At 40.3% G+C, this 72,089-nt stretch overlaps 2 protein-coding genes across 2 annotated transcripts; one reads left to right on the forward strand and one right to left on the reverse strand.

Moving 5' to 3' along the window:
- Nucleotides 1-938: 938 nt before the first annotated feature.
- Nucleotides 939-12,718, reverse strand: LOC143040096 (uncharacterized). Its single transcript, XM_076210778.1, has 8 exons — nt 12,685-12,718; nt 11,642-11,839; nt 8,675-10,966; nt 7,522-7,705; nt 7,158-7,385; nt 6,380-6,486; nt 2,176-2,403; nt 939-1,199 (listed from the first exon to the last, which is right to left on the reverse strand). Exons 2-8 carry the CDS (start codon nt 11,831-11,833, stop codon nt 1,089-1,091), a joined length of 3,342 nt encoding a protein of 1,113 aa, XP_076066893.1. The 5' UTR covers nt 11,834-11,839; nt 12,685-12,718; the 3' UTR covers nt 939-1,088.
- A 2,304-nt stretch (nt 12,719-15,022) lies between these two features.
- On the forward strand, nt 15,023-39,123 carry LOC143040097 (FAD-dependent oxidoreductase domain-containing protein 1-like). Its single transcript, XM_076210779.1, has 8 exons — nt 15,023-15,741; nt 19,303-19,532; nt 21,500-21,613; nt 24,822-24,984; nt 27,634-27,779; nt 28,140-28,380; nt 32,644-32,758; nt 37,596-39,123. The coding sequence occupies exons 1-8, from the start codon at nt 15,334-15,336 to the stop codon at nt 37,733-37,735; spliced, it is 1,557 nt and encodes a 518-aa protein (XP_076066894.1). The 5' UTR covers nt 15,023-15,333; the 3' UTR covers nt 37,736-39,123.
- The last annotated feature ends 32,966 nt before the right edge of the window (nt 39,124-72,089 follow it).

Here is a 72,089-nt window from a genome sequence, read left to right on the forward strand (position 1 = left end):
ACAATCGGCAAGACAGACACAAACAAGTAATGAATGGAAATTTCTAGTCTGTCTTCACAAAGAAGAGCAGGTTTGTAGAGGAAAATGAGGTGAGCAAATATTTTGGGTTTAGAAAATATGAATGTGGAAATGAGGAAAGTGCTCAATCTTTTGAGATGGTGGAAGTGGTTCTATGCCTTTGATTTTTGGCTACCTCCCTTGTAAGGGGGAAATAGCCTTTGGTATATGTTTGTATGTATGTATTTGCAATCCTCCTCAAATTTCTCCTTTTTATGACTTCAGTACAATACTGGCCTCAAGGATAGAAGTGCTGTGTATTGCTGAAGAAATATTGGAAAATGCAACTTAATGGATTTTGTTGCAATGTCACAAATTCATTCTGTATCTGAGAGGCACCATGAAATTGTCTGAAATGAAGAATATGGTGGATCAAAGGCAAAGTCCAAGGTCTGCGCTTCAACTAATAAAACCATCTGTTGATATTCTGAAGAAAATGTATAATAAACAGAAAGCTGTGATAATGAAAATGTTATACAAATGCGTAAAGTTGGACCCATGATACCTGCACCCATTTCAAAATTCTGTAACATAACATATATATATATATATATATATATATATATATAACAGAATTTTGAAATAGGCTATACAATCTTACCAAACCAGATTAAGACTCATTAATGAGGTACAGAGGCTGTATCATCCCTCAGGGGATATGTTGGTCCTGCAGTAGACCATTAAACCTAAACTAAACACACACACATACTTATATATGAATATATGCAATAAAAACACTAGGAACATGTGTTGTATAAATGCAAGGTAACCACTTTATAAAATAAACAAATGGAGCAGAGGGCTTTTGTATATTACATCTTTCAGTATAATTTACAGTGAGATGTAATATATGAAAGCGCTCTGCTCCATTTGTTTATTGTCTAAAGTAGTTACCTTGTATATAAATATATATATGTACATATAAAAATATATGTATAAAACCAGAATCAAAATGTATATGATATATACAAATATGTATAATCAGCCGCCATATCAGGTGAGACTTCTCAGTACTTCCTACTTTGCCATGGTCATGCAAAGTAGGGAGGGACGACCCGTCTTTTTGTCTGCATGATGGCGACCCCTTCAGAGAAGTCTTCATGGCTGATAATGTCTCCTCCTCGCCGCAGACACTGGAGGCCCTGGAGGAAAACAACCAGTTGTACTCATTTAATGAACCCAAAAGGTGGAATATATTTTTTATTTAATCACTGGAGTTGAAAAAAGTGTGATACTTTGTAAATTATGCAAATTGCAGAATCTGTATGAATATATTTTGAATTAAGATCAGCATTTTGAGTCTGAGAATCTGTGGTCTTAACCTTCCTTCCACCTGAAATCCCCTTCCCTAGGGGGAATCTCACGTGATTAAGATATCCAGCTAATGATGAACAAATGGAGTTTGTGAGAGATAAGGAGAGAGAAAACAAATCAAGTCAGTCAGTACTGTAATTGATACAGTGAGTCCTCCTTATACGGTAATTCTTTATCCGGTAAATTCACAATTACGGTATTTGGTAATTACTACCCTCGATTCTATTTATGGTAAGAAAAATTCACAGATACAGTATCTGCTCGTGTTTTGGAGGTAAAATTAGATATTTTGAAGAGGAAAGAGCAGGGAGAAGGTACGTCTGCCATAAGTTGAAACTTGGGTTCGGTATACGGTAATTTCAATTTGCGGTAAGGTTTTCAGGAATGCATATGTACCATATAAGGCAGACAGAAGCTCAAAATGGATCCACTGGATCACATTATGCGGTGTATGTGAGTGGTTTAGTAGATAGACTCTCACATGGGTGAAATACACATATTCCTAAAGAAAATGTGTGTGTGCATGTGTACTTACACATGCACACGCACTACCTTCTTCACTACCAAGGGGGTAATTTAGTCAGAATTAAAGGAAAGATATCGCCCGGTATGAAAGGGAGTTGATGGAGATCATTTAATATTAAGGGAGTGCCACTCCCCTTTTGTGAAATGCATTGGGATATGATGGTGACATTCTTATCCCACAGCACAGGAACAGGAAGTGACAAGTATATAAAACAGATGAACAAGCAAATAAATAGATAAACAAAGAAAAGATAATTGCAAAGAGTTCTTGGAACGCACCGCCTCAGTGCAGACAACCTTGCAGTGTGCTCCGCTGAATCCATTCGTCAGTTTGGCTAGTTCTTCGAAGTTGACGCACTCAGAAATAACAAGCTTCTCAGTATGTTTTTCCAGGATGAGTTTGCGCACCAGAAGGTTTGGCAGATCTAACTTAATCTTCCGATCCAACCGCCCAGACCTCAGGAGTGCCGGGTCGATGATGTCGGCACGATTCGTTGCTGCTAAAATCTGTTTTAGATAGTTTAAAACTATTTAAATAAATGGATAAATACATGAAAATTATTTAACAAAATAAGTATATAAACACAATTACATACATAAACTAAAGGGTTTTCCCCCCTTACAGGAGAGGTAGCCAAAAAACAAAGGTATAAAAACCACTCCCATCCACCCCCTTCCCTCCCTTTTATCTTGGCATCTCCTGGATGAAGTTTAAATAGATAAATAACTAAATTATTGCCTTGAGTTTCATTGGCTGTGAGACTTGCAGCCCCACAGTAGTAAGCAATGGTTCTTGGGCTTTCCCATAGATCTCTCAGAAAAGAAACTTTGAACTCTCATCTGTCATCATATTAATACGAGTGTATTTTATTACACTGACTAACAAAAGAAGAAAAGGAGTAATCACCAGTTAAAAAAATGAGAATAATAATAGACAAAGTTGATAAGAGTTCTAGGGTCCTGCCCAGAGACTGAACTTGGGAATGCAACCACAGGACCTACGTAGAGCTGATGGCCAGGGGTGGTTGCTGCTGTTTGGCCCCCAACTCTTGGGGTTGGGGGGTGGTCCCATGACGTAGACGCTGCAGAAACAAAAGTCCTCAAAGTCAAGGACCACCTTGACATGAGGCACACAAACACTTGCCACAGCCACCACAAACACATCACACCCGCTACACTACATGGTAGAACACCCACACACACCAAGAAACATTAAAACAACACCCAGAGGCCTTTATTATGCACAAATACTCTCTTCTCTTCCTCCACAACCACCAAATACCAGCCTCCGGAAACATATTCATAATCATATCACTCACCGCTCCATTAACACACTGAAAGACAACACACTGCTGCATGCCAGACCCCCTGATATCCACCCTTCTGAATCCTCTCTCCCACGAAAGGACAGAGTCCACTTGGCCAGACTGCGATGCGGCCACCACCCAGCACTTCTAAGCTACCAGAAGAGGCTGGATGACCGCATTGTGAACAGCTGCCCAGGATGTAACACTTCACCCCATACCATACAACACATAATGGAAGACTGCATTATACACAATCATGCACGCAAACAACACAACATACACTCTATAAAGGATTTGTGGGAAAACCCAGTTTCAGCTGTAGCATTCCTTGGGGAGACGGGACTGCTCGGACAGACAGTCTAGGGAACAACAACAACAACAACCACAGGACCTTTATAAGCAAGTGTCTTTTGTTGGTCTGAACCATGAAGGTATGAACCAAGTCTGCAACAGTCACCACTCTTCATAATAAACGCCATAAATTAGTTCCTTAACACCCACCCACATTATCTTGCTGACTGTACATAACACATAAGCAAAAATTCAAATAGATTTAATGCATTTGAATAGTGTATTATTCAAGCAACTTTGATCTAGTAAAATACATGATAGATATGACAGTATCATACACTCTTCTGATGCAATAGGCCTGTTTGAGGCCCTTGGCCACTACAACTAGTCATGATATTCAGTCAGCTCCACCATGTCATTTAGGTTAACATTCAGTACACTTAGGTCTTATGCCATTCCTGTTTTCAAGGAAGATGATGTAGAATTCTCTCTGAACTAATTCTTGAGATGCGCCACCTTATCCTTGATTACCTTAGGCAGTCACTCACCAAGGGATATAATGTCAGTTGGTGGGATTCTTGTGTATCCCTTCTCCTCCATAAGCCCAAACTGGCATCAAATATTGGTCCACAAAATATCTTGAAAATGTTGTTCTCAAACCTTAGAATTTTCATTTCCATGGCTTGGGTGAGGAGTTGTCTTAGACCATGGAAAGCTGTTCTTGCTGCAATGATTCATCCTGTGATTTCTATGTTATCATTGTTAGGAGCCAATTATGAGCCCAAATAAACAAAGCAGTCTACCTTCTAAATTTTAAGGTTTTGAACATGTTTGTATCCTTGTTGGTTGGCCACCCTCCTTTGTGGATGTGTTAACTTTGTCTTAGTTTTATTTACTATCAGTCCTATTTTCTTAGCAACATTAACAAAATCACTCAAGACCTGTTGAAGGGTGTGCATGTCCTCATCCAATATGGCAATATCATTGGCATAGGCAAGTTCAGTGACCTAAATTCTGCCTATAGTCATGCCTATGTTGTCATTGCAGTTGACTGAAAACCCATTCTAGGGCCAGATTAAATAGACATAGTGCCAGTTAGACATAATTTTCCACAGGCTATTGATGCTATCATATGCTTTTTTGAAGTCTATGAATATTATGTGATGGTCTTTGCACATATATGTGTTTAAATGGGCAAGAGATTCTCTCTTAAACAAGTAGAGTTAAATGTGATTGCCAGTTCTGCTTTTTATATTTTCTTTAAGACATTCTCTTTGTGTCTTAAGGCATCTGGAGCCCCCAAAAACCATTTAAGACAAGAACATCAAACAACCCTCACAAGATACCCATTGCCTCCCCATCTTAGAAGCACTGTTAATCAAAGATATGAACCCTAGTTTGAACATCCAAATGTCCGACCTGTTAATGCTACCAAGCATGAGAAGGAACTCTGTTGCTGGACAAAGCCAACATGAGCACAGGGAGAGATCACCTGATCAGACAGACCAATCAACACCAAGAACAAGTACACAACACAGCTAGTCCAGTCCTTAAATACCTTCCATCTGACATTATCAGTTCAGTAGTAACTCTAACATAGAGACAGCCACTATACTAAACCACTGAAGAGGAGTCAAGAGACTCGAAATCGCAATTTGGCAGCACAATATGACCTCCTACAGAGAAACTATCTCAGATCTCAATAGAGACAATAAGACCACCTTAAGACATAAAGAGAATGTCTTAAAGAAAATACAAAATGCAGAACTGGCAATCACATATATATATTATATATATATATATGTTGTTGGTACATTGTGACAAGTTGATGAAGGTGGAAAAAGAAGTCACGGGTCTAGTTCCGAGTTCCTGAGTTTATTCCTGACCGGTTTCGCTCTATGTGTGTGTATATATATATATATACACACACCATCATCAATTGGGAGCGTACAACTGGGAGCACATTGCTTGACTCACATTGATAAGACCAAGATTGGAGTATGCTGTGGCACTATGGACACCCAGTACTAAAAAGAATATAAAGAAATTAGAAAGAATTCAAAGAGCAACGACATAGATGACACTAATGCCCTCCAAATTGACATACAAAGATTGACCAAACTCGAACTACCAACCCTGGAACAAAGAAGAGAAAGAGGAAATCTACTAACTACAGAATTATGAAAGGGATGGAAGTCCTTGATAGAGATGATTTAATAAAGTGGGATAAAAGAAAAACAAGAGGACATGAAAAGAAAATTAAAAAGAATAGTTGTTGATGAGATCTGAAAAAGAATATTCTTACACATAGTGGTGGATATCTGGAACAAATTGAATGTGGAAACATGAAGTGCGAAAACTATACAAGAATTTAAGATCAAAATGGATGCTGAAAGATACAAAAGCGGGTCACTACGAGCATAGCTCTCTTCCCATAAAATATAACTAGGTAAATACATGCCATCACCAGCCCCATGTTCCCTCTAAGAATGCTCCCACACAGCCATCGTTCCCACTTCAAACAAATCTTAATAGATTGATCAACTTGCCCCAGCATCAACTCTGTGAGCATCCACTTCATTTCCTAGATCAAGGGTTGCCTCTTGTGGAGACAAACCTGTGAATGGGATCATACATACATATACCAAAGGCTTTTTCCCCCTACACGGGGGGTAGCCAAAAAGAAAAAGGCATAGAAACCACTCCCACCCATTCCATTTCCTATATATTCCACTCCCCTCCACCCTTCTACCTCCCTCTTATCTTGGCACCTCCTGATAATAATGATAATAAACCTAATAAGCCAAATGCAAATAATTTATTTTAGATTAAGACCGAACATGGTGTCTTCAGTGAGAGTAATGCAGTCCTAATTTTGTGCTTACCTTAATGTGGTGGTTGCTTGAAAAGCCATCCAATTGGTAGAGAAGTTCAAGTAGAGTCCGTTGGATTTCATTATCTCCTTCTCTCAAACTTGGGCGCCTTATTTTGCCTGCAAAATCCACCAGAGTTTTGGGATCACAAATTCAAATATTTCTGTCAGCCCTTGTGAACACTTTCTACCATTAGAAATAGACTTTTGTTTATACACTGGTGTACAGACTGCATGGTAACTCTTTTAGGACTTCCCTACAGACTGGAGCCACATATCATTTGTCTATGTTAAAGTAAAATTTCTACTCATAAAGGAATGATAGTGCTCTTGTACTACAAATGTTTCTCCTTTATGTTATTCCCTTGAAACTGGAGTAGGAGGGAGGTCTGGGGTGACAGGTAAGAATTACAGTGAAGAGATCATGTTGGAAAGCAAGAGTATGATGGTCAGGGTTGCAGTTAGGAATTAAAGGCAACTTATTTTTGTATTCATGAAAGTCTTATTTTTTTTTTTTGGCAGTTTCTTATATTGTAATGACCTTAAAATTGTAATGAATGAAATTGAGGAAGAAACAGTGTCATTAATATCATAAATTAATATCTCATTGATGACCAAATTGACTGGCGGGGAGGTAGCATGGCTACAAGTGATTGATGGAAGATGGCATCTTGGGAGCGAGTGGCCAAACTCTCTATCAACTGCTCTGAATTCCACCAGCATTCAAACAGTAATATGAATAAAAGACTACAATGATGATATTAGTGCCAATAACACATCACAATTACTACCAATAGCATCTATATCATCGATGAATATGATGCAGGGTGTCATTGTCTTGGCAATCTCAAATATTTTCCTGACGACAGTTGCCCCCGCTCCAAGAAACTTCTGTAATAGGAAAGTCCCTGACAGGCACAAGAAGGCACACCCACAGGCGTTGGCACATGCACGAGCCAGAAGAGTTTTCCCTGTACCAGGTGGGCCATAGAGAAGAATACCTTGGCACGGTTCAATACCTGTAAGTGAACCGAAAACCTGCCTCAACTCGACGAAGACAAAAAATATAAAAATATGATTCACCCATCTTTCTGCTTACTATGATGATTTTAGCATCCATTTCTCGTAAATGCCAAGACAAACCTAAGGCCATACCGATCTTCTGGAACAACCCTGGCTTCAACAGGGGAAGTACAATGGCTTCCTTCAGCTCCTGGATCTGATCCTCATAACCCATCACATCTTCGAAGGTGTCTGTGGGTCTCTCGACCAGCAAAAGGGTATTCATCAGACAACTCTCATCGTCTCTGGGTAGACGTGACACCAGCCTGTAGTGTCCCTAAAGATGAACAGGAATGTAAATAAAGTGTAATTTGGTTCTGAGCATAACCAAAACATCATAGCAACTGGGGGGAAAATCAGCTATTGGTCTCCCAGAGCTTATGTATGGCTAATCTATGGGTAATACTATGACCTTACACACACACACACTTGTGCTGCAGTTGGTAGAGTTCCCAGCTGCCACTACGGAGGTCTGGGTTCGAATCCCTCCCAGGGCTGAAATAATTTCAGTATCCTTGTAAACTGGACAATGTAATAATAATTTTAGTATCCTTGGAAACTGGACAATTTCAGTATAGCTACACTGCGGGTTGTTACTCCAACTCTTGTGGGTTGGGAGTGTGTGTGTGTGTGCGCGTAAGGTCACAGCATTACCCATAGATCAGTCATATATGAGCTCTAAGCTCTCTTCTGGGAGAGAAATAGCTGTCGATCATGAGTCCAACATATGATCCAAGACCATGGTGAATCACACAACTCTTTGCCCACTGTAGTTGGAGTGCTGGCTTGCAGTGCAGCAATACTGATTTTTTTTTCAGCCTTGTGCTGTGTGTGTGTGATTCATCATGGTCTTGGATAACATGTTGGACTCGTGATTGACAGCTACTTCCCTCCCTATTTTAAAATAAACTATTATATGAATGTATATACATTTTTATAAATCTATTATTAGACTGCACAGGGTATAGATATGCAGGTATTTTAGAAATTTTAGTGACATCCCAACAGATCAAATCACTCAGCATTCTTTCCTTACTGGAAACTATTCTCCACTCAAAATGAATACTGGTCACTTTTAAATTTTACTGTCCCTCTGTTCTTCAACCCTCCTTGAATATCTCCTTTACCACATTCTATAATTCTTCCTCTGCACTGGGATATTGCACCCTAGGATAGAAACACTGTATACTGATGAAGAGATACTATACTACTAGATAGACGATGATGATAAGTATGCCATACCCACCTCGAAATTTTCTTTCATCCCCACCAAGTCATCAGTTTGGATCCCCTGAGGAGCGTCTTCGATGACATAAGGGTGATAGCGGAGGAGGATGTGGGATCTGAGGAAAGTCCTCACTACTATAAACTTGTCGCTCTTCCAGGACTGAGCCTGTTTCTCGGTTCCAGGGGAACTCATCACAGAAAGAAAGTTCCCACTACAGTCAGTGCTGCTACAAGATTCGCCACTTTCATCAACGTCTGTACAGGACCACTCATCGTAATTGTCATCTTCAATGATTTCCATTTTAGCGGGTTTCTGGATTTTTTTTTGGAAGTCCCTACTGGCCACAGGGGAGTCTTGACGTTCTTTGGTTTTGGGTGTTTTGTTTCCCTTTTTGTCCTGATTTGGGTTGTCACATTCTATTTGACTTATAATGTTGATGTGCTTCTCTTGACACTGCTGCCTCATGGGCGAGGAAATGTGGGTTCTTTTGTTCACGACATCTTTCTTTTCTCCAGCATCTCCTGAACTATCTGAATCTGGCATTCTGTTAGCACAATGCAACCCCCATACAGTCCTCACCTTTTGTGAAGTCTGAGGGATCCACAATGTTTTTCTGTTTTGCCAGATTTGACTATTTTTATTCTCTTTTCTCAGGCCATTATTTGGTACTTCAAAAACTTTCTCGTCTTTCTTGTTTGGCATCAAGTTTTCATATCCTTTCTCAGCTCGAGGATTTTGATTTGTTGACAGATGATCCCCGTCTTGGTCATTCACATTGCCTCTAAGGTTACTGACCTCAACAAAATCCTCCAAATTCAGGGTATCATTCTGTAAAAACTCAAAAAAGTGTTCTTGCTCATCAGAATTGTGCTCGTTTTTTGATTCATTGTTGGCAAACTCATGTACAACCATATTGGAGGTCACTTCAGTGATTATTGGGGTCTGATCATTTGAATTGTCTTTCGACTTTGCATTTTCAGGGTTGTCCTTTAGAGAAATGGTTTTCTTTGCCTTTACCAGGTTTATTGAGCTTCTGTTTAGTTTACCAAAATCTTTGACGACATTGGTCTGTTTAGAATCTTGACTTCGTTCCTTAGAACTTTGAGGAGTTTCTTTGTTTGCATGACATTTCTCATGGATGCTGTAATCTTTAGTGTCTGGATTCATTTTGCAGATGCTGTTGTCAATGCATTTTAATTTTTCTCTTTTCATTTCTGGGTTGAGGATCTCTTCTTTATTCACAGTGGCGGTACTTTCTGCACTGATTCCTTCTGACTGAAGGCAATAGTTCTTTGTGAAAGAAGCGTCATGGGTTCCATCTTCTGTGACATTTCCTCCCTCCATAGAAAAGGAACATAAGTCTGTGTTCTCGATTTGAGTTTCGATAGTGGCATCATCATTGAAAAGTATCATCTGCTCTCTTTGTGTCTCACTCAAACTTGCACTGGTAAATAAGGAATAGAATTCCTCCTTGTTATCCATGTTGTTTGGTGATGAGGTACATTGGTCCTTGGCAACAAATATAAGAAATGTGTTGGTATTTTCATTAGAGGATGAATCAGTTTTGACACTGAAATCGGGACTTTGTGTAGTTGTAGAATTACCACCAAGAGGGCCAGGAACAGCAATCTCATTACACAGAGTGCTTTGAGCATTCGTATCACTGGTCGAAGTACTGTAAGCATGATCATTAATTTCGTTATCATGATCAATCACAACGTTATCAATTACAGTCTCTGGATGGTGGTTAAATCCAATGGCGAGATCAGCAATGTAGATTACTTGGTCATCACCGACATGTAAAACAGTTGCGTTGTTATTAAGGACAGAAACGGAGATACTGGGCGATGGAAGACTCTTGCCAGAAGATCTTGGGTTTTCCATGTTTGATTCGAACGAACTTGCTTCATTTTCAGTCGTAGTGGGAGAGAATGTTCCAGTGTTCCTTCCACCAGAAGCACCAATGATAAAGGTACTTGTGGTAGTTTCTGCAGGTTCAACACTGGCGTGAAACGTACGAGGAATCGTGGCCACTTCTCGAGAACAACCTGAGGAGTTTTTGTGAATAACCGAAGCTTCTTCTTCTTCTTTCTCCTTCGCTTGCGAGTGACGGGTTTCGGGATTATCGTCCACCCTCCCCAGCTCTTCACGGGAGTCACTCGGGATCCCAAAGGGCACAGACTTCTTCCGAACTTGATTCCAATCGCTGTTGTGGTCGATGGACCTTTTTCGGTTCTCCCTCGAGATGTCACCTTCATCGTAGTCGTCGTCGTCGTCGCCGCTTCTGCCGAGATCGCGTTTGTCCAAGACCTGCAGTATTTAATTTCAAGCCTAACTTTAATGATAATGAGAAAATCCGCATAATGTGTATGAATAACCGCATATGCACGCTAAACAACTTTGCACAACTGAGAGATACCTCAGAGTTAAATGAGTTTTACACTATATCATGAAATCTGCCAAGCTGCCACACAATGTAACCATTTGACACGTCTACAGTATTCAAACACAATGACACTGACACAACAACAACACTCATAGATCTATTCGTCTCTACGCACCCCTTTACATTTTATTCTGACTGACGCTACACGATTCCATTCGCTAGAGCAAGGGTTCTCAAACTTTTCCCGTCGCGTACCCCGAGTCAGACCATCGACCCGTACCTCCTTTAATCTGACACAGAATATAGAATGACAATATATATTAAGACTAATTGAATATACAATGGTACCGCAGTGGTTCAAATTGTAATGATCTGATACGACGCGCGCTTCAGTAACCGTCATTTTCTCTCTACAGATTTAAATGTAATCTTTCGCTAGTCATCTAACCCCAGTAAATCGTCCCGCGAACCCCAGGTTCCAAGAACTCCTGAGCTAGATGATTAACCCCCTTTCTGCCAAAGAATGGATGTATAAATGCGAGGCGAGAATATGCGACAGTTTTATCGAAGTATTTACTAACTATGCACGAAGTTCTTACCTCTTGCACGACTCCGACCTGGTGGGGAAGGTTCGACGACTCAAGCATGTGAGAGAAAACCTGAGCCTGACATCTGGCTATGTCCTGTCTCACTTCCTGGACCTGGAAACCCAAAAGACGTTCCTCTTTCCTGGCAACCGCAATTTTGAGTGTCAGCTCCCGAATGCTGCAGAGCAGCTCCTGTCTGGACATGGCAAGCTAAAGAAAGCTATAAAATTGTTTCAACTAGACTCAAGTTGAGCTAATAGTCATACTTTCAAAATAAAGAAAATATTAGAGACGTTTTTCACATCGAGGTACCTATAGACTGTTCTATATCAGATATTATGTAAGATGAATGCAATTTTCTGAAATTAGCAAGAATAAAATTCTTAAACTTGGCAAAATACGTCAATGTCCAATCCCACTAGGGTACGTATTTAGTTTGATGAGTTTATTCTGGCTAATGTTAAAATAAGTTAGCGTAGGTCAACCTTCAAGTTTCAAAGGATTGAGAAATGCATCTAAATCAACTCGTAAAGGACAAATTATTAGTTTAATGACTGTTCTAGCTAGCACCAGACAATTTGGCATTTGAGAAAATTCACGTCCTCGGGTTCAAAAGACTCAAAATAGTTTCGTTGCACGAACTTTTGTTTACACTAAAACCTAACCTTTCACACTATTCTTTAGTTACGTATTTTTATTTATTTCGCCTTCCTTGGTAAATCATTCGGACTTATTTACCAACTAAGATGAAAGAAGAGACATAAAAATGTTTATTACAACTATACAAACTATCTCTTACGTATTACAGATATTTGTTCTGAATTGATGTTTTGGGCAACGTGCGGCTGCGGAGTGACGTCATGTCGATCTAATAGGATAGGTACAATCTATATTTTTCATTTAAGACAAACCGTATGTCAATATTAGTAAATACTTATCCAACTTCGAGGAATTATCTTAATAGAAGTTGTACTAACTAGATTGCTGTCAAAGATACTAAAGCTACAGAGATTTCAGCAAAGGTACACGAGACCAAGATAAAACACGTAACTTACTAATTCTGATGCAGGTTCAGAACTGCGCACACAAGGGACTAACCACATTATTAATTAATTGGGAAAACCTAAAATAACTTGTTAAAAGTAAATATTACTCAGAAACATAGAATTCAGTTTAATCAAATATACATTTGATGAGAATTTAGATTTAAATCTGAGATTGTGCAAATTAGATAATTTCATTATAAGAAAAATGTTGCCAAAACATCGAAATGAGAAGAGACCTTGTGCCAGGTCACGTCGCTGCGGGCTTTCCCAGTTCCTTCTCGTATGTATATGTAGCCTACTCATGTTTTATCATATATATTATATATTACATATATATAATTATATATTACATATTACTTATTGCTAATTACTTAGTGCAGAGAACTTACCAATGCTTAAAATAAATAATAAATATATTTTACTAGACAATCGTAGGATCTTTATAGAAATCATTTGTAGTTTTATATATGTTCATACTTGTGTAAGTATAACTAATGAAATATGATATTTTTTTCTTTCTGCAAGGACAACTTTTGTCCAAAGACACTCACTGTGAATGTGACTTTCCTTTTTGTCTTTCTTCAAATCCCTGTCAAGGTAACTGTTTCGAGTACATGAACAGTGACATCTTGGAACATAAAATTTTGTGTCTCTATGCAAATTTCTAATTTCACCCCCCTCCCCCCATTACTTTCAATTCCCGTATCTGTTTACTGTTCCCTTCTATGGTATTGTATTTCTTCATTCACTTTCAACTTTCCTTCACGTAAGTATATCTTTCACCATATCTTCTGTAGCAAATAAGTAATGTTTCTCGATGGGGTGAATCAAACGTATGGATAAATTTATATTTTCTTCCCAAATAATTTACACTTAGCTTGTCAGTTTACACCAAGGAACCCCCGCCTGGGATCCTCAATCCACTCACTAAGCCTCTGTTCCGATGTCACTACTTTATTCATCCAATGATCTTTACTGTTACAAATAAGTGCCTCCCCCAAGGGCGTGACTTTTCTCCCGTGTACCAATAATTTTATCTCCTCCACCCTTCTCCAATCAGAAAGACTGTTACAACGTCTAAAGCAATACTGCTTACACAAGCAATCTCGACATCGAGGCGGAATGGCATAGTTTACATATTGTCACATCAGCATTAAAATATGTTCTCTGGCGGTTGTTTATAAACTTTAGACGGGGAGCGAGATTATGCAACTCCTTCGCGGCTTATGTTTGGAAAACATCCTACACATAAAATTAAATTCTCGCCACCTACCCCTCTACCTTGTCTACCTATATCTACCAGCCTTTTACACTAAAATACCCTAATATGACAACCTTATGTTCTAAACTCCAATGTGCTGGGTTCCAGTTTTACTTTTGTATGGGCAGTCTCCTGCCCATACTGCAACAGACTGTTCGAAGCGAAGATCGTGCTTAGCCTACCAGCCATCTTCGCACATACAACACCTAGTGGGTTTCAGTTCCTATGTCTCAAAGACTCCTCAGAATGTCAGTCGAGGTGCATCTTTACAGTTCAAAGACTCAAATGCTTAAATGTTATTGATATAATAGACGTTTAGACCATGCCTCTTAAATCTTGCAAGTCGCAATACTACATACAGTATACCACATCACCAGACATAACGCTTGGGGGCTGATATGATAATCTGATCTACTTTGCAAAGCCTTAAAGATGAAGTGGGTTTCCATTCCACACGGTTGACTTTAATCTCCCAAACTGTCTGTTGGGAGCAGAAAAGGATTTATACAACTTGAAACCCTTGTCATTTCTGTTGGTTAGTCCAAATACACAACAACCTGTCGTATTCAGTAAACAAACACAATAGGTTCGAAGAATCAACAAGAAGCGCGAGTTAATATGATTTGGCCACAAAATGGCAACCTGGGTCACGTAACCGATATATATCACGCTCATATAATGTCGCAACTCTATGATTAAAGGGACTATTCGCGATGTTTGCTCTCACTGGTTAATTAAAGTAAAAAAAAAGTTTTAATGGAAACTAAAATCAGATTTTGGATTCAGAACAAATAAATAAATAAACAAAGAATAGTGTAAAACAACCCCACACAGCTGTATTTGTTTCAAACTTGATTAATGTTATGGGTGATACAAAAATCTACGCAATATATAGACTCGTAGTGTTTTGCATGGTGATGATTTTAGAAAATGGTCCCCTACCAGAAAATCCTCACGAATGAGATCTGAATATGCCACAACTGTGAAATATTGTTCTCAAGAAGTACAACCATGAATGTGGAAGATTAAAAAAAAAGTGTAAAATAAAATTATGTGTTAAACACCGAACTATAATGCACAGGCGATGCAATTTTTACCCAGTGACTTGGTGGCTGGTGCCCAGTTGTCAACAAGATAGTTGAAGTCAATTGAGATAATTTTGGACAAGGTCGCCTGATAACATGTGTTTCCTTGTTGCTGCGGCAGTGTGAAGGACTGACTGTACTTGCAAAGACCTCAGGGTCAGTTGTACATTTATAATCTGTTTAGCAATTGCACCAGTCGTGTTCGATTTGTATGGTGAAGTTGTGTGTATAGTCTGCACATGCTGGCGAGTTACACGATCAGCTGATTGAATAATACTCCATGCATGTTGGTAAAGAATTGTGCCGGACATTATGATTGGAAGAACTAGTGTACGAATATTATCGCGATGTGTAAAGTTATTAACTACAGGGAAACAACACGTTATAAGTCAAAAAGTTAGAAGTTTTTCATGTACTCCCTCGGTATGGGACGATGAAAGAAACAAACAAACCGGTAAAGATGCTAGTGAATACAGGGAACACTACGAAAACCCCTTCTTAAAGACGTTAGGTGTGATGAAAGATGACGTTAAAGGTTTTTTAAAGAACATAAAGAACATGGGACAAGAAGAAGAGGATGCCACCCCAGCCAAGATTTTTTCAGAACACTGTGATGTCTTGATAATTGGAGGAGGAGCAATTGGATCGTCTATAGCCTACCATTTGAAAGAAAGGGCTTTAGGAGGTCTGCACATAGTTGTAATAGAGAAAGACCCTACAGTAAGTATAATGAAGTCTTAGTAAAATTCCAGAATCATGCAAACATGGGTATTTAACATGGAACTTTAGTTGTCCAATATCTCCTAACCAAACCTAAACTAACCTAACATAGTCATTCCATAGAAAAAATAGATTTTATAAGTGTCAGAAAGAAAGTAGTGAATTATATGTTTGCGTTATACTGGAAAAGTGTAACAGCATGATATTATCCTGTATATATATATTTTTTTCATATCCATAAACATTATGATTATTGATGTAGTTTTAACAAATAAGATTTCTTTATTTTCTGCGGTGTCACTAATTGCCAAACAAACCGATAAAAGCCGAACAAACCAACAAAACCTAAACAAGGACGGTTTTTGCTAAAATGCACACTTCTATATATATATAGTTGCATTATTTGAACTATTTTCTTTAAAATGTGTGATTTCCATGTAATATGATCAAAGAGAAGTTACGTTTTTATCCTCTGTTTAGGTTTTGTTGGTTTGTTCGGCTTTTACCGGTTTGTTCGGCAATTAGTGAGACCCTTATTCCATTAATTTTCTTGCTGATTATAGGGAATCTGACATTGCTATTGGAGATCACTTGTTTTAGATTTATGCCCCTACCTATGGGGTTTTGGATAGAGAAAATGAGTGATATTCAGTATAAATGAACATGACAGATCTGGACAGCACAAATGTGAAGGTACACCAGTCTTGTAAAACAGATAGGCAGATAGTACTATTAACTTATGAGAGGCAAAGATCGAGTGTTGTACTGTACATGATTTGTTGAGAGGTGTATCAAGGAGTAATAGTTTAGTTAGTGCAAATACAGACTTGCAGGTAAGAATGGGAAGAGAAGGAGAAAAGGGAGAACCTAGTCTCTTCACTGGTAAAGAAGAGGACCGAACAGTCAGTAAAGTGCAGATTTAAATGCATTAATAGAGGTGAGAGCAACTCAGCCTCAAGCAGTTTCCCTTTCCACCCCCAAACAACTTTGGACTTGCTCAATCAACTTGCCCTAACCACAAGTTTTGTGGCCAGCCTGTGTCTCCTCTAGTCATGGTTGATCTCATCCGAGACCAACCAGTTAGCACAGTCAACCTCAGGGAGACAGGACACATGCCTGTATAGTCAGGGTTGGCATTTTAATATCCGGCAGGTAACAGTATCTGCACAGAGCAGTTGCTGGTTAGACACATGGTCATACCAGTGATACCCCATGATTCCATGTTGTGACACTGTATCAAAAGCATTCAGTCACCCCCTCAGATCTCCATTCAGTGTCCATGTCTCACTACTATACAGTAAGACAGAGATCACTAGACTATTAAAGAAGTATACTTTAGTCCTTCTACTCAGGTACTGACAGTGCCAAATACTCTTGTTGATAATTCATAGCACCATAGGCCAACTCAGGGTGATGTTACACCTCTCTGGCTGAATCTCCAATGTTATGAATCACTACTAAGGTATGTAAATGTATCCAAGACCATGATGTCTACACAGACCTGACTAGTGTCCAACAAGCCACCAAATACCTGGATCTTGGTATGATCCAGGAGATCTTGAGACCTGGTGGCTCAGACATTTCATGAAATGCTTTGAGAGCCCCTACCAGGACTTCAAGAGTTTTCACAAGGATGAGTATATCATCTGTATTATCTGCAAAATCAAGGTCAGGGACTGTGAAATTGCTGGCTGATGCCCAACAGGAGCTACAGTCTACCACATGGCCCATTATCCAGTCCATACTAATGTTGAAAAGTGTTGGGGCAAGGACACAGCCCTGTCTGACATTCAAGGAGAACAGGAAGAGGTCCGATATCCCCCACCAGTGTCAGCTCATGCATAGGCTCTGCAGAAATGCAGTATCTCTTGTTTTCACTCGATATTATCAATAACATTCAGTATGATGATTTTTCTTTTTCCTTTCTTTATACTTGTTCATTGTATAATCCTTAAACCAAATGTCAGTAGTAATTCCCTAGTTCGTGAAAAAGTGACAAAAATCCTTGTTTGGAACTGTGTGCTTCACAGTTCCAGCAGCCCAGTGTTTGGGTGTTTTGTGCATGCACACATGTCCAAGATAAGAAGCTGAATGCTAGGTAGAGAGAGCACTGTTAATCATGTAGTGCTGATCCTGTTGTGCAAGTGTAAGGTTGTATTTCTTTTTGACTCAGCATGTGTTTTTACAACTAGCCTAATAGGTTAATAATAAGAAAATATTATTTTTTAAGATTTTATCAAGTTTATGTGTAAATTTTCTTTCTATATGGTTGTTTCATTTTACACTATTAAAACAATGGCTAAGAATGTTCTAAAGCAGCACCCCCACTAATTTTAGCTATGAGTCACCACCGCCCCCCACCCCACTTGACAGCACTCTCAGTATACAGAATTACAGACCTGTAATAAGATCTATGATCCCCATGGGAATTCCACACAGTCTTAGGAGTTCCCATATTGTCTCTTGGGGCACTGAATAGAATGACTTGTTGAGATCAATGTAAGTTGCAAGCAGCCCATGCTGAAACTCATGTCGGCATTCCACAAGGACCTGTAGTGCTAGGATCTGATTTGCGGTAGATTTCTTGGGCATAAACCTAGACTTCTCAGGTCTCTGAGTCTTCATCAGGTGGTCCCAACAACATGACAGCAGCAGGTGGGTGAACACCTTGCCTGTCACACTGAGTAATGTAACTACATTGTAGCTATTGCAATCCTGCTGATCCCAATTCCGCTTTCAGATATGGGTAATCGAGCCCTTTTTCCAGTCAGCAGGAATGACACTAAAATGTCAGGCAGCAGACCCTGTCTCAGATATTGACTGTCCATTGTTGGATAGAGCTATCCAGGGATATGTAATAGAAATGTACTGATGCCAAAATTTTGCCCAATACTGGTTCCAATACCAGAAAAAATTTGCTGATATAATACGAGTACAACACTAATACCTATTTAATGGAAATCATCTTAGCAGGCTTTAGCCTATGATCTATATCTAAGAAAGGAAGTTTGTTGTTAGTTTAGATTTCCTGGGTGACATTAATGGAAGGAGTTAGTAAATCTGATTTTAAGAGGAAATTTTCCATAGAGTGAGACTGGCCAAAAACATTTGGTTCCTGCCTGGCCTTTTCTGCAACCTTACACTTTTTGACCAGTGCTGTTTCTGCTTCTTTCTTCCTCTAGTCTTTGGTACATGTTTGTTTACTCCCCAGTTGTAAATGTCAAGAAAGATTTCCTATTTCCTCCTTATTCCCATGGTATTTATGAATTCCTCCCAGTTTGCTTCTTCAAAGAATTTTTTCAACCCTAATTAATCTGCTTTCTTAAAATTGAGCCTCCCTTGCCTGTGTAATTCATTCCTTGTATATACTGGTATGTATATATATATATATATATAAAGGATTTTGTACCTGCCAAAACCCATTGTAACTTCAAAAAGTTGTAAGTCAAATGATCATAAGTAAGGGAATGCATGTATAGATAGATTATATAGCTGTTAGATTATGATTTATAAGTACCCATATTTGGCTATTGTATTTGACAAAATTGTACTTCATTGCAGTATAGTAAGTGCTCAACAACCTTGTCAGTAGGAGGTGTTCGCCAGCAGTTCAGTATTGGAGAAAATGTGCAGCTGTCGCTATTTGGTGCTGAGTTTCTTCGCAATGTTCCTAAACTTCTGGCTGTGGAAGGGGCCGATCCGCCTAATATCGACTTCAATCCTAATGGATACTTGACTCTTGCTACGGAAGCAGGAATGGATCAGTTATATGAAAATCACTACCTGCAGAAGTAAGCAGTGTTATCTTTTATCCTTCTTTTATTAATGATTGTTACCCGAGTTTCATTGAATGGAAACCAACAGCCCTGTACCATTTGGCAGATTTCCTTGGGCCCTCCCATAAATCTCTTGGCTTAAAAAGCAAACAAACAAACATTAAACTCTTGTATGTGTTGTGTGGAACTGTTTCTTTGTTGTCAGTCTATAGTATATATATATATATATATATATATATATATATATGTATATAGGATGCTTGCTAGCCAAGAGGGTTTGAATGTTGCTACTTGTGATGGCAGTTCAAACCCCGATGTTACCGAGTTGGACCAAGGGCATGGTTTATCAGATTCCATGCTGCAAAGTTCTCTGTGAGAGGCATTGTCCTAGCCTCCTAATAGGAAGAGTTTACAACATTAAATCATTTAATCGTGTATTTACCTAGTTGTACTATATGGGAAGGGAAGTTATGCTCGTGGTGACCCGTCTTTGTATCTCGCAACATCTAGTTTGTTCTTAAATTCTTGTATGGTGTTTGCACACACTATTGTTTTATCCAATTTGTTCCAGACATCCACCACTGTGTGGAAAAATGTGTATATATTATATATATATATGTATATAAAGATTGACAGAATATGGAGGTGAGGTGGCGAATGAAACATTAATTCTAGAGTATATATATAGAGTTGTATTCAGCACCAGATGTTGCAACCTCCAGGGCCTTCTTTAGTGGACTGAAGATAGAAGTTAAACCAGTCAACAGCTGCATGTTATTGTGAGGTTAAAAGCGGCTCAGTAGCATGCAGCTCATACTTTAGGGTCTATATGGGATGCCCCTGTGGACCAGAGCCACAGATAATTTTTTTGTGTGGTGGAGGAAATCTCTATTCATAGAAAATTGGTGATATTTTATTATATTGCAACTGTCCCTCCATTATGCTATTCCCCCACTCTTGTTGCGGTCCTGTACCACTTCTCTGAATGTTCATTTTCTTATTTTGCTGAACCCTGTGTGTTTGTTGTATGCATGTATATATGTATATATATCATGAGCTTTTTCCCCCTTATAAGAGAGGTAGCCAAATCAAAGTCACGTACCTACTCCCACCCATTCCACTTTCATCCTCCACCCCTTCCTCCCTCTCATCGTAGCTTCTGATGGATGACTGGTCATCCCTGTATCCTGCCCACTGCCCTAGGTCAGAAGGAATGTAGCAAGACACAGTACATCCACAGCAAGGCTGCTTCACTTAATAAGAAAAACATACTCAAAGAGGTGGTACAGGACAGTTTTAAAAGGGAACATGCATAGAGGAGGGATAGTTGTAGTACAAAAGTAACATCATACCTCTACATAGACAAAATGATGTGTGGCTTTAGTCTGTAGGGGTATCCTAAAACCATCCCCAAAGCATTGGCTGCATACCACTGTGCAATTAATGCTGCAGAATAATATATATATACTTATATATATACAGACTCTCCTCTACTTACGTTCATTCGTTTTACGTTTTTTTCGATTTTTACGTTTGAACTGACGGTAAAAAAAATTGTAAAAAAAAAAAATTCGAGTGAATTTTTTTAGTTTACCGCGCTCTCCGTAGTTCAAACGATACATGCGCACGACGCTGCGTCCATTGTTTACATTGCGCAGACGACAAACAGAAAATGCCTTGCCTCCTCCTCCTCCCCCATCTCAATTTATGTTGCTTGAATTTAATATATTGAAAATTAATGTTATTATTTTACAATGTTATGTGTTTAATGATTTAGGGGTGTTTTATATGATACGGTAATGGAATTTACCGATGTATAGTACAGTAACAACTTACGTTCATTTTCAACTTACGTTCGGCCGTTCGGAATGTAACTAAAACGTAAGTTGAGGAGCGTCTGTATATATATATGTATATGTATGTGGTGTGTGTATGGAAATATGAAATATCCAAATTCATTAATAATTTTGATATATTTTCAGAGAGTTGGGAGCAAAAGTGGATCTTCTTAGTAGAAGACAGTTGGAAGAAAGATTCCCATGGATGCAGTTTGAAGACATTGCCGGAGGAGTTATTGGTAGAGAGAATGAAGGATGGTAATACTAAGATTAGACGTGTAGTTTAAAATAGTATATTTCAGCTTTTACTGCCTAGAAGCACTTGCTTGGGTAGCCCAACAACTGCTGAACAGCCATTTTACTTAATATGTTTGGGACAGAACATGATGATCATGAATTAATGTAAAGGAATGTATAAATTATTCTTGACAGCAGCTCCCCCAAGGTTTTGAGATGAAAGATCTTGTGTCATTGTTTCTTCTTCTTCTTCATCTTCTTTTCCTTCTTCTTCTTCTACTCTTACTCAGTCACAGTGGGAGTTTAAGGCCATGGGTACATACAATATTTTATGGCATATAGGACTGTTTTTCTGAAAAATTGGCTGAAACTTTCACCCTGTATCTTATAGGCAAAGTTGAAGCCATCTGTTGGTGTCTAACATTTACTACTACAAGATATAATCTTACTCCAAATTATTACTTTTACCTAGTCTAGGTCTAATGAGGGGGGTGAATGGGAATGGAGTGTGTGGGGATGGAATGAGTGGGAGTGCTTCTTATGCCTTTGGTTTTTGGTTACCTCCCTTGTAAGGAGGAAAAAGATTTTGGTATATATGTATGGATGCATATATGTATTATTATTATTATTACAGTCAAGAGTTTTTACAAGAGTAGCCTGTGTTAGAATCAGAAATGGAGAGAATGAGTGATTTGAGGTAAAGGTGGGACTTCACCAGGGATGTATTATATCACCTTGGCTGTTTAATTTATACATGGATAAGGTGGTGCAAGAGGTAAATGCAAGGGTAATGGGTTGGGGATTGTAGATGGTTGAAGAAAATGGAAAAAAGTGGGAGATAAGCCAGTTGCTGCTTGCTGATAACACTGTGCTTGTGGCAGGATCAGAGGAGGAATTGAGATAGTGACAGTTTGGGAATGTGTAGAAAAGAAAAAAATGAAGGTAAATGTGCATAAAAGTAAGGTGATGAGATGTACAAGGGGAGAAAGTGGTAGCACACTGGAAGTGAGTATTAAGGAAAAGAGACTGGAGGAAATGGATAGTTTTAGATACTTGGGAGGTGAGCCAGCTGTTGTTTGCGGACGACACTGCGCTTGTGGCAGGGTCAGAGGAGGGATTGAGGAAGCTGGTGGCAGAGTTTGGGAGAGTATGTGATAGAAGAAAGCTAAAGATAAATGTGGGTAAAAGTAAGGTGATGAGATGTACAAGGGGTGAAAGTGGCAGTAGACTGGAAGTGAACATTAAGGGAGAGCGACTGGAGGAAGTGGATAGTTTTAGATACTTGGGTGCAAGTGTAGCAGGAAAAGGTGGAGTGAAGGTGGAGGTAGAATGTAGATTGAGAGAAGCGAGTAAATGCCTTGGTGGTTTAAAGAGTGTAATGAGAAATAGACATTTGGGAATGGATGCGAAGAGGAGACTGTATGAAGGAGTGATTGTGCCAACAGCACTGTATGGGGCAGAAACGTGGAACATAAGAGAAGAAGAGAGAAGGAGTTTGAATGTGTTTGAGATGAGGTGTCTGAGAAGTATGGTGGGGGTTACTAGGCTAGATAGAGTGAGAAATGAGGAGGTGAGGAGGAGAACAGGGGTGAAAAAGGATTTGGGAGAGAGGGTTGATGAAAGAATATTAGGATGGTTTGGACACATGGAAAGAATGAGTGAAGAAAGACTAGTAAAAGAGGTATGGAAGGCAGATGTGGAGGGAGTGAACATGAGGGGACGTCCTAGGATGAGGTGGATGGATGGGGTGAAGGGGGCTTTGGGGAAGAGGGGAATGTCTGTTGAGGAAGGAAGGGAGAGGACGGAAGACAGAGGTGAGTGGAGAATGGTTGTATATGGATGATGTTGTGACTGCATGAGGAGGAATGGGCGGGGGTGGGGGGTGGGGTAGTATGTGTGAGTAAATTTTGACGCAGCCCGAAGGGATTTCTCCCCGTCCTCTCCTTATATGCAAAGGGGGACGGAGAGGGGGGGTCGCCGATTAAATGAAGCGGCCTTGCTGTGGATGTACTGTGTCTTGCGACACTGCTTCTGACCCAGGGCAGTGGGCAGGGTGCAGGGATGACCCGTCATCCAGGAGGTGCTCAGATGAGAGGAAGGGTGGGAGGGGTGTGGAGTGTATTTAGGGATGAAATGGGTGGGAGTGTTTTTATGCCTTTCCCTTTGTGGCTACCTCCCTTGGAAGGGGGAAAAAGCCTTGGTATATGTATGTATGTGTGTGAATCTGGCAGGAAAGGGAGGAGCAGAGGTAGAGGTAGAATGTAGGTTGAGGATTGAAAAAGTGGAATGAAAAATAGACATTTGGGAATGGATGCTAAGAGGATATTGTATGAAGGAGTGATTGTGCCGACAGCACTGTATGGGGGCAGAAATATGGAACATAAGGGAGTAGGAGTTTGAATCTGTTTGAGATGAGATGCCTGAGAAGTATGGTAGGGATTACTAGGCTGGATAGAGTGAGAAATGAGGAGGTGAGGAGGAGAACAGGGAGGAAAGGGAGTTGGGAGATAGGATTAATAAAAGAGTATTGGGATGGTTTGGACACATGGAAAGACAGGAAGGAAGAGGTTGAAGGATTGAACATGAGGGGTCAACCAAGGATGAGATGGATGGATGGGGTAAAAGGGGCATTGGGAAAGAGGGGGGATGCCTTATAAGGAAGGAAGGGAGAAGACAGAAGATAGGGGTGAATGGAGAATGGTTGTGTATGGATGATGCTGTGATGCATGAAAGGGAGTGGGTGGGGGATGAGGGAGTATGTGTGAAAAAATAATTTGACACAGCCCAAAGAGATTTCTCACTTTCCTCTCTTTTTTTCTGCACGACACTGCCTCTGACCCAGGGCATTGGGCAAGATGCAGGGATGACCTGTCATCCAGGATGAGCCAAGATAAGAGGGAGGGAGGGGGGTGGACGGTAGTGGAGTATGTGGGGATTTTTTCTGGCTACCTCCCTATTGAAAAGGACTATTATTACCATTACTGCAAAAAAATTATTGTGACAAAATACTGGCAAAATTCATTGGTATTTCTGCCACAGATGAAATGCTTTTGTAATGCTTTGTAATATATTGCTAATTTGCTTTGAAGTTTACATACTTAAATTTTTTAAAGTAGTAGTAGTAGTAATAAATATGCCCTGTTGAAATGGGGTGTGTCTTACGTGCCTGTGCATATTTTTATGCCATAAAGTATGGCACAATGAATTGTGAATGTTTACTGTTTTTTAGGTTTGACCCATGGAGCTTTCTGCATTGTTTGAAACGAAAGGCAGTAGATTTGGGTGTCGAGTACATCACTGGAAAGGTTGTTGGCTTTAACACCAGAAAGATGGATGACCTTGTCATCGAAGATCACGAATCTACCATAGTGAAGAACGTTGACACAGCTAAAGTAAGTGTAAGGGGCATTAATTAGTATTACATGAACATGAGCTCAGTTTCCTCAATTTGGAGTACTCTACTCTTCATTCATGGTGGCTTTGACAGAAATATGTCTTGCTTTGATGTATCTCTAATTCATTTATTTATTATTCTTCTCCGTTTATGCATGGGGGGACGGAGAGGGGGGTCGCCGATTTAATGAAGCGGCCTTGCTGTGGATGTGTTGTGTCTTGTGACACTGCTTCTGACCCAGGGCAGTGGACAAGGTGCAGGGATGACCCGTCATCTAGGAGGTGCTAAGATGGGAGGGAGGGTGGTGGGGTGTGGAGTGTTTTTGGCTACCTCCCTTGTAAGGGGGAAAAAGCCTTGATATATGTAATGTATGTATGTATTATTCATTTATTATTATTATTTTTTCATACCTACATACATATACCAAAGGCTTTTTCCCCCTTACACGGGGGGTGGTGTGGTAGCCAAAAAGAAAAAGGCATAGAAACCACTCCCATCCATTCCATTCCCTGCATATTCCACTCCCCTCCTCTCCTCCCTCCCTCTTATCTTGGCACCTCCTGGATAACAGGTCATCCCTGCATTCTGTCCACTGCCCTGGGTCAGAAGCAGTGTCACAAGACACAGTACATCCACAGCAAGGCCGCTTCATAAATTTGGCTGGCCTCAGATTTATGTAAAGTTCCAACTTACTCTATATCCTTGATTTCCAATTATCATATTTAGTGGTATTCCATTATATGGATGAAGAGATGATGAAACTTATGAGACCTTGATACATCCAAGACTGGAATATGCAACAGTAGTATAGTCCCCACATAGAGTGAAGGATAAGCAAGATTGGGAGAATACAAAAGGCAGCAACCAAACTGGCCCTCAGCCTGGCAGATAAACCATATGAGGAGAGACCAAAAGCAGTGGGTCTGCCAACTTCGAAAAATCAAAGAGAAAGAGGTGACATGATTACAGTATTCAGGTCACTTAACCCCTTCCATACGGTGCCGCACACGTAGGCGTCATGGACTTAGATCTCGGTGGCAGCAACCAATGCCAGCCGTACGACGTGTCGTAATAATACTCGCATCATAAAATATAGTCACCGCTTATATCGATCGTTCTCTCTTCACCCGTGAATTTTGATAACCATAGAAAATGCGATTACAAAAGAATTAGAAAGAATGTCATTATGGAGGGGCGACTACAATAACTATAATCAAGACGCCGATATGGCAGCCTCGCGAATACACTCGCTCCCCATGACGCCTACGTGTGCGGCACCGTATGGAAGGGGTTAAGGGGATAGATTGCATTGATAGAAGAAATCTGATTAAAGATGGGAAGGCTTTAAGAGATCATGGAAGTAGATTAAGAAAGACCTCATGTCTAAAGGATGTGAAGAAATTCTGTTTTCAATATAGATGGAATAGCTTAGGTGATATAGCCCAAGCCCAAACAATACATGAGTTCAAGTCTAAATATGATAATTGGAAATCAAAGATATAGATTAAGTTGGAACAGTGCATGAATTTGAATCTAGGTATGTTAGGAAATAACTATCTGTATCTCAGATGGTGGTAGAATGTAGATTGAGAGAACCAAGTAAATGCCTTGGGGGGATTAAAATGTGCACTGAGAAATAGACATTTGGGAATGGATGCTAAGAGGAGATTGTATGAAGGAGTGATTGTGCCTACAGCACTGTACAATGTAGAAACATGGAGCATAAGGGAGGAAGAGAGGAGGAGTTTGAAAGTGTTTGAGATGAGATGCCTGAAAAGTATGATAGGGGTTAATAGACTGGATAGAGTGAAAAATGAGGTGAGGAGGAGAATGGGGTGGTAAGGGAGTTGGAAGATAGGGTTGATGGAAGAGTATTGGGATGGTTTTGATACATGGAAAGAATGAGTGAAGAAAGCCTAGTAAAAGAGGTGTGGAAGGCAGAGGTGGAAGGAGTGAACATGAGGGGGCGACCAAGGATGAGATGGATGGATGGGGTAAAAGGGGCATTGGGAAAGAGGGTCTCCCCGTCTGCTCCATTTCTGTATGAGGGGATGGAGAAGGGGTGTTGCCAATTTAATGGAGTGGCCTTGCTGTGGATGTGCTGTGTCTTGCTACATTGCTTCTGACCAAGGGTTGACTCGTCATCCAGGAGGATCCAAGATAAGAGGGGAGGGGGGAAGGCGGGTGTACATGTGAACTATTTTTATTGTAGATTAGTTAACTGATTGGATTTGGATTGATTGGGTTTCAGTGGTGCTGTAGGTGGGAGGGAGGATGGATTTGGTGATCAGTGGTATTGTGTCTATAAAGTAGATGGATTGGTGGATCAGGGTGATCAGTCCACTGCCATTGGTGCAGTCTTGTTTGATGGTGGTGAAATTATGAAATGAGAGTGTATTTTATGAGTGTCATAGTTTTGTTTCTTGTATAATGGTAACTTCTGTTTTTTTTTTTTTGTTTTTTTCTTCTTCTTCTTCTTCCCCACCAATATTGAATTGTAAGATGTTGTTGTGTGTTTTGTATGTGTCTTAGATTGCTGTACAGGGTTGGGGTATGGATGGAGGAAGATTTTTATTTATTTATTTATTTTTTTCTATTATGCTATAAGTGTTATCACACTGAATTATTCATTTAAGTTGTTTTTAAGGTCAGATTGGAAAATGGTGACGAGAGAGAGATCAAATGCTCCATAGCCATCCTGGCATCAGGTGCATGGTCAGGCGAGATTGGTAAGCTTATTGGCATTGGAATAGGACCTGGTCTACTCAGCACTCCAATACCAGTTGAGCACAGGTCAGTGAGCGGTTTTTATACTTGTAAAAGCTCGAGCAAGGGTTGTTGTAGGGGAAGAAATGTGTATCAGAATAGTGTTTACTTAATTGTAATACAGTGTGACCTCTCATTAACGGACGTTAATTAGCTGTGTTTGCGGTGTTTTTGGTGCAATCACTATGCCACCCAAAAACCACTCCAAATCAACAGATTATTCACATCAACGGACACCATTACCCCCCTTTTAGTCCGTTAATGAGAGGTAGTACTGTAATTTAGTTTTAACTTATTAAAGTTGATCTTGTAATAGATATGATGCAATGCATAGATTGCTACGTTTTAATCATGAATATTTACGGAAAAACAATGGGTTGTTTTCAGGAAACGCTATGTCTATTGCTTCCGGACAGAGCAAGGGCCACAATTGGATTGCCCCTTAGTTATCAACCCAAACGGCACGTACTTTCGGAGGGAAGGTGTAGGGGGACTTTACTTTTGTGGTCGTTCACCAACAGAGGAACAGGAGCCCAAAGTGGGTGATATGGAGGTGGATCATGATTTCTTTATGGAACACGTTTGGCCTATCTTAGCAGAACGGACCCCATCATTTGAAGCACTCAAGGTAAGAAGCAGATTTGATGGTTTGATTTGATGTTGCAAAACTTACCTCTGTCCGGAAGTAAAAGGAAGAATTACGGTGACTTCATGGAGATGAAGCCTACCCCTTTTAACCCCATTCTGTATAGGCTGGTACTCTAATTTTTTCCTGACTGCTGTCAAACTTTTTGTAGGAAGAAAATCTCAAATCCTTTCCCATTCAACCACCATCTGTGACATACAGAATCACAGTGAGAGCATTCACCACAACCTCCACCTCCTCCACCACTACCATGGTGGCTGTAAACTTGAAGGGAGGATGTTGGATGCCGACCAGTACTTATCACAGGACACACTTGTAGTATTGGGCAACTTTAATACTAATACTGGCCCTGACAGAGCTGGCTGTGAAATTTCTGTTGGTTCTTATGGCTCTAGGACCAGGAGTACAAACATTTCTCTTCTGAACTTTACTAAAGTCCAGAAGGTTGAGAATTGCCATTTTCTGGTTCCAAAAATGAGAAATAATACAAAGGAGATCAGTTACATGCTTGCTTGTATTTATTTGAAAATCTTACAGAGCTGCAGGGTTCAACAAAGTGTGTCTTGACCTGAATATATGCATACATATACCAAAAGCTTTTTCCCCCTTACAAGGGAGGTAGCCAAAAAGAAAAAGGCATAAAAACCATTCCCACCCATTCCATCCCTAGTACACTCCACTTCCCTCCACCCCCTTCTTATCTTTGCACCTCCTGGATGACGGGGTCATCCCTGCATCTGGCCCACTGCCCTGGGTCAGAAGCAGTGTCACAAGACACAGCAAGTCCGCTTCATTAAATTGGTGACCCCCTTTCTATCGCCTCATGCAGAAAAAGAGAAGATGGAGAGAAATCCCTTTGGGCTATGTCAAATTATTTTTCACACATACTCCCTTACCACTTTTGTGGTGAGGGAGTATGTGTGAAAAATAATTTGACGTAGCCCAAAGGGATTTCTATGGTGGACTGGTTGGTGAGATTATTTAATGTTTGCTGGAGAGAGGGTAAAGTACCGGAGGACTGGAGTAGTGCCTGTATAGTTCCTCTTTACAAGGGAAAAGGGGACAAGTGTGAATGTAGTAATTTCAGAGGGATTAGCCTGTTGAGTGTAGTAGGGAAGGCTTATGGGAGAATCTTAATTGAGAGGATTAGGAGAGGAACAGAAGGAGTAATTGGTGAGGAACAGTGTGGATTTAGGACGGGTAGAGGTTGTGTAGATCAGATCTTTGTGGTAAGACAGATATGTGAGAAAGCTATAGGAAAGGGGAAGGATATTTTTTTGGGCTTTTATGGATCTGGAAAAGGCTTATGATAGGGTAGACAGAAAGGCACTGTGGGAGGTTATGCAGATTTATGGGATAGGAGGAAAGCTTTTGGGAGCTGTCAAGAGTTTTTATGTGAGTAGTAGAGCATGTGTTAGGATTGGAAATGGAGAGAGTGAGTGGTTTGAAGTAAAGGTGGGACTTCGTCAAGGATGCGTTATGTCGCCCTGGCTGTTCAACTTATACATGGATGGGGTGGTGCGAGAGGTGAATGCTAGGGTAGTGAGTCAGGGATTGGAGATGGTTAAAGAAAATGGAGAAAAGTGGGAGGTGAGCCAGCTGTTGTTTGCGGACGACACTGCGCTTGTGGCAGGGTCAGAGGAGGGATTGAGGAAGCTGGTGGCAGAGTTTGGGAGAGTATGTGATAGAAGAAAGCTAAAGATAAATGTGGGTAAAAGTAAGGTGATGAGATGTACAAGGGGTGAAAGTGGCAGTAGACTGGAAGTGAACATTAAGGGAGAGCGACTGGAGGAAGTGGATAGTTTTAGATACTTGGGTGCAAGTGTAGCAGGAAAAGGTGGAGTGAAGGTGGAGGTAGAATGTAGATTGAGAGAAGCGAGTAAATGCCTTGGTGGTTTAAAGAGTGTAATGAGAAATAGACATTTGGGAATGGATGCGAAGAGGAGACTGTATGAAGGAGTGATTGTGCCAACAGCACTGTATGGGGCAGAAACGTGGAACATAAGAGAAGAAGAGAGAAGGAGTTTGAATGTGTTTGAGATGAGGTGTCTGAGAAGTATGGTGGGGGTTACTAGGCTAGATAGAGTGAGAAATGAGGAGGTGAGGAGGAGAACAGGGGTGAAAAAGGATTTGGGAGAGAGGGTTGATGAAAGAATATTAGGATGTTTTGGACACATGGAAAGAATGAGTGACGAAAGACTAGTAAAAGAGGTATGGAAGGCAGATGTGGAGGGAGTGAACATGAGGGGACGTCCTAGGATGAGGTGGATGGATGGGGTGAAGGGGGCTTTGGGGAAGAGGGGAATGTCTGTTGAGGAAGGAAGGGAGAGGACGGAAGACAGAGGTGAGTGGAGAATGGTTGTATATGGATGATGTTGTGACGACATGAGGAGGAATAGGCGGGGGGTGGGGGGTGGGGTAGTATGTGTGAGTAAATTGTGACGCAGCCCGAAGGGTTCTCTCCCCGTCCTCTCCTTATATGCAATGGGGGACGGAGAGGGGGGGTCGCCGATTAAATGAAGCGGCCTTGCTGTGGATGTACTGTGTCTTGCGACACTGCTTCTGACCCAGGGCGGTGGGCAGGTGTCAGGGATGACCCGTCATCCAGGAGGTGCTCAGATGAGAGGAAGGGTGGGAGGGGTGTGGAGTGTATTTAGGGGTGAAATGGGTGGGAGTGTTTTTATGCCTTTCCTTTTGTGGCTACCTCCCTTGGAAGGGGGAAAAAGCCTTGGTATATGTATGTATGTACTCCCTCACCGCCCCCATCCCCCACCCACTCCCCCTCATGCATACTTATCAGGCACCTTATCTCAAACACATTCAAACTCCTCCTCTCCTCTTCTTTTATGCTCTATGTTTCTGCCCTGTACAGTGTTCTCAGCACAATCACTCCTTCATACAATCTCCTCCAAGCATCCATTCCCAGATATCTATTTCTCATTACACTTTTCATACCCCAAGACACATTTACTCGCTTCTCTCAATCTATATTCTACCTCTACTCCTTCCTTTCCCACCATATTTGCCCCCAAGTATTTAAAACTATCCACTTCCTCCAGTCTCTCTCCCTTAATACTCACGTCCAGTCTGTTGCCACTTGTACATCTCATCACCTTATTTTTACCCACATTTATCTTCAACTTCCCTCTTTTGCACACCTTCCCAAACTCTGTCACTAACTTCCTCAATCCCTCCTCTGATCTTGCTACAAGCAGAGAGTCATCAGCAGACAACAACTGACTTATCTCTCACTTTTCTCCATTTTCTTTAACCATCTCCAATCCCTGACCCACCACCCTTGCATTTACCTCTCGCACCACCCCATCCATGTATAAATTGAACAGCCAGTGCAACATAATACATCCCTGATGAAGTCCCATCTTTATCTCGAACCACTCAATCTCTCCATTTCTAATCCTAACACAAACTCTACTACACAGAAACTCTTGACTACTCTTGAAAGCTTTCCTCCTATCTCATATATCTGCAATACCTCCCACAGTGCCTTACTGTCAACCCTGTCATAAGCCTTTTCCAGATCCATAAAAGCCCAAAAACATCCTTGCCTTTTCCTATGTGCTTCCCACTGCAACTGCCTTTCCCTCCCTATCCTCTTTCACATGTAGCAACTCTTTAAAACACTCTCCCCATCTTCCTCTTGACTGCCTTTTCTTCCATTATCATCTCTCCATCTACACCTTGTACCTTTTCTTCTCTACTTGATTCACCTTCCTCTCTTAATTTCTTTCCAAAACAGTTTTTGTTACTTTCAAAATTTTCTGTCATACTCTTACCTCATTTCACATCTGCTCTCCTCTTTGCCTCCTTTATCTTATGCTTTACTTCTCTTTTCTTTGTACCTCTCATATGATTCCCTCATCCTATTTTGTAAACAGTCTGTGAAAGCTCACTTCTTCTCTTCTATTTCCACCTGTCCTCCTTGTTCCACACACCATCTTTGCACACCTTGTGACTCCCTCGTTGAACCATCCCCATTCCTCCTCCACTCCTAGTTCTACTCCATCTTTCACTCCCTCCCACTCCTCTCTCAGCTTCTTAAAAAAATAAATAAAAGTAGGCAAAATGAGCGTCAAGTCAGATTTCTTGAGGGCAATTATCTGGACTATTGTTTCAACACTCAGATTTTTAGTATTGCTCATATTGGTAACACATCAGATTTAGATAGTCTTCCCATGTTGTAGGATGTACGAAAAATTAATAAATAAATTAATATTCCTTCTCCAGGTGCAGAGTGCTTGGGCAGGTCATTATGACTACAACACCTTCGACCAAAATGGAATTATTGGTATTCACCCAGCAATCTCAAATCTCTTCATTGCTACTGGATTTAGTGGCCATGGTAAGTGCTTCCTTTCATCACATTGTCATACTGTAAGTTCTCATCTTATATATGTTAAATTTGTGTAATTTTAGAAGATTACGCCTTGTTAAAGTAAAAAAAAGTGGCTAAATTTGAAATAATAAGTCCATTGTTACAAATTTCCTAATCTTTTTAATGTTCCTGGACTCTGGATGTGGTCCTTGTAAGTTGTGCTGTTGTACATATATACATATATCAAAGGCTTTGTCCCCCTTACAAGGGAGGTAGTGTAACCGTGGAAAGGTTGTGGTTACATAAGGAGGACTTAATGCGGGCGAGATAAACTCCAAAACGGGAGTTTTCTTCTATTTATTAACAATGAAGGCAATCTGGTTACAAATATGATAAGGTACAAATGGCCTCTCGGCCTGCCTAGCTTTGGCCAGTAGGTTCTTGACCTACCTAGCTCTGGCGTCTAGCCGGTAGGCTCTTCACCTACCCACCTCTTGGCGTTCGTGACATGGGTGTTATAGGTTATATAGGGGGTTAGTGGGTTGTTGTAACTAAAGGCATTAGTCTCGCTATTCTATGCATTGGGGTCAGTTTTATATATGAGGGTTAGTCCTATAGTTGGTGGATGTTGTTAGGTATATTATATATATGTTAGTTTATGGGTAATATAATAGGGCAGTTATAATAAAGGACTTTTAATAGGTTAGTCTGGTGACATTGGGCATCTATATCTTGTTTGTCTTGAAATGTGCTGCGTTAGATGTATGTTCTGGGAAATGCAAGGTAAGCAAGAGGGGAGTCTCGCTATGTTGCAAGCATGTGGATCACGTGCGTGGTAGGTGATGGTTAGTAATGGTTACATTGCCTCCCTGACCTTTTGAGGTACGTCCGTGTACCTTGGGTTAAGGTCGTGACAGTGGGGTTTGGCATACATAATTACAAAATTTAAGATATGGTAATTTGTTGAGTTGCTAGTGGGGGATGTTGATTCATAAAATTGGTTTGAATGAGTAAAAAAAAGGGGGATTTTTACGTATATTATCATATCTTGAATGTGTTCAATAAGCTACGTAATTTTTTTTTTACACTGGTATATTCTCTTTTCAATGAAAATGAATTTTCACTTTTGTTCTTTCTCTGTTCAATGAGAATCTTTGATAATCTCTTTTCTCTGAGATATATTTAGTTTATACACTTTCACTTGAGTCATAGCTTTACTGAAGACATGACATCCTAGATGGTTAGTTTGTTTTTTAATCAATATGTTAGTTTACATAAAAGTTCCAATAATATTTATGCTGTCGAGAAGTGTGAATGGTTATTTGCTACAATCTTCATGGGAAATTATGATTTCTGTTGTTCTTATCATTGTGTTTATACATATTGATATTTATTTAAGGCAGTTAATTTTTTAGAAAATTCTAATATATGTATGGTATGAAATGCTTATTCATTGTCTTTGAGCGGGGTGCTTTGAGTGTATTATTCCGGGGCGTCACGGTTGGAAGGAAGTGAAGAAGTACTTTTACAGATAGAAAGGTTTTTATAAGTAAATGATCGTGAGGACCTAACCTATCGAATCGCACGACGTCCTGTGCCTCAAGGATGAATAATTACTGTAAATTCATAGTTTAAGTGTTAGTTATGTTCATCTTGGGATTTGTCGTCGTGCAATGGTTTATCCTAATTTACTAGGTTTTGGGTGACTGCCTGGGAGATTTCTTCACGGTGACATTTTGATATTTTGAGTCTACGTTAAAATTGAAAAATGATCTCGTGGTCTTTGATAGTCTATAACTGCAAATAATAGTTATGTTTGATAGTTCTACGTGGGCTATTTTACATCTGAAGAGTTTTAATTAAGATTTATTATTTTATGTCTTTGATATGTGGGTTATTTCTATGCATTTATGGGTTTATGAAAGGAAGTTGGTGGCAGAGTTTGGGAGAGTATGTGATAGAAGAAAGCTAAAGATAAATGTGGGTAAAAGTAAGGTGATGAGATGTACAAGGGGTGAAAATGGCAGTAGACTGGAAGTGAGCATTAAGGGAGAGCGACTGGAGGAAGTGGATAGTTTTAGATACTTGGGTGCAAATGTGGCAGGAAAAGGTGGAGTGAAGGTGGAGGTAGAATGTAGATTGAGAGAAGCGAGTAAATGCCTTGGTGGATTAAAGAGTGTAATGAGGAATAGACATTTGGGAATGGATGCTAAGAGGAGACTGTATGAAGGAGTGATTGTGCCAACAGCACTGTATGGGGCAGAAACTTGGAACATAAGAGAAGAGAGAAGGAGTTTGAATGTGTTTGAGATGAGGTGTCTGAGAAGTATGATGGGGGTTACTAGGCTAGATAGAGTGAGAAATGAGGAGGTGAGGAGTAGAACAGGGGTGGAAAAGGAGCTGGGAGATAGGGTTGATGAAAGAATATTAGGATGGTTTGGACACATGGAAAGAATGAGTGAAGAAAGACTAGTAAAAGAGGTATGGAAGGCAGATGTGGAGGGAGTGAACATGAGGGACGTCCTAGGATGAGGTGGATGGATGGGGTGAAGGGGGCTTTGGAGAAGAGGGGAATGTCTGTTGAGGAAGGACGGGAGAGGACAGAAGACGGGTGAATGGAGAGTGGTTGTATATGGATGATGTTGTGATAGCATGAGGTGGAATGGGCAGGGGGATGGGGGGTGAGGAAGTATGTGTGAGCAAAATTTGATGCAGCCCGAAGGGATTTCTCCCCGTCCTTTCCTTTATGCAATGGGGGACGGAGAGGGGGGGTCGCCGATTTAATGAAGCGGCCTTGCTGTGGATGTGCTGTGTCTTGCGACACTGCTTCTGACCCAGGGCAGTGGACAAGGTGCAGGGATGACCCGTCATCCAGGAGGTGCTCAGATAAGAGGGAGGGTGGAGGGGTGTGGAGTGTATTCAGGGATGGAATGGGTGGAAATGATTTTATGCCTTTCCCTTTTTGGCTACCTCCCTTGTAAGGGGGAAAAAGCCTTGGTATATGTATGTAGTTATGCTTTGGCCCGATACCAACATTTTAGCTTTAGTATGGGTATTAGCTGGCTGTCTTCACCAAAGTATAGTTACCCTTATGATGCATGATAGGGGATACTTGGCTGGATGGAATGAGAAATGAGGTGAGAAGGAGAACAGGGGGGTGAAAGGGAGTTAGGAGATAGGGTTGATGAAAGAGTATTGGGATGGTTTTGGACACATGGAGAACAGGGACGGAGAGTGGTTCGAGGTAAAGGTGGGACTTCGTCAAGGATGCGTTATGTCGCCCTGGCTGTTCAACTTGTACATGGATGGGGTGGTGCGAGAGGTAAATGCAAGGGTAGTGAGCAAGGGATTGGAGATGGTTAAAGAAAATGGAGATAAGTGGGAGGTGAGCCAGCTGTTGTTTGCGGACGACACTGCGCTTGTGGCAGGATCGGAGGAGGGATTGAGGAAGTAGGTGGCAGAGTTTGGGATAGAAGAAAGCTAAAGATAAATGTGGGTAAAAGTGAGGTGATGAGATGTACAAAGGGTGAAAGTGGCAGTAAACTGGAAGTGAGCATTAAGGGAGAGCGAATGTGGTAGGAAAAGGTGGAGTGAAGGTGGAGGTAGAATGTAGATTGAGAGAAGCGAGTAAATGCCTTGGTGGATTAAAAAGTGTAATGAGGAATAGAAATTTGGGAATGGATGCTAAGAGGAGACTGTATGAAGGAGTGATTGTGCCAACAGCACTGTATGGGGCAGAAACATGGAACATAAGAGAAGAAGAGAGGAGTTTGAATGTGTTTGAGATGAGGTGTCTGAGAAGTATGATGGCGGTTACTAGGATAGATAGAGTGAGAAATGAGGAGGAGAACAGGGGTGGAAAAGGAGCTGCGAGATAGGGTTGATGAAAGATAATTAGGATGGTTTAGACACATGGAAAGAATGAGTGAAGAAAGACTAGTAAAAGAGGTGTGGAAGGCAGATGTGGAGGGAGTGAACATGAGGGGACGTCCTAGGATGAGGTGGATGGATGAGGTGAAGGGGGCTTTGAGGAAGAGGGGAATGTCTGTTGAGGAAGGACGGGAGAGGACAGAAGACAGGGGTGAATGGAGAATGGATGATGTTGTGATTGCATGAGGTGGAATGGGTGGGGGATGGGGGGTTAGGTAGTATGTGTGAGCAAAATTTGACGCAGCCTGAAGGGATTTCTCTCCGTCCTCTCCCTTTTATGCAATGGGGGATGGAGAGGGGGGGGGGGGTCGCCAATTAATGAAGCGGCCTTGCTGTGTCTTGCAACACTGCTTCTGACCCAGGGCAGTGGACAAGGTGCAGGGATGACCCATCATCCAGGAAGTGCTCAGATGGGAGGGAGGGTGGAGGGTGTGGAGTGTATTCAGGGATGGAATGGGTGGAAGTGATTTTATGCTTTTCCCTTTTTGGCTACCTCCCTTGTAAGGGGGAAAAAGCCTTGGTATATGTATGTATGTACTAAGGTTACTGAGAATATGAGGCAAATAGGTTGGGCTCAGAGTATTATTGAAGATCTAAAGGCAAAATATAAGGGAAAGATGAAACCATTCATATAAGTTTGGGTGGGTGCATGCTTTGGCTGCATACCTCCCATATAAGTGTGAAGAAGGCTGTTGGTATGTAAATATAAATTAGTTTTTGTATTTCATGGTATATGCATGTGGTACAGTTTTCTCATGTGTTATAGCAACAAGTGTAAGGGACAAGTGAGATGGGAATGGATGGGGGTGGCGATGTTTCTCTCACTTATTTACTTTGCTTTGCAGGAAATGCCACATAGACGATGAAAGTAAGCATGTGAGCTTTCATTTAAAGTCACAATAATAAATAGTTGATCAAATTCATTTATGTTTAGGTATACAACAGGCAGCAGGTGTGGGGCGTGCAGTTATGGAACGTATTCTACACAGTGAGTACATGACAGTCGACCTTTCACGCTTTGGATTTGAGAGAATCATAATGAATCAACCCTTGTTTGAAAAGAACATAGTCTAGAATCAGCAACACTAGTCACTTAGTACTAAAAGAAATATAAGGAAAATTGAGAGAATCCAGAGAGCAACTACGAAGATGGCCCCAATACTATCAAAACTGTCATATGAAGACCAGTTATCAAAATTAGAATTACTAACTGGAACAAAGAAGAGAAAGAGGTGACTTGTTGACCATCTACAGAATTATGAGAGGTATATGTCCTTGATAGAGAAGACTTACTAAATTAGGATGAGAGAAACACTAGAGGAGATGGAAGGAAGCTCAAAAAGGACAGCTGTAGAAAAGACCTGAAAAAGAACAGTGTTCCTCACAGAGTGGTGGATGTATGGAACGCACTAGACAAAACAATAGTGTGTGCAAAAAAGATACACAAATTTAAGAGCAAATTAGATATGGTGAGATGCAGAGAAAGGACACCATGAGCATAGCTCCCCTTCTCATAAGATACTAGGTAAATACACACACACATGTATACACACTCTTGCCCCTTGCTATGAAGGTCTAAATGGGAACTTGATGTGTCCATTGCATGAAAATGACTGTTATTGAGAAATTAAATTAAATGATACAGTATGGGGACAATTAACTGTACAATTGTAATCATGCAATCATAATCATCCATTACATTGTATATACAACACTGTAAATTATTTTTTTGTGTCAAATATGTATTAATGAAATAGACATACAAGTGCAGGAAATTGGCATTGGGTGAGGTATGAAACATTCAATTGACTGGCTGGGTAGTATTGCTGCCATGATTGTGTTTTATTTTTACGCAAACATTCCACGTGATGTAGGTGATCAGTTTAATCAATGTGACTCATGGGTATAACCCTACAAACACATCTACCTGTGAGTTGGCTGCCACTGGGCTTGTGGTTGTCTTTCAGAAAAACAGCACATAAGCTGTTCATGCTGAACTGTTTACCCGTGGAACAAATAATACTCTCATCTTTAGGGTCGGGGAGAAGGTGCGGGAGTGCAAAAGTACTAAGTGTCAAAAGCTCCCATCAGGCATCAACAAACCATAGCAAGAACTGCCCAATAAAGTGCAGAGGGCAACCCTAAAAAGAATTGTGCAATAATTCTTAGAAAACTACCCAGTTGTGAATGTTTCATGTACACATGGCAACAATGCCAGGTGGCGGGCCTGTGTATGCCACAGGTAAGCTACCTGCCCCCTACTGGACAAAATTTTACAATAACAGCCATAACAGCAGTGGGCAGGTCAGATGTCTAATGTGTGGTCAGTGTCCGTTGTAACTGAAATCTGTTATAATAAAGCACTTTATGGCAAGGGGCAAGTGTGTGTGTAAATATAATATGTATACATATATATTTAGCATTGTTAATACATGTTGTATGTACATAAATTGTTAACTATATTTTTGTTTCAATATTCCTTCATACTTCAATTGGTCTTGAGTTGGAATTGTACCAGTCTTGAGAATAGATGTTAAATGGCATCATATTCAGCTCCACAAGAATTGGAACATGATACCTCACACCAATTCTGATGGCGAGAAAGAAACAACCCCAAAAAACAGTGGTTCAAATATGTCTGGAAAATTGGCATGCCAGAGGGAAGTTCAGATTAGCAAGACCGATGACATCACGCAGCCTTGAGTAGATCAGTCACCACTGGCCTTTGTGGTGGATGGATGTATTTTGTTCTTCTCTGTGAGTCACGTGTTTTTTTTCCCCTATTCCTCTCTGCTATTGTGTTCATCACTGAGTAATATGCTTGAGAAAGGATTTAAAGGACAATCTGGCAAATGTTGCTGCCCTGGTAAAGGTAGGAAAATATAACAAAGTAATTTCAAGCATTACTGATATTCCATTGTATTCTATGCAGAGATGGATTAAGCATTACCATAATGCTGACACCGCTGACCCAGAGCTCTCCAAAAAAAGGCCAGGAGTTCGTAAGACTAGACCCAGGACCTTGAAGGTCCTGCAGTGCCAACTCAACAAGGAACCTCACATTTCTGCTGAAGAATTTAAAGAATTAAAACACAAAATCCCTCAACTTTCGGTCAATGTGTCTCTGAGAAATGTGCAGCATCACATCCACCACAACCTTGGCTAGAAGTACCACACACCTCAAAGAAAACTGGTAATTACAACTAGGCAAAAGAAGAATGGGATTCCTTTTTTCCAGAAAAGATAAGTGGAAGAAAGTGTTATGGTCTGATGAGGCCATAAGTATCACAAGCAGCCAAGGAGGAAAGATCCGTACCCCCCAGGTATGCTGAGGAGACAGTCAAACACCCTGACTTGGTGTTGGAAAGCTAGTGGTCTTACCAAAGAATGTTACAGACAACAAGGAGAGATACCTGGAGATCTTGGCAATCTTGAGGACTGCTTGAACACATGTCAAAGTGAAGTGTACCGGTAGGACAGGGTACCTGCTCACACAGCAAAATTAGTATCTGGTTGGCTGGATTTTGTAGGAATTGAATATATAAAGGATTGGCCAGGCAACAGTCCTGACCTTTCTCCAATAGAAAATTTGTGAGCTTTAATGCAAGCCCAGTTGAAGAAGTATGACACGTCAAGTGTGCCGAAACTTGTTGCCACCCTTCAAAACATCAGGGCTAACTTCTCCCCATCCGAATGTCATGGAGGTTGTAACTCGTGGTTGTAAGTAGTGGTTATAGGTCATGGTTTGAAGTGGTAAGTCATGGAGGTTGTAACTCGTTGTTGTTTTTGTTGTTGTCGTTCCCTAGACTGTCTGTCCGAGCAGTCCCGTCTCCCCAAGAAATGCCACAGCCAAAACTGGGTTTTCCCACAAATCCTTTATAGAGTGTATGTTGTGTTGTTTGCATGCATGATTGTGTATAATGCAGTCTTCCATTATGTGTTGTATGGTATGGGGTGAAGTGTTACATCCTGGGCAGCTGTTCACAACGCGGTCATCCAGCCTCTTCTGGTAGCTTAGAAGTGCTGGGTGGTGACTGCACCACAGTCTGGCCAAGTGGACTCTGTCCTTTCGTGGGAGAGAGGATTCAGAAGGGTGGATATCAGGGGGTCTGGCATGCAGCAGTGTGTTGTCTTTCAGTGTGTTAATGGAGCGGTGAGTGATATGATTATGAATATGTTTCCGGAGGCTGGTATTTGGTGGTTGTGGAGGAAGAGAAGAGAGTATCTGTGTGTGATAAAGGTCTTTGGGTGTTGTTTTAATGTTTTTGTGTGTGTGGGTGTTCTGCTATGCAGTGTAGCGGGTGTGATGTGTTTGTGGTGGCTGCAGCAAGTGTTTGTGTGCCTCTCATGTCGAGGTGGTCCTTGACTTTGAGGACTTTTGTTTCATGGTGTAAATGGTCTGTAGGTGTTGTATTTGTGCAGCCTGTAATTGTTTTTAGGTCTTTGTTTTGTATGATTTGAAGGGTGTTGAGGTGTGTCTCACTGAGATTAGGAGCCCACGCAGGACTCGCATAATTCATCACTGAGCGTATGTATTGTTTGTATATTGTTGTATTAGTTTCTTTGTTTTGTCCAAATGTTGTTCCAGTGATTGACTTAAGTGCGTTAAGTCTAGGTGTGCATTTGTTTTTTGTTTGTGATGTGTTGTTTGAAAGACATGGATGTATCGTACTCTATTTCTAGCCTATTTCTACTCTATTTCTAGCCTATTTCTACTCTATTTCTAGCCTATTTCTACTCTATTTCTACCCGATTTCTAGCCTATTTCTACTCTATTTCTAGCCTATATCTACTCTATTTCTAGCCTATTTCTACTCTATTTCTACTCTATTTCTACTCCATATCTAGCCTATTTCTACTCTATTTCTACTCTATTTCTAGCCTATTTCTACTCCATATCTAGCCTATTTCTACTCTATTTCTAGCCTATTTCTAGAACTATTTCTAGCCTATTTCTACTCTATTTCTAGCCTATTTCTACTCTATTTCTAGCCTATTTCTACTCTATTTCTACTCTATTTCTAGCCTATTTCTACTCTATTTCTTTTGTAGCCTATTTCTAGTCTTTTTGTAGCCTATTTCTAGCCTTTTTGTAGCCTATTTCTAGCCTTTTTGTAGCCTATTTCTAACCTTTTTGTAGCCTATTTCTAGCCTATTTCTAGTCTTTTTGTAGCCTATTTTTAGCCTTTTTGTAGCCTATTTCTAGCCTTTTTGTAGCCTATTTCTAGCCTTTCTGTAGCCTATTCCTAGCCTTTTTGTAGCCTATTTCTAGCCTTTTTGTAGCCTATTTCTAGCCTTTTTGTAGCCTATGTCTAGCCTTTTTGTAGCTTATTTCTAGTCTTTTTGTAGCCTATTTCTAGCCTTTTTGTACCCTATTTATTTCTAGCCTTTTTTGTAGCCTTTGTGTGGCCTATTTCTAGCCTTTTTGTAGCCTTTGTGTGGCCTATTTCTAGCCTTTTTGTAGCCTATTTCTGGCCTTTTTCTAGCCTTTTTGTAGCCTATTTCTAGCCTTTTTGTAGCCTACTTCTAGCCTTTTTGTAGCCTATTTCTAGACTTTTTGTAGCCTATTTCTAGCCTTTTTGTAGCCTATTTGTAGACTTTGTAGCCTATTTCTAGCCTTTTTGTAGCCTATTTCTGGCCTATTTGTATTCTATTTCTAGCCTTTTTGTAGTTTATTTCTAGCCTTTTTGTAGCCTATTTCTAGCCTTTTTGTAGCCTATGTCTAGCCTTTTTGTAGCCTATTTCTAGCCTTTTTGTAGCCTATTTCTAGCCTTTTTGTAGCCTATTTCTAGCCTTTTTGTAGCCTATTTCTAGCCTTTTTGTAGCCTATTTCTAGCCTATTTTTAGCCTTTTTGTAGCCTATTTCTAGCCTTTTTGTAGCCTATTTCTAGCCTATTTCTAGTCTTTCTGTAGCCTATTTCTAGCCTTTTTGTAGCCTATTTCTAGCCTTTTTGTAGCCTATTTCTAGCCTTTTTGTAGCCTATTTCTAGCCTTTTTGTAACCTATTTCTAGCCTTTTTGTAGCTTATTTCTAGCCTTTTTGTAGCATATTTCTAGCCTTTTTGTAGCCTATTTCTAGCCTTTTTGTAGCCTATTGCTAACCTATTTGCAGCCTATTTCTGGCCTATTTATAGCCTATTTCTAACCTTTTTATAGCCTATTTCTAGCCTTTTGTAGCCTATTTTTAGCCTTTTGTAGGCTATTTCTAGCCTTTTTGTAGCCTATTTCTAGCCTTTTTGTAGCCTATTTCTAGCCTTTTTGTAGCCTATTTCTAGCCTTTTTGTAGCCTATTTCTAGCCTTTTTGTAGCTTATTTCTAGCCATTTTGTAGCCTATTTCTAGCCTTTATGTAGCCTATTTCTAGCCTTTTTGTAGCCTATTTCTAGCCTTTTTGTAGCCTATTTATTTCTAGCCTTGTAGCCTATTTCTAGCCTTTTTGTAGCCTATTTCTAGCCTTTTTGTAGCCTATTTCTAGCCTTTTTGTAGCCTATTTGTAGCCTGTTTGTAGCCTATTTCTAGCCTTTTTGTAGCCTATGTGTAGCCTATTTCTAGCCTATTTGTAGCCTAGTTGTAGCCCCTTTGTAGCCTATTTCTAGCCTTTTTGTAGACTATTTCTAACCTTTTTGTAGCCTATTTCTAGCCTTTTTGTAGCCTATTTCTACTCTATTTATAGCCTATTTCTACTCTATTTCTAGCCTATTTCTACTCTATTTCTAGCCTATTTCTTCTCTATTTCTAGCCTATTTCTACTCTATTTGTACCCTGTTTCTGGCCTATTTCTACTCTAGACTATTTGTACTCTATTTCTAGCCTATTTCAACTCTATTTGTACCCTGTTTCTGGCCTATTTCTACCCTATTTCTACTCTTTCTAGCCTATTTCTACTCTATTTCTAGCCTATTTCTACTCTATTTCTAGCCTATTTCTACTCTATTTGTACCCTGTTTCTGGCCTATTTCTACTCTATTTCTACTCTATTTGTACCCTGTTTCTGGCATATTTCTAGCCCTTTTGTAGCCTATTTCTAGCCTTTTTGTTGCCTATTTCTAGCCTTTTTGTAGCCTATTTCTACCCTATTTCTAGCCTTTTTGTAGCCTTTTTGTAGCCTATTTCTAGCCTTTTGGCAGCCTATTTCTATCCTTTTTGTAGCCTATTTTTAGCCTTTGTAGACTATTTCTAGCCTTTTTGTAGCCTATTTCTATCCTTTTTGTAGCCTATTTCTAGCCTTTTTTGTAGCCTATTTCTAGCCTTTTTGTAGCCTATTTCTAGCCTTTTTGTAGCCTATTTCTATCCTTTTTGTAGCCTATTTCTAGCCTTTTTTGTAGCCTATTTCTAGCCTTTTTGTAGCCTATTTCTAGCCTTTTTGTAGCCTATTTCAAGCCTTTTTGTAGCCTATTTCTAGCCTTTTTATAGCCTATTTCTAGCCTTTTTGTAGCCTATTTCTAGCCTTTTTGTAGCCTATTTCTAGCCTTTTTGTAGCCTATTTCTAGCCTTTTTGTAGCCTATTTCTAGCCTTTTTGTAGCCTATTTCTAGCCTTTTTGTAGCCTATTTCTAGCCTTTTTGTAGCCTATTTCTAGCCTTTTTGTAGCCTATTTCTAGCCTTTTTGTAGCCTATTTCTAGCCTTTTTGTAGCCTATTTCTAGCCTTTCTGTAGCCTATTTCTAGCCTTTTTGTAGCCTATTTCTAGCCTTTTTGTAGCCTATTTCTAGCCTTTTTGTAGCCTATTTCTAGCCTTTTTGTAGCCTATTTCTAGCCTTTTTTAGCCTATTTCTGGCCTATTTGTGCCCTATTTCTAACCTAGTTCTAGCCTTTTTGTAGCCTATTTCTAGCCTTTTTGTAGCCTGTTTGTAGCCTATTTCTAGCCTTTTGTAGCCTATTTCTAGCCTTTCTGTAGCCTATTTCTAGCCATTTTGTAGCCTATTTCTAGCATTTTGTAGCCATTTTCTAGCCTTTTTGTAGCCAATTTCTAGCCTTTTTGTAGCCTATTTTTAGCCTTTTTGTAGCCTATTTTTAGCCTTTTTGTAGCCTATTTCTAGCCTTTTTGTAGCCTATTTCTAGCCTTGTAGCCTATTCCTAGCCTTTTTGTAGCCTATTTCTATCCTTTTTGTAGCCTATTTCTAGCCTTTCTGTAGCCTATTTCTAGCCTATTTCTAGCCTATTTCTAGCCTTTTTATAGCCTATTTCTAGCCTTTTTATAGCCTATTTCGAGCCTTGCTGTAGCCTATTTCTAGCCTTTTTGTAGCCTATATCTAGCCTATTTCTAGCCTTTTTGTAGCCTATTTGTGGCCTAGTTCTAGCCTTTTTGTAGCCCATTTCTAGCCTTTTTGTAGCACATTTCTAGCCTGTTGAAGCCTATTTCTAGCCGGTTTGTAGCCTATTTCTAGCCTTTTTGTAGCCTATTTCTAGCCTTTTTGTAGCCTATTTCTAGCCTTTTTGTAGTCTATTGCTAGCCTTTTTGTAGCCTATTCCTGGCCTATTTCTAGCCTATTTCTACTCTATTTCTAGCCTATTTCTTCTCTATTTCTAGCCTATTTCTACTCTATTTGTACCCTGTTTCTGGCCTATTTCTACTCTAGTCTATTTGTACTCTATTTCTAGCCTATTTCTACTCTATTTGTACTACCCTGTTTTTGGCCTATTTCTAGCCTATTTCTACTCTATTTATAGCCTATTTCTACTCTATTTCTAGCCTATTTCTACTCTATTTCTAGCCTATTTCTACTCTATTTGTACCCTGTTTCTGGCCTATTTCTACTCTATTTCTACTCTATTTGTACCCTGTTTCTGGCATATTTCTAGCCCTTTTGTAGCCTATTTCTAGCCTTTTTGTTGCCTATTTCAAGCCTTTTTGTAGCCTATTTCTACCCTATTTCTAGCCTTTTTGTAGCCTATTTCTAGCCTTTTTGTAGCCTATTTCTAACCTTTTTGTAGCCTATTTCTAGCCTTTTGGCAGCCTATTTCTATCCTTTTTGTAGCCTATTTCTATCCTATTTCTAGCCTTTTTGTAGCCTATTTCTAGCCTTTTTGTAGCCTATTTCTAGCCTTTTTGTAGCCTATTTCTAGCCTTTTTGTAGCCTATTTCTAGCCTTTTTGTAGCCTATTTCTAGACTTTTTGTAGCCTATTTCTAGCCTTTTTTGTAGCCTATTTCTAGCCTTTTTGTAGCCTATTTCTAGCCTTTTTGTAGCATATTTCAAACCTTTTTGTAGCCTATATCTAGCCTTTTTGTAGCCTATTGCTAGCCTTTTTGTAGCCTATTTCTAGCCTTTTGTAGCCTATTTCTAGCCTTTTTGTAGCCAATTTCTAGCCTTTTTGTAGCCTATTTCTAGCCTTTTTGTAGCCTATTTCTAGCCTTTTTGTAGCCTATTTCTAGCCTTTTTGTAGCCTATTTCTAGCCTTTTTGTAGCCTATTTCTAGCCTTTTTGTAGCCTATTTCTAGCCTTTTTGTAGCCTATTTCTAGCCTTTCTGTAGCCTATTTCTAACCTTTTTGTAGCCTATTTCTAGCCTTTTTGTAGCCTATATCTAGCCTTTTTGTAGCCTATTTCTAGCCTTTTGTAGCCTATTTCTATTTCTAGCCTTTTTTAGCCTATTTCTGGCCTATTTGTGCCCTATTTCTAACCTAGTTCTAGCCTTTTGAAGCCTATTTCTAGCCTTTTTGTAGCCTGTTTGTAGCCTATTTCTAGCCATTTGTAGCCTATTTCTAGCCTTTCTGTAGCCTATTTCTAGCCTTTTTCTAACCTATTTCTAGCCTTTTTTGTAGCCTATTTCTAGCCTTTTTGTAGCCTATTTCTAGCCTTTTTGTAGCCTATTTCTAGCCTTTTTTGTAGCCTATTTCTGGCCTTTTTGTAGCCTATTCCTAGCCTTTTTGTAGCCTATTCCAAGCCTTTTTGTAGCCTATTCCAAGCCTTTTTGTAGCCTATTTCTATCCTTTTTGTAGCCTATTTCTATCCTTTTTGTAGCCTATTTCTAGCATTTGTATAGCCTATTTCTAGCCTTTTTATAGCCTATTTCGAGCCTTGCTGTAGCCTATTTCTAGCCTTTTTGTAGCCTATTTCTAGCCTTTTTGTAGCATATTTCTAGCCTTTTTGTAGCCTATTTCTGGCCTATTTCTAACCTATTTCTAGCCTTTTTGTAGCCTATTTCTAGCCTTTTGTAGCCTGTTTCTAGCCTGTTTCTAGCCTTTTTATAGCCTATTTCTAGCCATTTTGTAGCCTATTTTTAGCCTTTTTGTAGCCTATTTCTAGCCTTTTTGTAGCCTATTTCTAGCCTTTTTGTAGCATATTTCAAACCTTTTTGTAGCCTATTCCTGGCCTATTTCTAGCCTATTTCTACTCTATTTCTAGCCTATTTCTTCTCTATTTCTAGCCTATTTCTACTCTATTTGTACCCTGTTTCTGGCCTATTTCTACTCTAGACTATTTGTACTCTATTTCTAGCCTATTTCTACTCTATTTGTACCCTGTTTCTGGCCTATTTCTACTCTTTCTAGCCTATTTCTACTCTATTTCTAGCCTATTTTGACTCTATTTGTACCCTGTTTCTGGCCTATTTCTACTCTATTTGTACCCTGTTTCTGGCATATTTCTAGCCCTTTTGTAGCCTATTTCTAGCCTTTTTGTGGCCTACTTCTAGCCTTTTTGTAGCCTATTTCTACCCTATTTCTAGCCTTTTTGTAGCCTATTTCTAGCCTTTTTGTAGCCTATTTCTAGCCTTTTGGCAGCCTATTTCTATCCTTTTTGTAGCCTATTTTTAGCCTTTGTAGACTATTTCTATCCTATTTCTATCCTTTTTGTAGTCTATTTCTAGCCTTTTTGTAGTCTATTTCTAGCCTTTTTGTAGCCTATTTCTAGCCTTTTTGTAGCCTATTTCTAGCCTTTTTGTAGCCTATTTCTAGACTTTTTGTAGCCTATTTCTAGCCTTTTTTGTAGCCTATTTCTAGCCTTTTTGTAGCCTATTTCTAGCCTTTTTGTAGCCTATTTCAAGCCTTTTTGTAGCCTATTTCTAGCCTTTTTGTAGCCTATTTCTAGCCTTTTTGTAGCCTATTTCTAGCCTTTTTGTAGCCTATTTCTAGCCTTTTTGTAGCCTATTTCTAGCCTTTTTGTAGCCTATTTCTAGCCTTTTTGTAGCCTATTTCTAGCCTTTTTGTAGCCTATTTCTTGCCTTTTTGTAGCCTATTTCTAGCCTTTTGTAGCCTATTTCTAGCCTTTTTGTAGCCTATTTCTAGCCTTTTTGTAGCTTATTTCTAGCCTTTCTGTAGCCTATTTCTAGCCTTTTTGTAGCTTATTTCTAACCTTTTTGTAGCCTATTTCTAGCCTTTTTGTAGCCTATTTCTAGCCTTTTTTAGCCTATTTCTGGCCTATTTGTGCCCTATTTCTGGCCTATTTGTGCCCTATTTCTAACCTAGTTCTAGCCTTTTGAAGCCTATTTCTAGCCTTTTTGTAGCCTGTTTGTAGCCTATTTCTAGCCTTTTGTAGCCTATTTCTAGCCTTTCTGTAGCCTATTTCTAGCCATTTTGTAGCCTATTTCTAGCATTTTGTAGCCATTTTCTAGCCTTTTTGTAGCCAATTTCTAGCCTTTTTGTAGCCTATTTTTAGCCTTTTTGTAGCCTATTTTTAGCCTTTTTGTAGCCTATTTCTAGCCTATTTCTAGCCTATTTGTAGCCTTTTTGTAGCCTATTCCTAGCCTTTTTGTAGCCTATTTCTATCCTTTTTGTAGCCTATTTCTAGCCTTTCTGTAGCCTATTTCTAGCCTATTTCTAGCCTTTTTGTAGCCTATTTCGAGATTTGCTGTAGCCTGTTTCTAGCCTTTTTGTAGCCTATTTCTAGCCTTTTTGTAGCATATTTCTAGCCTTTTTGTAGCCTATTTCTGGCCTATTTCTAACCTATTTCTAGCCTATTTCTAGCCTATTTCTAGCCTTTTGTAGCCTATTTCTAGCCTTTTTATAGCCTATTTTTAGCCATTTTGTAGCCTTTTTGTAGCCTATTTCTAGCCTTTTTGTAGCATATTTCTAGCCTTTTTGTAGCCTATATCTAGCCTTTTTGTAGCCTATTTCTAGCCTATTTCTAGCCTTTTGTAGCCTATTTCTAGCCTTTTTGTAGCCTATTTCTAGCCTTTTTGTAGCCTATTTCTAGCCTTTTTGTAGCCTATTTCTAGCTTGTAGCCTATTTCGAGCCTTGCTGTAGCCTATTTCTAGCCTTTCTGTAGCCTATTTCTAGCCTTTTTGTAGCCTATTTCTAGCCTTTTTGTAGCCTATTTCTAGCCTTTTTGTAGCCTACTTCCAGCCTATTTCTAGCCCTTCTGTAGCCTATTTCTAGCCTTTTTGTAACCTATTTCTAACATTTTTGTAGCCTTTTTGTACCCTATTTCTAGCCTATTTCTAGTCTTTTTGTAGCCTATTTTTAGCCTTTTTGTAGCCTATTTCTAGCCATTTGTAGCCTATTTCTAGCCTTTCTGTAGCCTATTTCTAGCCTTTTAGTGGCCTATTTCTAGCCTTTTTGTTGCCTATTTCTAGCCTTTTTGTAGCCTATTTCTAGTCTTTTTAAGCCTATTTCTAGCCTTTTTGTAGCCTATTTCTTGCCTTTTCTAGCGTATTTCTAGCCGTTTTGTAGCCTATTTCTAGCCTTTATGTAGCCTATTTCTAGCCTTTATGTAGCCTATTTCTAGCCTTTTTGTAGCCTATTTCTAGCATTTTGTAGCCTATTTATAGCCTTTTTGTAGCCTATTTCTAGCCTTTTTGTAGCCTACTTCTAGCCTTTTTGTAGCCTATTTCTAGCCTTTTTGTAACATATTTCTAGCATTTTTGTAGACTATTTGTAGACTATTTCTAGCATTTTTGTAGCCTATTTCTAGCCAATTTCTCGCTTATTTGTAGCCTATTTCTAGCCTTTTTGTAGTTTATTTCTAGACTTTTGTTTTTAGCTTATTTCTAGCCTTTTTGTAGCCTATTTCTAGCCTTTTTGTAGCCTATTTCTAGCCTTTTTGTAGCCTATTTCAAGCCTTTTTGTAGCCTATTTTTAGCCATTTTGTAGCCTATTTCTAGCCTTTTTGTAGCCTATTTCTAGCCTTTTTGTAGCCAATTTTTAGCCTTTTTGTAGCCTATTTTAGCCTTTTTGTAGCCTATTTCTAGCGTTTTTTGTAGCCCTTTTGTAACCTATTTCTAGCCTTTTCTAGCCTATTTCTAGCCTTTTTGTAGCATATTTCTAGCCTTTTTGTAGCCAATTTGTAGCCTATTTCTAGTCTTTTGTAGCTTATTTCTAGCCTTTTTGTAGCCTATTTCTAGCCTTTGTGCAGCCTAATTCTAGCATTTTTGTAGCCTTTTTGTAGCTTATTTCTAGCCTGTTTCTCGCCTTTTTGTAGCCTATTTCTAGCCTTTTTGTAGCCTATTTCTAGCCTTTTTGTAGCCTATTTCTAGCCTTTTTATAGGCTATTTCTATCCTTTGTAGCCTATTTCTAGCCTTTTTGTAGCCTATTTCTAGCCTTTTGTAGCCTATTTCTTTTGTAGCCTATTTCTAGCCTTTTTGTAGCTTATTTCTAACCTTTCTGTAGCCTATTTCTAGCCTTTTTGTAGCCTATTTGTAGCCCTTCTGTAGCCTATTTATTTCTAGCCTTTTTGTAGCCTATTTCTAGTCTTTTTAAGCCTATTTCTAGCCTTTTTTGTAGCCTATGTCTAGCCTATTTCTAGCATATTTGTAGCCTATTTCTGGCCTATTTGTAGCCTATTTCTAGCCCTTTTGTAGCCTTTTCGTAGCCTATGTCTAACCTTTGTGTAGCCTATTTCTAGCCTTTTTGTAGCCTATTTATTTCTAGCCTTTTTGTAGCCTATTTCTAGCCTTTTGTAGCCTATTTCTGGCCTATTTGTAGCCCCTTTGTAGCCTATTTCTAACATTTTTGTAGCCTATTTCTAGCCTTTCTGTACCCTACTTCTAGCCTTTTTGTAGCCTATTTCTGGCCTATTTCTAGCCTTTCTGTAACCTATTTCTAGCTTTTCTGTAGCCTATTTCTAGCCTTTTTGTAGGCTATTTCTAGCCTATTTCTAGCCTTTTTGTAGCCTGTTTCTAGCCTTTTTGTAGCCTATTTCTAGCCTTTTTGTAGCCTATTTCTAGCCTTTTTGTAGCCTATTTCTAGCCTATTTCAAGCCTTTTTGTATCCTATTTCTAGCCTTTTTGTAGCCTATTTCTAGCCTATTTCTAGCCTACTTCTAGCCTCTTTGTAGCCTTTGTGTGGCCTATTTGTAGCCTTTGTATAGCCTATTTGTAGCCTATTTCTAGCCTTTTTGTAGCATATTTCAAGCCTTTATGTAGCCTATTTCTAGCCTTTATGTAGCCTATGTCTAGCCTTTTTGTAGCCTGTTTCTAGCCTTTTTTTTAGCCTATTTCTAGCCTTTTTGTAGACTTGTTCTAGCCTTGTTGTAGCCTATTTCTAGCCTTTTTGTAGACTATTTCTAGCCTTTTTGTAGCCTATTTCTAGCCTTGTTGTATCCTATTTCTAGCCTTTATGTAGCCTATTTCTAGCCTTTTTGTAGCCTATTTCTAGCCTTTTTGTAGCCTATTTCTAGCCTTTTTGTAGCCTATTTCTAGCATATTTGTAGCCTATTTCTAGCCTTTTTGTAGTCTATTTCTAGCCTTTTTGTAGCCTATTTATTTCTAGCCTATTTGTAGCCTTTTTGTAGCCTATTTCTAGCCTTTTTGTAGCCTATGTGTAGCCTATTTCTGGCCTATTTGTAGCCTAGTTGTAGCCCCTTTGTAGCCTATTTCTAGCCTTTTTGTAACTTATTTGTAGCCTATTTATAGCCTTTTTGTAGCCTATTTCTAGCCTTTTTGTAGCCTATTTCTGGCCTTTTTGTAGCCTATTTCTAGCCATTTTGTAGCCTATTTTCTAGCCTTTTGTAGCCTATTTCTAGCCTTTTCGTAGCCTATTACTAGCGTTTTTGTAGCCTATTTCTATTACAGTACTAGTACTAGTACTGTACTAGTACTGTACAAGTACTAGTACTGTACTAGTGCTAGTACTGTACTAGTGCTAGTACTGTACTAGTACTAGTACTATAGTAGCACTAGTACTATACTAGTACTGTACTATTACTGTACTAGTACAGCAGAGTACTAGTACTAGTACATTACTAGTACAGTATTAGTACATAGTACTAGTATTAGTACATAGTATTAGTACATTAGTATTACTAGTATTACTACAGTACTAGTATTAGTACGGCACTAGTATTAGTACGGCACTAGTATTAGTGCGGCACTAGTATTAGTGCGGCACTAGTATTAGTGCGGCACTAGTATTTGTGCGGCACTAGTATTTGTGCGGCACTAGTATGTGTGCGGCACTAGTATGTGTGCGGCACTAGTATTTGTGCGGCACTAGTATTTGTGCGGCACTAGTATTTGTGCGGCACTAGTATTTGTGCGGCACTAGTATTTGTGCGGCACTAGTATTTGTGCGGCACTAGTATTTGTGCGGCACTAGTATTTGTGCGGCACTAGTATTTGTGCGGCACTAGTATTTGTGCGGCACTAGTATTTGTGCGGCACTAGTATTTGTGCGGCACTAGTATTTGTACGGCACTAGTATTAGTACGGTACTAGTACAGTACTAGTAGTAGACTAGTATTAGTACGGTACTAGTACAGTACTAGTAGTAGTACAGTACTAGTAGTAGTACAGTACTAGTAGTAGTACAGTAGTAGTAGTAGTACAGTAGTAGTACTTTACTACTGTACTAGTACTGTACTAGCACTAGTACTGTGCTAGTACTACTACAATACTAGTACTAGTACTAGTAGAGTACTAGTACAATTAGAGAACTAGTACTAGTAGAGTACAAGTACTAGTAGAGTAGTACTAGTAGAGTACTAGTACTAGTAGAGAACTAGTACTAGTAGAGAACTAGTACTAGTAGAGTACTAGTACTAGTGGAGTACTAGTACTAGTGGACTACTAGTAGAGTACTAGGACTAGTAGAGTACTAGGATTAGTAGAGTACTAGTACTAGAGTACTAGTACTAGAGTACTAGGATTAGTAGAGTACTAGTACTAGAGTACTAGTAGAGTACTAGTAGAGTACTAGTACTAGTAGAGTACTAGTACTAGTAGAGTACTAGTACTAGTACTAGTAGAGTACTACTCTACTAGTACTAGTACTCTACTAGTACTAGTACTCTACTAGTACTCGTACTCTACTAGTACTAGTACTAGTACTCTACTAGTACTAGTAGAGTACTAGTAGAGTACTAGTACTAGTAGAGTACTAGTACTAGTAGAGAACTAGTACTAGTAGAGAACTAGTACTAGTAGAGTACTAGTACTAGTGGAGTACTAGTACTAGTAGTGGACTACTAGTAGAGTACTAGGACTAGTAGAGTACTAGGATTAGTAGAGTACTAGTACTAGAGTACTAGTACTAGAGTACTAGGATTAGTAGAGTACTAGTACTAGAGTACTAGTAGAGTACTAGTAGAGTACTAGTACTAGTACAGTACTAGTACTAGTACAGTACTAGTACTAGTACTAGTAGAGTACTAGTACTAGTACTAGTAGAGTACTAGTACTAGTACTAGTAGAGTACTAGTACTCTACTAGTACTAGTAGAGTACTAGTACTAGTAGAGTACTAGTACTAGTAGAGTACTAGTACTCTACGAGTACTAGTAGAGTACTAGTACTAGTAGAGTACTAGTACTCGTAGAGTACTAGTACTAGTAGAGTACTAGTACTAGTAGAGTACTAGTACTAGTAGAGTACTAGTAGAGTACTAGTACTAGTAGAGTACTAGTACTAGTAGAGTACTAGTACTAGTACTCTACTAGTACTCTACTAGTACTAGTACTCTACTAGTACTGGTACTCTACTAGTACTACTACTCTACTAGTACTCTACTAGTACTAGTACTCTAGTAGTATTCTAGTGGTACTAGTATTCTAGTGGTACTAGTACTCTATTAGTATTCTAGTAGTGCTAGTACTTTACTAGTACTAGTACTCTAGTAGTACTAGTACTCTAGTAGTACTGTACTAGTACTCTACTAGTACTCTACTAGTACTCTACTAGTACTAGTACTCTACTAGTACTAGTACTCTACTAGTACTCTACTAGTACTAGTACTCTACTAGTACTCTACTAGTAATAGTACTCTACTAGTAATAGTACTCTACTAGTAATAGTACTCTACTAGTAATAGTACTCTACTAGTAATAGTACTCTACTAGTAATAGTACTCTACTAGTAATAGTACTCTACTAGTACTAGTACTCTACTAATACTCTACTAGTACTAGTACTCTACTAGTACTATACTAGTACTCGTACTCTACTAGTACTCTAGCACTTATACTAGTACTCTACTAGTACTAGTACTCTACTAGTATAGTACTCTACTAGTACTCTACTAGTACTAGTACTCTAGCACTAGTACACTAGTACTCTACTAGTACTCTACTAGTACTCTACTAGTACTAGTACTCTACTAGTATAGTACTCTACTAGTACTCTACTAGTACTAGTACTCTAGCACTAGTACTAGTACTCTACTAGTACTAGTACTCTACTAGTACTGTACTAGTACTCTAGCACTAGTACTAGTACTCTACTAGTACTAGCACTCTACTAGTACTAGTAGAGTGCTAGTACTAGTACTCTACTAGTACTAGCACTCTACTAGTACTAGTAGAGTACTAGTACTAGTAGAGTACTAGTACTAGTAGAGTACTAGTAGAGTACGAGTACTAGAGTACTAGTACTAGTAGAGTACTAGTACTAGTAGAGTACTAGTACTAGTAGAGTACTAGTAGAGTACGAGTACTAGTAGAGTACGAGTACTAGAGTACTAGTGCTAGTAGAGTACTAGTACTAGTAGAGTACTAGTACTCTTATACTAGTACTAGTACTCTACTAGCACTCTACTAGTACTAGTACTCTACTAGCACTACTGGTACTAGTACTCTACTAGCACTCTACTGGTACTAGTACTCTACTAGCACTCTACTGGTACTAGTACTCTACTAGCACTCTACTAGTACTAGTACTCTACTAGCACTCTACTAGTACTAGTACTCTACTAGCACTCTAGTACTCTACTAGTACTCTAGTACTCTACTAGTACTCTAGTACTCTACTAGTACTCTAGCACTAGTACTAGCACTCTACTAGTACTAGTAGAGTACTATTGCTAGAGTACTAGTACTAGTAGAGTACTAGTACTAGTAGAGTACTAGTAGAGTACTAGAGTACTAGTAGAGTACTAGAGTACTAGTAGAGTACTAGAGTGCTAGTAGAGTACTAGAGTAGTGCTAGTAGAGTACTAGTACTAGTAGAGTGCTAGTACTAGTAGATTACTAGTACTCTACTAGTACTAGTAGAGTACTAGTACTAGAGTACTAGTGCTAGAGTACTAGTGCTAGAGTACTAGTACTAGTGCTAGAGTACTAGTGCTAGAGTACTAGTACTAGTGCTAGAGTACTAGTACTAGTGCTAGAGTACTAGTGCTAGAGTACTAGTACTCTAATAGTACTAGTACTCTACTAGTACTCTACTAGTACAAGTACTCTACTAGTACTCTACTAGTACTCTACTAGTACTCTACTAGTACTAGTACTCTACTAGTACTAGTACTCTACTAGTACTAGTACTCTACTAGTACTAGTACTCTACTAGTACTCTACTAGTACTAGTACTCTACTAGTACTCTACTAGTACTAGTACTCTACTAGTACTCTACTAGTACTAGTACTCTACTAGTACTAGTACTCTACTAGTACTAGTACTCTACTAGTACTAGTACTCTACTAGTACTAGTACTCTACTAGTACTAGTACTCTACTAGTACTAGTACTCTACTAGTACTCTACTAGTACTAGTACTCTACTAGTACTCTAACTACTAGTACTCTAGTAGTACTAGTACTCTACTAGTACAGTACTAGTACTCTACTAGTACTAGTACTCTACTAGTAATAGTACTCTACTAGTATAGTAATAGTACTGTACTAGTACTAGTACTCTACTAGTACTAGTACTCTACTAGTACTAGTACTCTACTAATACTCTACTAGTACTAGTACTCTACTAGTACTAGTACTCTACTAATACAGTAATCTACTAATACTATACCAGTACTACTACTATACTAGTACTATACTAGTACTCGTACTCTACTAGTACTCTAGCACTTATACCAGTACTCTACTAGTACTATACTAGTACTAGTACACTAGTACTCTACTAGTACTAGTACTCTACTAGTATAGTACTCTACTAGTACTCTAGCACTAGTACTAGTACTCTACTAGTACTGTACTAGTACTCTAGCACTAGTACTAGTACTCTACTAGTACTAGCACTCTACTAGTACTAGTAGAGTACTAGTACTAGTAGAGTACTAGTACTAGTAGAGTACTAGTAGAGTACGAGTACTAGAGTACTAGTACTAGTAGAGTACTAGTACTAGTAGAGTACTAGTAGAGTACGAGTACTAGTAGAGTACGAGTACTAGAGTACTAGTGCTAGTAGAGTACTAGTACTAGTAGAGTACTAGTAGAGTACTAGTAGAGTACTAGTCTAGTACTCTACTAGTACTAGTACTCTACTAGTACTCTACTAGTACTAGTACTCTACTAGTACTAGTACTCTACTAGTACTAGTACTCTACTAGTACTAGTACTCTACTAATACAGTAATCTACTAATACTATACCAGTACTCTACTAGTACTATACTAGTACTATACTAGTACTCTACTAGTACTCGTACTGTACTAGTACTCTAGCACTAGTACTAGCACTCTACTAGTACTAGTAGAGTACTATTGCTAGAGTACTAGTACTAGTAGAGTACTAGTACTAGTAGAGTACGAGTACTAGTAGAGTACTAGTATAGTACTAGTAGAGTACTAGTGCTAGAGTACTAGTAGAGTACTAGTACAGTACTAGTAGAGTACTAGTACTAGTAGAGTACTAGTACTAGTAGAGTACTAGTACTAGTAGAGTACTAGAACTAGTACTGTAGAGTACTAGTACTAGTAGATTACTAGTACTCTACTAGTACTAGTAGAGTACTAGTACTAGAGTACTAGTGCTAGAGTACTAGTGCTAGAGTACTAGTACTAGTGCTAGAGTACTAGTGCTAGAGTACTAGTACTAGTAGAGTACTAGTACTAGTACTCTACTAGTACTAGTACTCTACTAGTACTCTACTAGTACTCTACTAGTAATAGTACTCTACTAGTACTAGTACTCTACTAGTACTAGTACTCTACTAGTACTAGTACTCTACTAGTACTAGTACTCTACTAGTACTAGTACTCTACTAGTACTAGTACTCTACTAGTACTAGTACTCTACTAGTACTAGTACTCTACTAGTACTAGTACTCTACTAGTACTCTACTAGTACTAGTACTCTACTAGTACTCTACTAGTACTCTACTAGTACTAGTACTCTACTAGTACTAGTACTCTACTAGTACTAGTACTCTACTAGTACTAGTACTCTACTAGTACTAGTACTCTACTAGTACTCTACTAGTACTAGTACTCTACTAGTACTAGTACTCTACTAGTACTCTACTAGTACTAGTACTCTACTAGTACTAGTACTCTACTAGTACTAGTACTCTACTAGTACTCTACTAGTACTAGTACTCTACTAGTACTAGTACTCTACTAGTACTAGTACTGTACTAGTACTCTACTAGTACTAGTACTCTACTGGTACTAGTACTCTACTGGTACTAGTACTCTACTGGTACTAGTACTCTACTGGTACTAGTACTCTACTGGTACTAGTACTCTACTAGTACTAGTACTCTACTAGTACTAGTACTCTACTAGTACTCTACTAGTACTAGTACTCTACTAGTACTAGTACTCTACTAGTACTAGTACTCTACTAGTACTAGTACTCTACTAGTACTCTACTAGTACTAGTACTCTACTAGTACTAGTACTCTACTGGTACTAGTACTCTACTGGTACTAGTACTCGTACTGGTACTAGTACTCGTACTGGTACTAGTACTCGTACTGGTACTAGTACTCGTACTGGTACTAGTACTGGTACTAGTACTCGTACTAGTACTCGTACTGGTACTAGTACTCGTACTGGTACTAGTACTCGTACTGGTACTAGTACTCGTACTGGTACTAGTACTCGTACTGGTACTAGTACTCGTACTGGTACTAGTACTCGTACTGGTACTAGTACTCTACTAGTACTCTACTAGTACTCTACGAGTACTAGTACTCTACCTAGTACTCTACTAGTTCTAGTACTCTACTAGTTCTAGTACTCTACTAGTACTAGTACTCTACTAGTACTCTACTAGTACTCTACTAGTACTAGTACTCTACTCTACTAGTACTCTACTCTACTAGTACTCTACTAGTACTCTACTAGTACTCTACTAGTACTAGTACTCTACTAGTACTAGTACTCTACTAGTACTAGTACTCTACTAGTACTAGTACTCTACTAGTACTAGTACTCTACTAGTACTAGTACTCTACTAGTACTAGTACTCTACTAGTACTAGTACTCTACTAGTACTAGTACTCTACTAGTACTAGTACTCTACTAGTACTAGTACTCTACTAGTACTAGTACTCTACTAGTACTAGTACTCTACCAGTACAGTACTAGTACTAGTACTATACTAGTACAGTACTAGTACTAGTACTATACTAGTACTAGTACTCTACTAGTACTAGTACTCTACTAGTTCTAGTACTCTACTAGTACTAGTACTCTACTAGTACTCTACTAGTACTAGTACTCTACTGGTACTAGTACTCTACTAGTACTAGTACTCTACTAGTACTAGTACTCTTCTAGTACTAGTACTCTTCTAGTACTAGTACTCTTCTAGTACTCTACTAGTACTCTTCTAGTACTCTTCTAGTACTCTACTAGTACTCTTCTAGTACTCTAGCACTAGTACTCTAGCACTAGTACTCTACTAGTACTTTACTAGTACTCTACTAGTACTCTACTAGTACTAGTACTCTACTATTACTCTACTACTACTAGTACTCTACTAGTACTCTAGTACTAGTACTCTACTAGTACACTACAATACTAGTACTGTACTAGTACTGTATTGTACTAGAGTACTAGTACAGTACTACCAGTAGTACAGTAGTACCAGTACAGTACTAAAAGTACAGTACTAGTTGTACAGCACCAGTACTATTAGTACAGTACTAGTACAGTACTGTACAAGTACAGTACCAGTACTACCAGTACCGGTACTACTACCAGTACCGGTAGTACTACTTGTACCGGTAGTACTACCAGTACCGGTAGTACTACCAGTACTAGTACTACCAGTACTAGTACAGTACTAGTACTACCAGTAACAGTACTAGTACAGTACTAGTACTACCAGTAACAGTACTAGTACTACCAGTAACAGTACTAGTACAGTACCAGTACTACCAGTACCAGTACTACCAGCAGTACCAGTAACACTACCAGTACCAGTACTACCAGTAACAGTACCAGTACTAGTACTACCAGTACCAGTACAGTAACAGTACCAGTCCTACCAGTACAGTAACAGTACCAGTCCTACCAGTACAGTAACAGTACCAGTCCTACCAGTACAGTAACAGTACCAGTCCTACCAGTACAGTAACAGTACCAGTCCTACCAGTAACAGTACCAGTACTACCAGTAACAGTACCAGTAACAGTACCAGTAACAGTACCAGTAACAGTACCAGTAACAGTACCAGTACTACCAGTAACAGTACCAGTACAGTACTACCAGTAACAGTACCAGTACCAGTACTACCAGTACCACCAGTACCAGTACCACCAGTACAGTACTACCAGTACAGTACTAGTACTACCAGTACAGTACTAGTACTACCAGTACAGTACTAGTACTACCAGTACCAGTACTACCAGTACTAGTACTACCAGTACCAGTACTACCAGTACTAGTACTACCAGTACTAGTACTACCGGTACTAGTACAACCAGAACCAGTACTACCAGAACCAGTACAGTACTAGTACTACCAGAACCAGTACAGTACTAGTACTACCAGTACCGCCAGTACCAGTACCGCCAGTACCAGTACCACCAGTACCAGTACCACCAGTACCAGTACAGTACTAGTACCACCAGTACAGTACTAGTACCAGTTCAGTACCAGTACAGTACCAGTACAGTTCCAGTACTAGTACAGTACTACTACCAGCACAGTACCAGTACTAGTACAGTGCTACCAGTACAGTACTACCAGTAACAGTACTAGTACAGTGCTACCAGTACAGTACTAGTACCAGTACAGTGCTACCAGTACAGTACTAGTACCACCAGTACCAGTACTAGTACCAGTACAGTACTAGTACCAGTACTAGTACCAGAACAGTACCAGTACCACCAGAACCAGTACAGTACTAGTACTACCAGTACCACCAGTACAGTACTAGTACCAGTACAGTACCAGTACCAGTACTAGTACCAGTACAGTACTAGTACCAGTACAGTACCAGTACAGTACTAGTACCAGTACAGTACCAGTACAGTACTACCAGTACAGTACAGTACTACCAGTACACTACCAGTACAGTACTACCAGTACCAGTACAGTGCTACCAGTACAGTACTACCAGTAACAGTACAGTACTAGTACTTCCAGTACCAGTACTAGTACTTCCAGTACCAGTACTAGTACTTCCAGTACCAGTACTAGTACTTCCAGTACCAGTACTAGTACTTCCAGTACCAGTACTAGTACTTCCAGTACCAGTACTAGTACTTCCAGTAACAGTACCAGTACAGTACTAGTACTACCAGTAACAGTACTACCAGTACAGTACTGCCAGTACAGTACTGCCAGTACAAGTACAGTACTACCAGTACCAGTACTTGTACAGTATTACCAGTACCAGTACAGTACCACCAGTACTACTAGTACAAGTTATAGCAGTACTAGTACTACCATACAAGTACTACCAGTACCACCAGTACAAGTTCTATCAGTTCCAGTACTACCAGTACCACCAGTACAAGTTCTATCAGTTCCAGTACTACCAGTACCACCAGTACAAGTTCTACCAGTGCCAGTACTACCAGTACCACCAGTACAAGTTCTACCAGTACAGTACTAGTACAGTACCACCAGTACCAGTACCGCCAGTACAGTACCAGTACTAGTACCAGAACCAGTACAGTACCAGTACCACCAGAACCAGTACAGTACTAGTACTACCAGTACCACCAGTACAGTACTAGTACCAGTACCAGTACCAGTACAGTTCCAGTACTAGTACCACCAGTACAGTGCTACCAGTACAGTACTACCAGTACAGTACTAGTACCAGTACTAGTACAGTACTAGTACCAGTACAGTACTAGTACCAGTACAGTACCAGTACAGTACTAGTACCAGTACAGTACTAGTACCAGTACAGTACCAGTACCACCAGTACCACCAGAACCAGTACAGTACTAGTACTACCAGTACAGCCAGTACAGTACTAGTACCAGTACAGTACCAGTACCACCAGTACCACCAGAACCAGTACAGTACTAGTACTACCAGTACAGCCAGTACAGTACTAGTACCAGTACAGTACTAGTACCAGTACAGTACTAGTACCAGTACCAGTACTAGTACCAGTACAGTACCAGTACCACCAGAACCAGTACAGTACTAGTACTACCAGTACAGTACTAGTACCAGTACTAGTACCACCAGTACAGTACTAGTTCTTCCATACAAGTACTATCAGTAATACCAGTGCCAGTACCACCAGTACAAGTTCTACCAGTACTAGTACTACCAGTACTACAGTACTACTACCAGTAACAGTACTACCAGTAACAGTACTAGTACAGTGCTACCAGTAACAGTACTAGTACAGTGCTACCAGTAACAGTACTAGTACAGTGCTACCAGTAACAGTACTAGTACAGTGCTACCAGTACAGTACCACCAGTACTACCAGTACCAGTACTACCAGTACCAGTACTACCAGTACCAGTACTACCAGTACCAGTACCAGTACCACCAGTACCACCAGTACTACCAGTACTACCAGTACTACCAGTACTACCAGTACCAGTACTACCAGTACCAGTACAGTACTACCAGTACAGTACAGTAACAGTACCAGTACTACCAGTAACAGTACCAGTACCAGTAACACTAGTACAACCAGTACTGCCAGTACCACCAGTACAACCAGTACCAGTACAGTACTAGTACCAGTACAGTACTAGTACCGTACCAGTACCAGTACCACCAGTACCAGTACCACCAGTACCAGTACCACCAGTACCAGTACCACCAGTACCAGTACCACCAGTACAGTACTACCAGTACCACCAGAACCAGTACAGTACTAGTACTACCAGAACCAGTACAGTACTAGTACTACCAGTACCAGTACCAGTACAGTACTAGTACTACCAGTACCAGTACAGTACCAGTACCAGTACAGTACTAGTACTACCAGTACAGCCAGTACAGTACTAGTACCAGTACAGTACTAGTACCAGTACAGTACTAGTACCAGTACCAGTACAGTACTAGTACCAGTACCAGTACTAGTACCAGTACAGTACCAGTACTAGTACCAGTACAGTACTAGTACTACCAGTACCACCAGTACCAGTACCACCAGAACCAGTACAGTACTAGTACTACCAGTACCGCCAGTACCAGTACCAGTACCGCCAGTACCAGTACCGCCAGTACAGTACCAGTACTAGTACCAGTACAGTACTAGTACCAGTACTACCAGAACAGTACCAGTACCACCAGAACCAGTACAGTACTACCAGTACCACCAGTACAGTACTACCAGTACCACCAGTACAGTACTACCAGTACCACCAGTACAGTACTACCAGTACTACTAGTACAGTACTACCAGTACTACTAGTACAGTACTACCAGTACTACTAGTACAGTACTACCAGTACTACTAGTACAGTACTACCAGTACTAGTACAGTACTACCAGTACTACTAGTACAGTACTACCAGTACTACTAGTACAGTACTACCAGTACTACTAGTACAGTACTACCAGTACTACTAGTACAGTACTACCAGTACTACTAGTACAGTACTACCAGTACTACTAGTACAGTACTACCAGTACTAGTACAGTACTACCAGTACTACTAGTACAGTACTAGTACAGTACTACTAGTACTACTAGTACAGTACTAGTACAGTACTACCAGTACTACTAGTACAGTACTACCAGTACTACTAGTACAGTACTACCAGTACTACTAGTACAGTACTACCAGTACAGTACTACCAGTACTACTAGTACAGTACCAGTACTACTAGTACAGTACTACCAGTACTAGTACAGTACTACCAGTACTACTAGTACAGTACTAGTACAGTACTACCAGTACTACTAGTACAGTACTAGTACAGTACTACCAGTACTACTAGTACAGTACTACCAGTACTACTAGTACAGTACTAGTACAGTACTACCAGTACTACTAGTACTACTAGTACTACTAGTACAGTACTACCAGTACTACTAGTACAGTACTACCAGTACTACTAGTACAGTACTAGTGCAGTACTAGTACAGTACTACCAGTACTCCTACAGTAATACTAGTACTAGTACTGTTCTACCAGTACTACTATAGTACAGTACTAAAAGTACAGTACTAGTTGTACAGCACCAGTACTATTAGTACAGTACTACCAGTACTACTAGTACAGTACTACCAGTACTACTAGTACAGTACTACCAGTACTACTAGTACAGTACTACCAGTACTACTAGTACAGTACTACCAGTACTACTAGTACAGTACTACCAGTACTACTAGTACAGTACTACCAGTACTAGTACAGTACTACCAGTACTACTAGTACAGTACTAGTACAGTACTACTAGTACTACCAGTACAGTACTACTAGTACTACCAGTACAGTACTACTAGTACTACCAGTACAGTACTACTAGTACTACCAGTACAGTACTACTAGTACTACCAGTACAGTACTACTAGTACAACCAGTACAACCAGTACTACTAGTACAACCAGTACTACTAGTACAACCAGTACTACTAGTACAACCAGTACTACTAGTACAACCAGTACTACTAGTACAACCAGTACTACTAGTACAACCAGTACTACTAGTACAACCAGTACTACTAGTACAACCAGTACAAGTTCTACCAGTACTAGTTCTTCCATACAAGTACTACCAGTACTACCAGTGCCAGTACCACCAGTACAAGTTCTACCAGTACTAGTACTACCAGTACTACAGTATTAGTACCACCAGTACTACAGTACTAGTACTACCAGTAACAGTACTAGTACAGTACTACCAGTAATAGTACTAGTACAGTACTACCAGTAACAGTACTAGTACAGTACTACCAGTAACAGTACTAGTACAGTACTACCAGTAACAGTAACAGTACTACCAGTAACAGTACCAGTACTACCAGTAACAGTACCAGTACTACCAGTACCAGTACAACCAGTACCAGTAACACCAGTAATACCAGTACCACCACAGTACTACCAGTACCAGTACAGTACCAGTACTAGCACAGTACTACCAGTATTACCAGTGCCAGTACTACCAGTACCACCAGTGCCAGTACCACCAGTACCACTAGTACAACCAGTACAACCACTAGTACAACCAGTACAACCAGTACTAGTACCAGTACAACCAGTACTAGTACCAGTACAACCAGTACTAGTACAACCAGTACCACCAGTACAGTACCACCAGTAACAGTACCACCAGTACAGTACCACCAGTAACAGTACTACCAGTACAGTACCACCAGTAACAGTACTACCAGTACAGTACCACCAGTAACAGTACTACCAGTACAGTACCACCAGTAACAGTACCATACCAGTACAGTTCCACCAGTACAGTACCACCAGTACAGTACTACCAGTACCACCAGTACAGTACTACCAGTACTACTAGTACAGTACTACCAGTACTACTAGTACAGTACTACCAGTACTACTAGTACAGTACTACCAGTACTACTAGTACAGTACTACCAGTACTACTAGTACAGTACTAGTACAGTACTACCAGTACTACTAGTACTACTAGTACAGTACTAGTACAGTACTACCAGTACTACCAGTACAGTACTAACAGTACCAGTACTAGTGCAGTATTACCAGTACCAGTACAGTACCACCAGTACTACTAGTACAAGTTATAGCAGTACTAGTACTACCATACAAGTACTACCAGTACTAGTACAGTACTATCAGTACCAGTACCAGTACTACCAGTACCAGTACCAGTACTACCAGTACCAGTACTACCAGTACAAGTTCTACCAGTTCCAGTACTACCAGTATTACCAGTACCACCAGTACAAGTACTAGTACCACCAGTACTACAGTACTAGTACCACCAGTACTACAGTACTAGTACCACCAATACCAGTACTAGTACAGTACTACCAGTACCAGTACTAGAACAGTACTACCAGTACCTGTACAAATACAGTACTACCAGTACCAGTACAAATACAGTACCACCAGTACCAGTACAAATACAGTACCACCAGTACCGTACCAGTACCACCAGTACCGTACCAGTACCACCAGTACCGTACCAGTACCACCAGTACCGTACCAGTACTAGTACAACCAGTACAACCAGTACCACCAGTACCAGTACAACCAGTACCAGTACCAGTACTAGTACAACCAGTACAACCAGTATAACCAGTACCACCAGTACCAGTACCACCAGTACAGTGCTACCAGTACAGTACTACCAGTAACAGTACTAGTACAGTGCTACCAGTACAGTACTAGTACCACCAGTACAGTGCTACCAGTACAGTACTAGTACCACCAGTACAGTGCTACCAGTACAGTACTAGTACCACCAGTACAGTGCTACCAGTACAGTACTACCAGTAACAGTACCAGTAACAGTACTACCAGTACCAGTACAACCAGTACCACCAGTACAACCAGTACCACCAGTACAACCAGTACCACCAGTACAACCAGTACCACCAGTACAACCAGTACCACCAGTACAACCAGTACCACCAGTACAACCAGTACCACCAGTACCACCAGTACAACCAGTACCACCAGTACCAGTACCACCAGTACCAGTACTACCAGTACCACCAGTACAGTACTACCAGTACAGTACCACCAGTACAGTACCACCAGTACAGTACCACCAGTACAGTACCACCAGTACAGTACCACCAGTACAGTACCACCAGTACAGTACCACCAGTACAGTACCACCAGTACAGTACCACCAGTACAGTACCACCAGTACAGTACCACCAGTACCAGTACCACCAGTACCAGTACCACCAGTACCAGTACTACCAGTACCAGTACAGTACTACCAGTACAGTACTACCAGTACAGTACTACCAGTACAGTGCTACCAGTACAGTACTACCAGTACAGTGCTACCAGTACAGTACTACCAGTAACAGTACCAGTACAGTACTACCAGTAACAGTACCAGTACAGTACTACCAGTACCAGTACAGTACTACTAGTACTACCAGTACCAGTACTACCAGTACTAGTACGAGTACTACCAGTACTAGTACAACGAGTACTACCAGTACTAGTACAACGAATACTACCAGTACTAGTACAACGAGTACTACCAGTACTAGTACAACGAGTACTACCAGTACTAGTACAACGAGTACTACCAGTACTAGTACAGTCAGTACTACCAGTACTACTAGTACTACTAGTACAGTACTAGTACAGTACTACCAGTACTACCAGTACAGTACTAACAGTACCAGTACTAGTGCAGTATTACCAGTACCAGTACTAGTGCAGTATTACCAGTACCAGTACTAGTGCAGTACCACCAGTACTAGTGCAGTACCACCAGTACTAGTGCAGTATTACCAGTACCAGTACTAGTGCAGTATTACCAGTACCAGTACTAGTGCAGTATTACCAGTACCAGTACTAGTGCAGTATTACCAGTACCAGTACTAGTGCAGTACCACCAGTACTAGTACTACCAGTACCACCAGTACTACCAGTACAAGTTCTTCCATACAAGTACTACTAGTACTAGTGCCAGTACTACCATACAAGTACTACCAGTACTAGTACTACCAGTACTACAGTACCAGTACCGCCAGTACCAGTACCAGTACAGTACCAGTACCAGTACAGTACCAGTACAGTACCAGTACCACCAGTACCAGTACAGTACCAGTACAGTACTATTACACCACCAGTACAGTACCATTAGTTCCAGTACCACCAGTACCAGTACCATTAGTTCCAGTACCATTAGTTCCAGTACCATTAGTTCCAGTACCATTAGTTCCAGTACCATTAGTTCCAGTACCATTAGTTCCAGTACCACCAGTACCAGTACCACCAGTACAGTACTACCAATACAGTACTACCAATACAGTACTACCAGTACAGTACTACCAGTACCACCAGTACAGTACTACCAGTACCACCAGTACAGTACTACCAGTACCACCAGTACAGTACTACCAGTACCACCAGTACAGTACCACACCAGTACTGTACCAGTACAGTACCACACCAGTACCGTACCAGTACAGTACAGTACCAGTACCACCAGTACAGTACTACCAGTACCACCAGTACAGTACTACCAGTACCACTAGTACAGTACTACCAGTACCACCAGTACAGTACTACCAGTACCACCAGTACAGTACTACCAGTACCACCAGTACAGTACTACCAGTACCACCAGTACAGTACTACCAGTACCACCAGTACAGTACTACCAGTACCACTAGTACAGTACTACCAGTACCACCAGTACAGTACTACCAGTACCACCAGTACAGTACTACCAGTACCACCAGTACAGTACTACCAGTACTACTAGTACAGTACTACCAGTACTACTAGTACAGTACTACCAGTACAGTACTACCAGTACTACTAGTACAGTACCAGTACTACTAGTACTACCAGTACAGTACTACTAGTACTACCAGTACATTACTACTAGTACTACCAGTACAGTACTACCAGTACTACCAGTACAGTACTACCAGTACTACCAGTACAGTACTACCAGTACTAGTGCAGTACTAGTACTACCAGTACAGTACTATCAGTAATACCAGTGCCAGTACCACCAGTACAAGTTCTACCAGTACTAGTACTACCAGTACTACAGTACTAGTACCACCTGTACCAGTACTAGTACCAGTACTAGTACAGTACTACCAGTACCAGTACAAATACAGTACCACCAGTACCGTACCAGTACCACCAGTACCGTACCAGTACCACCAGTACCAGTACAACCAGTACCACCAGTACCAGTACAACCAGTACCACCAGTACCAGTACAACCAGTACCACCAGTACCAGTACAACCAGTACCACCAGTACCAGTACCACCAGTACCAGTACCACCAGTACCAGTACCACCAGTACAGTACTACCAGTACTAGTACAGTACTACCAGTACCAGTACAGTACTACCAGTACCAGTACAGTACTACCAGTACCAGTACAGTACTACCAGAACCAGTACAGTACTACCAGTAACAGTACCAGTACAGTACTACTAGTACTACCAGTACAGTACTACTAGTACTACCAGTACTAGTACCAGTACAGTACTAGTACCAGTACCACCAGTACAACCAGTACTACTAGTACAACCAGTACAACCAGTACCAGTACAGTACTAGTACCAGTACAGTACCACCAGTACAGTACCACCAGTAACAGTACCACCAGTAACAGTACCACCAGTAACAGTACCACCAGTACAGTACCACCAGTAACAGTACCACCAGTACAGTACCACCAGTAACAGTACCACCAGTAACAGTACCACCAGTAACAGTACCACCAGTAACAGTACCAGTACAGTACCACCAGTACAGTACTACCAGTACAGTACCAGTACAGTACTACCAGTACAGTACCAGTACAGTACCAGTACCAGTACAGTACTACCAGTACAGTACTACCAGTACAGTACTACCAGTACAGTACTACCAGTACAGTACTACCAGTACAGTACTACCAGTACAGTACTACCAGTACAGTACTACTAGTACTACCAGTACAGTACTACTAGTACTACCAGTACAGTACTACTAGTACTACCAGTACTATACTACCAGTACCAGTACTAGTACCAGTACAGTACTAGTACCAGTACAGTACTAGTACCAGTACAAGTACTACTAGTACTAGTACTACCATACAAGTACTACCAGTACTAGTGCAGTACTAGTACTATCAGTAATACCAGTGCCAGTACCACCAGTACAAGTTCTACCAGTACTAGTACTACCAGTACTACAGTACTAGTACCACCTGTACCAGTACTAGTACCAGTACTAGTACAGTACTACCAGTACCAGTACAAATACAACCAGTACTAGTACTACCAGTACTACAGTACTAGTACCACCTGTACCAGTACTAGTACCAGTACTAGTACAGTACTACCAGTACCAGTACAAATACAGTACCACCAGTACCAGTTCCACCAGTACCAGTACCACCAGTACCAGTACCACCAGTACCAGTATTACCAGTACTAGTACTAGTACAACCAGTACTAGTACAACCAGTACTAGTACAACCAGTACTAGTACAACCAGTACTAGTACAACCAGTACTAGTACAACCAGTACCGTACCAGTACCACCAGTACCAGTACAACCAGTACCACCAGTACAACCAGTACAACCAGTACCACCAGTACAACCAGTACAACCAGTACCACCAGTACAACCAGTACAACCAGTACCACCAGTACAACCAGTACCACCAGTACCACCAGTACAGTACCACACCAGTACAGTACCACACCAGTACAGTACCACACCAGTACTGTACCAGTACAGTACCACACCAGTACCGTACCAGTACAGTACAGTACCAGTACCACCAGTACAGTACTACCAGTACCAGTACAGTACTACCAGTACTAGTACAGTACTACCAGTACTAGTACTAGTACAACCAGTACTAGTACTAGTACAACCAGTACTAGTACTAGTGCAGTATTACCAGTACCAGTACTAGTGCAGTATTACCAGTACCAGTACTAGTGCAGTACCACCAGTACTACCAGTACAAGTTCTTCCATACTAGTACTACCAGTACTACCAGAACCAGTACAGTACTAGTACTACCAGAACCAGTACAGTACTAGTACTACCAGAACCAGTACAGTACTAGTACTACCAGTACCACTACAGTACTAGTACTACCAGTACCAGTACTACCAGTACCAGTACCACCAGTACCAGTACCACCAGTACCAGTACCACCAGTACCAGTACCACCAGTACCAGTACCACCAGTACCAGTACCACCAGTACCAGTACCACCAGTACAGTACTACCAGTGCCAGTACCACCAGTACAAGTACTACCAGTGCCAGTACCACCAGTACAAGTACTACCAGTGCCAGTACCACCAGTACAAGTACTACCAGTGCCAGTACCACCAGTACAAGTACTACCAGTGCCAGTACCACCAGTACAAGTTCTACCAGTGCCAGTACCACCAGTACAAGTTCTACCAGTGCCAGTACCACCAGTACAAGTTCTACCAGTGCCAGTACCACCAGTACAAGTTCTACCAGTGCCAGTACCACCAGTACAAGTTCTACCAGTGCCAGTACCACCAGTACAAGTTCTACCAGTGCCAGTACCACCAGTACAAGTTCTACCAGTGCCAGTACCACCAGTACAAGTTCTACCAGTGCCAGTACCACCAGTACAAGTTCTACCAGTGCCAGTACCACCAGTACAAGTTCTACCAGTGCCAGTACCACCAGTACAAGTTCTACCAGTGCCAGTACCACCAGTACAAGTTCTACCAGTGCCAGTACCACCAGTACAAGTTCTACCAGTGCCAGTACCACCAGTACAAGTTCTACCAGTGCCAGTACCACCAGTACAAGTTCTACCAGTGCCAGTACCACCAGTACAAGTTCTACCAGTGCCAGTACCACCAGTACAAGTTCTACCAGTGCCAGTACCACCAGTACAAGTTCTACCAGTGCCAGTACCACCAGTACAAGTTCTACCAGTGCCAGTACCACCAGTACAAGTTCTACCAGTGCCAGTACCACCAGTACAAGTTCTACCAGTGCCAGTACCACCAGTACAAGTTCTACCAGTGCCAGTACCACCAGTACAAGTTCTACCAGTGCCAGTACCACCAGTACAAGTTCTACCAGTGCCAGTACCACCAGTACAAGTTCTACCAGTGCCAGTACCACCAGTACAAGTTCTACCAGTGCCAGTACCACCAGTACAAGTTCTACCAGTGCCAGTACCACCAGTACAAGTTCTACCAGTGCCAGTACCACCAGTACAAGTTCTACCAGTGCCAGTACCACCAGTACAAGTTCTACCAGTGCCAGTACCACCAGTACAAGTTCTACCAGTGCCAGTACCACCAGTACAAGTTCTACCAGTGCCAGTACCACCAGTACAAGTTCTAACCAGTGCCAGTACCACCAGTACAAGTTCTACCAGTGCCAGTACCACCAGTACAAGTTCTACCAGTGCCAGTACCACCAGTACAAGTTCTACCAGTGCCAGTACCACCAGTACCAGTACCACCAGTACCAGTACCACCAGTACCAGTACCACCAGTACCAGTACTACCAGTACCAGTACTACCAGTACAAGTTCTACCAGTTCCAGTACTACCAGTACCAGTACTACCAGTACAAGTTCTACCAGTTCCAGTACTACCAGTATTACCAGTACCACCAGTACAAGTTCTATCAGTTCCAGTACTACCAGTACTACCAGTACCACCAGTACCACCAGTACCGTACCAGTACCACCAGTACCGTACCAGTACCACCAGTACCGTACCAGTACCACCAGTACCGTACCAGTACCACCAGTACTAGTACTACCAGTACTAGTACTACCAGTACTAGTACTACCAGTACTAGTACTACCAGTACCAGTACTACCAGTATCAGTACTACCAGTATTAGTACAACGAGTACTACCAGTACTAGTACAACGAATACTACCAGTACTAGTACAACCACTACTAGTACTACCAGGACAAGTACTACCCGAACTAGTACTACCAGTACTAGTACTACCAGTCCTAGTACTACCACTACTAGTACTACCACTACTAGTACTACCAGTACTAGTACTACCAGTACTAGTACCAGTACAGTACTAGTACCAGTACAGTACCAGTACTAGTACCAGTACTAGTACCACCATTTCAGTACTACCAGTACAGTACTACTAGTACTACCAGTACAGTACTACTAGTACTACCAGTACAGTACTACTAGTACTACCAGTACAGTACTACTAGTACTACCAGTACAGTACTACTAGTACTACCAGTACAGCACTAGTACCAGTACCAGTACTACCAGTACTAGTACTACCAGTACTAGTACAACCAGTACTAGTAC

Source organism: Oratosquilla oratoria, chromosome 27 (assembly GCF_046742065.1).
Source record: "Oratosquilla oratoria isolate Oo_2021 chromosome 27, ASM4674206v1, whole genome shotgun sequence".
Classification (NCBI taxonomy): Eukaryota; Metazoa; Arthropoda; class Malacostraca; order Stomatopoda; family Squillidae; genus Oratosquilla; species Oratosquilla oratoria.

Bases quoted from the DNA above. Each gene is read 5' to 3' on its own strand.
- LOC143040096 (XM_076210778.1), bottom strand. From the start codon at position 11,833: ATGTCCAGACAGGAGCTGCTCTGCAGCATTCGGGAGCTGACACTCAAA. The intron at 6,487-7,157 runs GTAGTAATTGTG...TGGATTTTGCAG, and splicing joins CGATGATATAGATGCTATTG to GCAAAATAAGGCGCCCAAGT. The intron at 1,200-2,175 runs GTGCGTTCCAAG...GTTTTCCTCCAG, and splicing joins AGGTTGTCTGCACTGAGGCG to GGCCTCCAGTGTCTGCGGCG.
- LOC143040097 (XM_076210779.1), top strand. From the start codon at position 15,334: ATGATTGGAAGAACTAGTGTACGAATATTATCGCGATGTGTAAAGTTA. The intron at 15,742-19,302 runs GTAAGTATAATG...ACTTCATTGCAG, and splicing joins TAATAGAGAAAGACCCTACA to TATAGTAAGTGCTCAACAAC. The intron at 19,533-21,499 runs GTAAGCAGTGTT...ATATATTTTCAG, and splicing joins GAAAATCACTACCTGCAGAA to AGAGTTGGGAGCAAAAGTGG.